The 50,900-nt window shown below is 42.5% G+C and overlaps 1 protein-coding gene across 1 annotated transcript; it reads left to right on the top strand.

Moving 5' to 3' along the window:
* Positions 1-15,889: 15,889 nt before the first annotated feature.
* On the top strand, positions 15,890-50,430 carry LOC117506908 (sodium-dependent neutral amino acid transporter SLC6A17-like). Its single transcript, XM_034166584.1, has 12 exons — positions 15,890-16,064; positions 22,184-22,474; positions 29,530-29,687; positions 33,867-33,993; positions 35,493-35,674; positions 35,759-35,869; positions 41,225-41,466; positions 42,452-42,644; positions 42,732-42,924; positions 43,104-43,263; positions 43,345-43,507; positions 49,523-50,430. Exons 2-12 carry the CDS (start codon positions 22,192-22,194, stop codon positions 49,913-49,915), a joined length of 2,205 nt encoding a protein of 734 aa, XP_034022475.1. The 5' UTR covers positions 15,890-16,064; positions 22,184-22,191; the 3' UTR covers positions 49,916-50,430.
* Positions 50,431-50,900: the final 470 nt, after the last annotated feature.

Raw genomic sequence — 50,900 nt, 5'->3', positions numbered from 1 at the left:
GAGGGTGGCCACAACAGTGGAATCGGGGATGATGGTTTCCGTAGGGTCTGACAGTTCGGTCTTGATCTCCTCTTCCTGCACCCGGGACAGGGCGTCAGATCGTTGGTTCTTTGTCCTGGGGCGGTAGGTGATCCGAAAGTCAAAATGCCCAAAGGGCTTGCCTGGGGTTCAGACGCCTGGTGGTCCGAATGTACTCCATGGTCCGTGAAAACCGTAAATGGTGCCAATGGTCTCTCCAACAGGTGTCTCCACTCCTCCAGAGCCTCTTTCACCGCTAGAAGTTCCCGATTGCCAACGTCATAGTTCCTTTCAGCCGGGGTCAACCTGCGGGAAAAGTAGGCAGATGGATGGAGAACCTTGTCGGACTCCCCGCTCTGGGATAGCACGGCTCCTATCCCTGAGTCAGAGGCATCCACTTCAACTATAAACTGGCGATTGGGATCGGGCTGCACCAGAACTGGTGCAGTCGAGAACCGGCATTTCAACTCCCTAAACGCGGCTTCGCACCGATCTGACCAGGTGAAGGGAACTTTTGTGGAGGTCAGGGGGCTAACTACCTGACTGTAGCCCTTGATGAACCTCCGGTAGAAATTTGCAAAACCGAGGAACTGTTGCATTTTCCTACGGTTTGTTGGTTGGGGCCAGTCTCTCACCGCCGCAACCTTGGCCGGATCAGGGGCGACGGAATTGGAGGAGATTATGAACCCCAGGAAGGACAAAGAAGTGCGGTGGAACTCACACTTCTCGCCCTTCACAAACAGCCGGTTCTCCAACAACCGCTGCACGACCTGACGTACATGCTTGACATGGGTCTCAGGATCCGGAGAAAAGATGAGTATATCGTCTAGATATACGAAGACAAACCGATGCAGGAAGTCCCGCAAGACGTCATTAACCAATGCTTGGAACGTCGCGGGCGCATTGGTGAGGCCGAACAGCATGACCAGGTACTCAAAGTGACCTAACGGGGTGTTAAATGCCGTCTTCCACTCGTCTCCCTCCCGGATCCGAACCAGGTGATAAGCATTCCTGAGATCCAGTTTATTGAAAATTTGGGCTCCATGCAAGGGCATGAACACTGAATCCAACAGAGGTAACGGGTATCGGTTGCGAACCGTGATCTCGTTCAGCCCTCTGTAATCAATGCATGGACGGAGTCCACCGTCCTTATTGCCCACAAAAAAGAAACCAGCACCCATCAGGGAGGTGGAGTTCCGGATCAACCCGGCAGCTAACGAGTCCCGGATGTAGGTCTCCATTGATTCACGTTCCGGACGTGAGAGGTTGTACAGCCTGCTGGACGGGTACTCAGCGCCCAGAATCAAATCAATGGCACAATCGTACGGACGGTGCGGGGGCAGCGTGAGTGCCAGATCCTTGCTGAAGATGTCAGCAAGGTCATGGTACTCGGCTGGCACCGCCGCCAGATTGGGGGGGGACTAAAACCTCCTCCTTATCTGTCACACCGGGTGGAACCGAGGATCCTAAACACTCCCGGTGGCAGGTTTCGCTCCACTGAACCACAACCCCAGATGGCCAATCAATCCGGGGATTGTGTTTTAACACCCATGGAAAACCCAAAATCACTCGGGAGGTAGAAGGTGTTACATAAAACACAATCTCCTCCCTGTGATTTCCAGATGCAAGCAATGTCACTGTCTGTGTCTGGTGTGTGATTAGTGGAAGAAGGGTGCCATCTAGTGCCCGCACTGACAATGGTGATGGTAAGGCCACTAGAGGGAGCCCAACCTCCTTTGCCCATCTGCTATCCAGCAGATTCTCTTCCGACCCCGTGTCCACCAGTGCTGGGGCGTGAAGGGTTAAATCCCCGCTCAGGATCGTGACTGGGATGCGTGCAGATTTTCAGGGTCTACCCGTGTGGGTATTGTGACCCACCCTTAGCCCAGTCTCTAAGGACGAGGGCTGCTGTATTGACCGTTTGGGGCATTTTTTCTGTGTGTGCTCGGTTGAGCTGCAGAGAAAACACTCCCCACGGACCAGCCTCCTTTGTCTCTGATCTGATCGCCTTTTGGCCCTGCTCGTCTCTAACAACGTCAGCAGGGGGAGCTGTCGTCACGTGGCGCGCCCTGGCTGTGGAGCGTGGGGAAGACGGCTCCCTTTCGGACCTGGGAGGAAAGAGGGACGGCTTGTGCCTGACCACGCCCTTTGTCTCGCTCCCGTCGGTGTTCTGTTAATCGGTTGTCTAACCGTATAACCAGGTCGATAAGCCCGTCTAAATCCCGCGGCTCGTCCTTCACCACCAGGTGCTCCTTAAGGACCAGAGACAGTCCGTTTACGAAGGCGGCGCGGAGTGCAACAGCATTCCAGCAGGCTCACGCTACAGCAGCAATGTGGAAGTCGACTGCATACTTCGCTGCGCTCCGACACCCTTGTCTTATCGACCGCATCACGCTTGAAGCGGTCTCGCCTCTATGAGGGTGGTCGAACACCTGTCGGAACTCCCTCACAAACCCAGTATATGTCGTTAGGAGCCGTGAATTCTGCTCCCAGAGCGCCGTAGCCAAGGCGCGTGCCTCTCCTCGAAGCAAATTTATAACGTAAGCCACCCAGCTAGTGTCTGACGCGTACATGACGGGACGCTGTAAAAAGATGATCGAGCACTGTATCAAGAAGTCTGCGCACGTCTCAACACAGCCTCCGTACGGCTCCGGAGGGCTTATGTATGCTTCAGGGGAAGGTGGGGGGGGGGTTCGTTGAATGACCAGTGGAATGTCTGTTTCTGGCATTCGGTCAGCAGGAGGAGGTGCTGCAGCAGCGTCCTGAACATGCGCTTCCACCTGGGCGGTGAGAGTCTCCGTCCTCCAATTGAGAATAATGCTCTGCTCGGTAACTAAGTCCAACCGAGCAGTAAAAGCGGTTAAGATGTGCTGCAGCTCACCTAACACGCCTCCTGCTGGTGCCTGTGCACCTCGCTCTTACATTGGCTGTTCAAGCGATGGTTGATGCCCCTCGGGATCCATGACGCTGGCCGAGAAATCCTGTTGTGAAAGTGTAGGAACACGGACCCACAACAGGGGGCGTAAAATGAACGGGCAATGGATAAGCCAAACAGTAACAATTTAATGTTGTGAAGTGCACAACGGAATACAGACAAATACAGTTTTGGTAGTACAGACAATTATGTTGAGTGACGTGTGGGCAAGCTTGAGGATAGACGTCCGTCCAGAACCGAGCCGGATCCCACACGGCCTTCACCATCAACGGACCTGAAGAACATCGGAGCCGCCAAGTCCTGGATCCCCAGGCGGCCACCGTCTCCAGCTATCAGACTTGGTACTGCTGGCAGAGAACAGAAACAGTATAGATGAGTGTGAGTTCGCACATTCAGTAATTCCACAGTCTGTGTTCCTTTGGGAGGGAGCACCTCCACCTCCAATCACACACTCGTGCAGCTCCTGTCTAACCACTTATCTGGTTGGGGTGTGAAGTGAAGCCGTCGCTGTCCACACCAAACGCCAATACAGCAGATAAGGAACACATCACAGGAAAACGGCTGCAATTGAGATCAGACTATTATTCGTTATAAATACAGCAGAGAAATTACCTCTTCTGGTAACTGATTTCTTGGCGGGGAGGTGGAGTGGCAGTCCGGCCTTTATGGTGATGTGTGATGAGTGACAGCTGGTGCTGATGACGAGTGACAGCTGTCACTCGCGGTTGCTATGACGTGCTTGAAGCCCACACTTCAAGCAGGGCGCCATCTGGTGGTGGTGGGCCAGCAGTACCTCCTCTTCAGTGGCCCACACAACACTTATGGTCGGTATAAACGATGAAAGGTAGCTGTGCACCCTCCAACCAGTGCTGCCACTCCTCCAGAGCCACTTTTACTGCCAACAGTTCGCGGTTGCTGATGCCGTAATTGCGTTCAGCTGCAGACAGCTTCTTAGACAGGAAGGCACACGGATGAAGCCTATTATCCGAGGTGCCCCTCTGGGACAGGACTGCCCCTACTCCCACATTAGAGGCATCGACCTCAACCACGAACTGTTGAGCGGGGTCAGGGAGGAGCAGCACGGGGGCTGTGGTAAAACAATTCTTTAGAAGATTGAATGCTTCGTCACACTCCAGTGTCCACTCGAACGGCCTGTGGGACGAGGTGGCGTTGTGCAAAGGAGCCGCAATAGTACTGAAATTCCAAACAAACTTTCGATAAAAGTTTGCAAACCCCCAAAATCGCTGTAATGCCTTACGGGATGTGGGGACAGCCCAGTCCCGTACTGCCACAATCTTCTCTGGGTCCATCCTGATTTCCCCTTTAGAAAGAATGAAACCTAAAAAGGATACTGTGGATTTATGGAATTCACATTTTTCAGCTTTCACGTAGAGATTATTCTGGAACAGTGTCTGCGATACTGAGCGAACATGTTGGGTGTGAGTGGCCAAATCTGGAGAAAAAATGAGAATGTCATCGAGATACACAAACCTGTTAAGAAAGCCCCGCAATACGTTGTTAACCAAATTTTGGAATACAGCTGGTGCATTAGTCAGTCCAAACGGCATGACTAGATATTCGTAGTGTCCGCTGGGCGTATTAAACGCCGTTTTCCATTTGTCCCCCCTCCCTAATCTGGACTAAGTGATACGCGTTTCGGAGGTTGAGCTTGGTAAAGATGGCGGCACCCTCTAATAATTCAAAAGCAGAAGAAATCAGGGGTAGAGGATAGCGGTTTTTGACCGTAATGTTATTCAGACTGCGATAATCAATGCAAGGACGAAGAGTCTTATCTATCTTTTCCACAAAAAAGAATCCTGCTCCCACAGGAGAGGATGAGGGTCGAATCAGACCGGCCGCCAAGGACTCCTGGATGTATGTATTCATAGCGTTACACTCTGGCGCTGACAAAGAATAGTTTTCCCCGCGGCGGAGTCGCACCGGGGAGAAGCTCTATCAAGCAATCATATTCTCAGTGTGGTGGCAGAGATTTGGCCCTAGCCTTGCTAAACACTGCGGCAAGATCATGATAACACTCAGGTACCCCGATGAGATCCAGATGGGAATCCAGCGGGGTGCCTGTGATGTTTTGCAAACAATGGTTATAACAAGCCGGACTCCATGAAGTAATTTCCCCTTTAGCCCAGTCAAAATTAGGTCCGTGCCTTAGTAGCCAGGGGTGCCCCAGAATGAGTGGGTGAGTCATATTTTCCATAATATGAAAACTGATTGATTCAATGTGCGTTTCAGAGATTTGCATTCTAACAGATTGTGTGCGGTGAGTAATTTGGCCCAAAACATGGCCGTCCACAGCACGTACCACCAGCGGATGAGAAATCTTATGCATTTTAAGGTGAAGGTCCCTGGCGAGAGAAAAAAGTATTAAATTTGCATCTGAACCAGAATCAACAAAAGCCGAAACATTAACGGCAGTGTTTTCAGTTATTATCTTGGCCGGAATTATGTTCTGTGCAGAAACAGAAGAAATGGAATTTAGACTCACCCGCAACTCCGTTCTTAACTGCCCGGTGGCGCCCCTGGCTTGACACTCTGTAAGATAGTGTCCTGACTGTCCACAGTAATAACAGAGGCTGTCCACCCGGCGGTGCTGCCGCTCTGCTGGACTCAGGCGCATACGCCCCAACTGCATTGGCTCATCTGTGTTGAGTGGTGGAGGGTCGGGAGTGAGTGAAGGAGGTGGGGCGATTGGTAGGAGTGCTGGTCTGGTGATCAGGATGACATCCGCAGCGAGGACGATCCTGCAGTCTTCGGTCGGTGCGGATGGCCAGGGCAATCAATTCGTCCAGATCTTCGGGCAGGTCGGCGGCGATCAATTGTTCTTGGATCTCCGCCGAAAGGCCCTGGAAAAACACGTCAAGTAGCGTGGCCGGATTCCATTTACTCTTTGCCGCCAGGATACGAAAGTCTATGGCGAAGTCAGTAACTCGGCGGTTGCCCTGCCTCAGCTTCATCAAGGAGCACGCCGCCTCACGTCCCGGAGCCGTGTGCTGGAATACTTGTTTGAGGGCCGTGGTGAACGCTGAAAGGGAAGAACAGGATGGCGCCTGACGCTCCCATTCGGCTGTGGCCCAGGCAGTGGCTCGTCCAGACAGGTGAGTGATTATGTAAGCGATTTTTGTTCTGTCGGTCGGGAACATGGCAGACATTAATTCAAAATGTAGCTCACACTGGGTGATAAACGGTCTTACGTCTCCTGATTCGCCTGAAAAGTGTTCGGGGCGTGACAGCTGGTTACAGACAACAGGGGAGGTTACAGAAGCCGACACGGCGGCTGGCGGTGCCGGCAGAGCGTTAGAACTCCCGGCGGCCGCGCCCGACACAGCCTGAGGATCCAGCCAGGACAGCATTTGGTTCATCTGGGTGCTCACTGATGACATAAACGCGTCCTGGCGTTTTGTTAGTTCGCTCTACCCGGCACTGAGCATTGAAAACTGGTCTTCCTGGTGGGCAAGCTGCTGACTATGGTGGCGTACCACCAACTGAAATGGATCTGAGCCCGCTGTGTCCATTGTTGGCCAGATTGATCTGACAGGCTGGAATGGCTGGGCACAAATGCAGGGCTCACAAAGATAGCTCTTGTTGCAGACGGGTTTTAATGAGAGAGGCAGAGGTCGGTACACGGGAAGGCAGTCCAGAACACACAGCAGCAGTACAATAATCATCAGGCTTAATCATGGTCGAAACAGGCAGGCAGGAGGTCGAGAACACACAAAGCAGGCAGGACAAGGAAACAAGGGCACAAGAGCTGGATAGAAGGCACAGGGCACATCAATCTGGCGAGGAACAGACACAAGCCGTGAGCATATATACTCCTGAGACCTAATCAGGAAATCTAGGACAGGTGTGCATGGAAAGAGCCGGAAACAGGGCGTGGCCAGAGACAGAGTGCAAAAAAAAACAGTAGACACCTTCCACAAGGAAAAGCATACATGAACAAAGCTAAGCAGAAAACCAAACCCCCCCATCAGACCCCGACACCTATTCCAGACAAATGTACCAAAATTAAAGGCCCAGTCACATGGCACTAACGCAGGACAATGAAGTCCAAATGAAACAAGAAATCTGGACTTTTGTTTAACCTTTGCACAGCTTCATTCCTGCAGCTGGCGCTCGTCAGGATTTTTCAACTGTTGAAAAATTTGAACAAATTGCACAGAAAACCTAAATTTGTCCGTATTTTGTTTTGCTGTCATTCTTGACGGTTTCTTATTGTTTGCTTAGTTTTTGTAACGTTAGCTTTTAGTCTGACTTCGTTCGACCAGATGAATGTTTTCATACAGTGCAGAAGCCGGTTTGTGAGCGCTGCTGTGGAGGAAAGATGCAGCTCCTTCGCGGCGGTACTGGTGTGGGGCTCCTGCCGCTGTGTGTGTGATCGGGTGAGTGGGGCTGCTGTTATGCCGTGGTGCTGGCTGGCCAGGAAGACTTTGTCGGCCTCGTCCACCAGCACACGGCAGTCCATAATTGTGGTGTTGGCCAGCGCTGCGTGCACCTGAGGAGAGAGTTGCTGCACAAAAAGTCCGGCTGGTGTCCTCTCAGGAGCTCCAGCATTCTGTCCATGAACTCTGAAGGGCTTGCTGTCCTCCAGCCTGTGCAGAAAGAAGAGCCTGCTAGCCCTTTCTGCGGCTGACAGTTCAGAAGTTTTCAGGAGGTGATCCTTTGTTTGCAGTGGGGAGGCTTTGCAGGAGCGCGATCAACCTCGTTGACGTAGAGCTGCTGAGGGCCGTCACGTTGTAGTAATATGTAGTAATATTTCCTATCGTCTGCAGTGATCTCTCAGAGCGAACTGCACCTTGGTTTGTGCAAACCAGGCGGCAGTTTACAGAAGCGTGACTTTGAGCATCAAGTGTGGAAAAAGTTCCAGCAGCAGCGGACATTCGCGTGTGAACAGCTTTGATCTACAGAGGTGTGACATATGAAAACAGAGATTTGAGAAATATTTGGTGTGTTTAGAGTGTGTGGTTAGTGTGGTGGTGGAGTTTTTTTGTTTGTTTGTTTTGTAAAAATGAGGCATCTTATGCATGTTGGGGAAGTGCTTCAGTTTTTTTTTTTTTTTCTTTCAATTGGAGCAAGATGGAGTGTGCAGCGTGTTGTCAGTCTGAACCAGACAGTGAGGATTCTGATGATGGAGATGATCTCTCTTTTGTTCCGGACGAGCAACCAGAGCAGGTGGTGCCGACGTGCGCACTGATCTCCACAGTGGGTTAGATCGCGTGCTTCTCTTTGCAGCTTCTCTGGGACTCAGGCGTTACAGAGCTCCATCCCAGCACCGAGTCCTGGAATGCACAGATGCAGACACACATTGCTCCAGCAGTGGCTCCAGGTGCATTTCGTTTAAAGCGTTGAGATCGTTAGCTTCGGTTTCGTTTTGCTCCTCTTTCGTTCCTTTTCCACTCTTGATTTGCAGGCTATTTGGTGATGGAAAAAGTCAAATGCTCATTCATCCACCTTTTCTCAATGATTTGTGACTTTTTTACTTTTTTCCCTTTGTTCAGGAATCATTGTATACTGTGTGACTGGGCAATAAGATTTTAAGTTTATCAATTGTATTGACATATTAAAGAAATATATTGACTTTCACTTCCTGTCAGTGGCATCTGCATTGCAGGTGTTTAAGTGATTTCTTTAAATAAAACAAAATTAACTAAATCCTGAAAGAGATATCAATGTTGTAGCTGGAGCTTTTTTTAGAAACAGAAGGGGGAGGAGGAAGGGAGAGGGGAATATAAATGAGAGTGGGCCAAAGGAAAAGTACTGGACAGATGTGGCGGTGCAGATGCAGAATGCAAGCAAGTGGATGAGGAGGAGCTGAACAGAAAGCAGCCTCTCTGAGATGCACACCACAAGGGGAGACGATGTGAAGGTGAACAGCAGAGAGGTGAAAACGTCTATAAGTGCCAGGGTGCTGACGTCAGAACAACACAAAGATGTGTTATCAGAAAAAGGATGATGACACATTCATGAATAATTCAGAGATGTATGAACACTTAGGCATCTGACTGGTTTCATAGGTAAAAACCTAGAGAGAGAGAAATCTTTTAGAAGACTGAAGAGACAGAAAACACTTCAGCTTTAGATTTATGCTGAGTTGAGTTTATTCTGTACATCTGGTGCTGAGTTCACTAAAAAACAAACAAAAAACAAATCCATAGTGGATTCTGATACATTGCTGCAGATGATAGCAGTGAGAGTGGGGTTTGAAAAGTTAGTAAATCATGAGGAGAGATAAACAAATACAGAACAAAGCTCATTTATGACCCCATGCATGTATTTTTGTGCAACATTTCTTTAAGTTTAATCGGAAAAAAGTTTCCTACCATGAATTTGTCAATCTATTTGTCCTGCATTTGTTCATAAACTTTTGTGAGGATCCGCCGATCCGTGCAGCAAGTGCACCAAAACTTGAGTGGGGTCACTTATGACCCTGTGAAGATCTATGAGATTTTTGACATTATAGCTTCAGATGATATTGTAATTTGGCAAGTGTAATCATTATATTTTACTGTTTTGCAAGGAAGCCAACAGACCTGCAATAACAAGATTTACAGCTGCAAAAGCATTGAGACTAGAGGTGGGCAGATCGATCTTAATATCGATACCAACGCTTGTATTGATATTGAACAATCCTCGTGTAAAAAGATCGATACTCGAGCTTTTCTTCTCTCCCGCACGCACTGACTGCTGCGCATGCAGATTCATCAAAGTCTACTCTCTGTCTGTAAGTGCAGCGCTGCGCTGTGTCACACAACAAGGAGCAGTGCATCCACCCCCCCGGTCTTTTGTTGCGCCGTCACGTGGCTCAGCGGCTCCAGCCAACAGCCATGTAGGTAGGCTCAGCCTGGCCTGCCCACTCAGCGATCTCCTTGAGTCAGCCCTCTACCTCAGGAGATTTTGTTTTAAGTTGTGTCGAGTGATATTTTTTCAACAAAAATGTTGATTGTGATAATAAAGTATTTTGTTGTCATGTACAATGTTTGGCGAAATTCTATCCTAGGTCTTTTGGATCCTTTGGATCTATGAAGCTTAAATATGAAAAAGTATCTGTATCGGCGATACTGAGCCTGTATTTACTTGGTATCGGATCAATATCAAAATTCCTGGTATCGCCCACCTCTAATTGAGACTGATTCTTGATGCCCAGAGTGAGGATGAAAAGGATGATGGACAAATATATTAGAGTGAAATAAATATGAAGAACCCTAAAACAATCATTTATATAGAGGTATTCCAATATAAAGTCAGTGGGGTCATAAATAACCTCACTTGGTAGTTGCTAAAATAGCTTGGTCGGTTGAGGGTTAAGAGGAGATGTGCTTACAAATCAGTATGATGCAACACTTAAACACAAAAGTCTAATTATCTCCCCTTGAAGATATCAGACCACAGTTATTTTCCTTTATGCATACAATACAATACGATCAGATATACTTTATTATCCCAAAAAGGGATATTCATCTTGGACTCATATACTGCATACAATGCATGATTAAAAACAATTAAAAGAAAAAACACCATAAAAACAATAAAAGGCCCATCCAATATAAACACCCCATATAAATATAAATATGACACAACAACTGACAATGTAACAGTTAGTCCCCCCATATTGCACACTTCCCCTAACCATAAATACCATGGAGCCATCATGCAGTTCTGTCGCCTTACACAATCTTATTCAGAAGTCTGATAGACGTTGGCACAAATGACTTTTTAAAATGGTTCATCTTGAATTTTGGAATTCTATACCACCTACCTGAAGGCAAGAGTTCATATTCTTTATAGAGGATATGTGAGGAGTCAGTCAATATCCTCTGTGCGTGCCTGAGAACAGCCTGGTCATTCAGAGACTGCAGGCCCTGGTACTCCTCCCATCCCATCACCTTCATGGCAGTGTGGATCAGACGACTGAGTTTGGTTTTTAATTGCACAGTGAGGTTACCAAACCACACTGATATCCCAAACCTCATCAAGCTCTCCAAGACAGCTTGGTAGAAAATAAACATAATTCTCTGGTCCACACCAAAAACTCTGAGGCTAGAAAGTAGAAAGTATAGTCTCTGCTGGATTCGAGAACCACACAGACCTTCCAGCTAAAAGTATTATCCAAATGAATTCATAGGTACTAGGTCCCAGAAACTTGTCAGAGCAAACCTGGCTTATACGTGTGTTGTGTATGACCACCGGACTGTGGTCCCCTATAGATCTAGGGTCCAAGACCATCTCCTTAGTCTTCGAGACATTTAAAATGAGATGGTTGGTGTCACACCACTGAACAAAATTCTCTATTTCTGAGTGATAAGCTGATGTACCTCTGTCTTTTTGCAATAGTCTCAAGATGGTTGTATCATCCGAAAATTTAAAAACTTAATTTCGTGGATGAATATGTGAGCATTCATTTGTGTACAGTGTGCAGGGGTGGTGGCCAAGTGGTTAATGCGCTTGGTTTCAGTGCAGAAGGTTCCGGGTTCAAATCCCACCGAAATCTAGGATAACGTCCTTGAATATGGATATTTGAAAATGCGTTTTGTTGCTCTTCAATGAGGATAAAGCAATTTGTGATGAGAGGAATGCAGAAAAGAGAGTGTATAGATGAGATGTCTGTCATATGAGCCTGAGGTTGCTGTGGCAACTGTTCCCAGTAGTCAGTTCTGAGAATCATGCATCAATGTCACGCAGCAAGGACCAGCTGTAGGAACTGCAGAAAGCGATCAGACCCTGAGCACGTCATGAATGCTGCACTGTCAGGTGGATGTCCTGCATTATTCACCTGAACATCTCACTTACAAAGCTTTACAAATAATGTATACACAGAGATATTGTAATATAAACACAGAAACCGCACTGTGCTCAAACTGCATTCGTGCAAGATTCTGCAAAGTCAATAGATCAGCATGTCATCACTGAAGTTAAACCTCATAATGGTGCCTGTTTTTGATTTGGAGGTCTGATTAATACTAGGGAGGGGTGTTATTTCAAACATTTTTGAAATCTATAAAGGTTTGCATGGAATATGGAAATATACATGGAATAAACCATAACAGTATCATTTTTGGATCATTTGGTTCCATAGTAGAGAAGCTTGAATCTTCGACTGGACTGAGTTGCTTGCCGCGAGGACGTTTCGCTTCAAATCGCAGAAGCTTCTCAGCTAAAATTCTTGCTCTGGTAGTCTGACTTCTGTCTTGACTCTTGTAGAGAAGAATAAACAGAAGCCAACAAAAGCTGGAGTTTTTTTTAAAACCTAACCAGACCCCTTCTACCGAGAGGCCGACTGCTATAGGCTAGTGACTAAACAATAGCTCTAATTAGCACCTATTGTGCTCTAGTTAGCACCCTCCTAATGACAGGGCAGCTGTCCTCCTAATGATGGGACAGAAGCCTCCCCTGATGGCTCCCTTGACGACTCTCCTGATGACGTGAATGACTCATTACCATGAACAAAAGACTGAAACTGCTTTGACCTGAGTACCCCATTTTAAACAGGGGACAAAGCGTGTCTCAGACCCGCTCCCCGGTTAAGGCTGGGTTTCAGCTGTTTCACATAGAATGCTTCCTTGACACCTCTCTCAAACCATTTCTTCTCTCTGGCTAAGATTTTAACTTCCTTGTCCTCAAACGTGTGGTTAGTGTCTTTCAGGTGGAAATGAACTGCAGACTGAGGTCCATTTCCAGTTCACCTCCACCTCCACTGGTTAGGTTTAAAAAAAAAACTCCAGCTTTTGTTGGCTTCTGTTTATTCTTCTCTACAAGAGTCAAGACAGAAGTCAGACTACCAGAGCAAGAATTTTAGCTGAGGAAGCTTCTGCGATTTGAAGCGAAACGTCCTCGCGTCAAGCAACCCAGTCCAGTCGAAGATTCAAGCTTCTCTACTATGGAAACCACCTGGACAACTGAGAGCCTACACAGTCATTTGGTTCCAAAAACCCATATGGACGGAGCGTTCAATGTCATACTTGCTTTAAACATGACTTCTTGAGGCACTTTTTCATTATTATTTGAGAAGGAAAATTAAGTTTTGTGAGATTTTATGAGACATATATATGAATTTTATTTTAAAGAGCACGAAGCAAAGCATAAATAAACTACAACCCCTGGCAAAAATTATGGAATCACCGGCCTCGGAGGATGTTCATTCAGTTGTTTAATTTTGAAGAAAAAAAGCAGATCACAGACATGACACAAAACTAAAGTCATTTCAAATGGCAACTTTCTGGCTTTAAGAAACAAAGATTAAGATTTAAGAAAAAAGATTGTGGCAGTCAGTAATGATTACTTTTTTAAACCAAGCAGAGGAAAAATATGGAATCACTCAATTCTGAGGAAAAAATTATGGAATCACCCTGTAAATTTTCATCCCCAAAACTAACACCTGCATCAAATCAGATCTGCTCATTAGTCTGCATCTAAAAAGGAGTGATCACACCTTGGAGAGCTGTTGCACCAAGTGGACTGACATGAATCATGGCTCCAACACGAGAGATGTCAATTGAAACAAAGGAGAGGATTATCAAACTCTTAAAAGAGAGTAAATCATCACGCAATGTTGCAAAAGATGTTGGTTATTCACAGTCAGCTGTGTCTAAACTCTGGACCAAATACAAACAACATGAGAAAGTTGTTAAAAGCAAACATACTGGTAGACCAAGGAAGACACCAAAGCGTCAAGACAGAAAACTTAAAGCAATATGTCTCAAAAATCGAAAAATGCACAACAAAACAAATGAGGAACGAATGGGAGGAAACTGGAGTCAACGTCTGTGACCGAACTGTAAGAAACCACCTAAAGGAAATGGGATTTACATACAGAAAAGCTAAACGAAAGCCATCATTAACACCTAAACAGAAAAAAAACAAGGTTACAATGGGCTAAGGAAAAGCAATCGTGGACTGTGGATGACTGGATGAAAGTCATATTCAGTGATGAATCTTGAATCTGCACTGGGTAAGGTGATGATGCTGGAACTTTTGTTTGGTGCCGTTCCAATGAGATTTATAAAGATGACTGCCTGAAGAGAACATGTAAATGTCCACAGTCATTGATGATATGGGGCTGCATGTCAGGTAAAGGCACTGGGGAGATGGCTGTCATTACGTCATCAATAAATGCGCAAGTTTACGTTGATATTTTGGACAATTGAAAGGATGTTTGGGGATGATATCATTTTTCAAGATGATAATGCATCTTGCCATAGAGCAAAAACTGCGAAAACATTCCTTGCAAAAAGACACATAGGGTCAATTTCATGACATAGGGTCAATGTCAACGAGCAGATCTGATTTGATGCAGGTGTTAGTTTTGAGGATGAAAATTTACAGGGTGATTCCATAATTTTTTCCTCAGAATTGAGTGATTCCATATTTTTTTCCTCTGCTTGGTCTAAAAAGTAACCGTTACTGACTGCCATAATATTTTTTTTCCTGATTTCTTATAGTGTTTCTTAAAGCCAGAAAGTTGCCATTTGAAATAACTTTAGTTTTGTGTCATGTCTGTGATCTGCTTTTTTTCTACAAAATTAAACAACTGAATGAACATCCTCCGAGGCCGGTGATTCCATAATTTTTGCCAGGGGTTGTAGATTTGACACTTCTTTTGTCTATAGTCTATGAGCAGTGTTGAGCCTTATTTAACACAAATCAGATTCTCAGCTCACTTTTTATTTTATAATCCTGATTCAGTTTTGTTAGATGGACCAAAGTCTCAACAGCATTTTGATAGTAAACACTCAGCATTACATTTAAATACATGAGCCAGAAGCCTAATTTTAACTTAATCCAGACCCTAACCACTCAAGGAGACAAAACAACACTTACAATTACAATCCAATCTCAGTGTACCATAGCACCACCCCGGTTTAAAGTACACCACATGATTTATGTGATCATGAGGATTGAAAAAACTTTGTATAGTTTGGACTGTTTCTGTTTATGACTGAAAGTTATTGAGTTATGGGGTAAAAATAGCAAAAATAGTGACAAAGGCTGGTTTGAGTTTTTTTTTATATCAGTCAAGAATATGTCAATAAATAATGCTACTCCAGTTCTGGTAAAAGATGATGCAATTTATTGGTTGAGCTTTTAAGATTAAAAACCAGAATAATTTTGACTGCTTGGCCGATGAAGTAACAAGCAAACAAGGTAATTTTCCATTATTCATTGATTTTCTGTATAGTTACTCCAGTTAAAAGTGATGGAGGGAGGGGGTGGCTGAAGCCTATCCCAGGTGTCATTGGGTGAGAGGTGGGGTAGTGTATCCTGGACAGGACACCAGTCTATCGCAGGGAAGAGAACCCAGGACCCATTCGCTGTGAGGCAGCAGTGCTAACCACTAAGCCACCCTGTTGTCTTTAACCTAATGGACCAGATGGATCAAGTCCCCTATACCTTTATGCTTCCTATCCAGGATCCAAGAACAGTTATGTGGTGTAGTTGTGGCTCCTCATGGCACCAGATCTGTTTTGAAATAAAGGATATCCAGAATCTGAATAGCCTTTATTTGCCAAGTATCTTCAAAGAATAAGGAATATGTCTCCGGTTTGAACTGTACTCTCTCAGCATGTAGACATATACACTACTGAATAATTTACAATAAAAAATGTGAAAATAAAATGTGCAATTAAAAAATGTGTGCAAAGGAGAACCAGACTAACATCTCTTTTTGACAATCTGAGCAGTAAGAAGAACCCAGAAACCACCTGAATGCACGCTGCCTGCTCCTGGGCACCGGCTACAAAAACCCTGGAGCCGCCCCTGGATGTTGGATTAAATATTGTATGAGTTTTTAAAAACGCATTGAGATCCAGCCCTGACATGACGAAAGCAGCTCTCCCCCCCCCCCCCCCCCCCCCCCCAGCCCCACGTTTCTGTGCAGAGATGTTGTGATGATGTATCAAAGTGATGACGTGACAGTGTGGACGAAGATGACCACCAGCAGCACTCTGTGCGTCACGGCCGCGCGCGCTCCGGACTCTCCACTGCGCGTGCCAGCTGTCATACCAGCGCGTGAGCTCCGTCCGGTCCACAGCGCGGAGGACCCACTGTGATCACTGCGTGGATATTACCGCGTGGATATTACTCATCGATGCCAGAGATCACGGTGAGAAAGAAAACAATTTGTTCATTGTGTTTAAGAGAGCAGCTCCCATCACCTGGATATGGAAAAGAAATGACCTTATTCAGCAGAAGTTCACATGCAGCTGGGAAAACTTGGACAAAACAAAATAAATAAATCTGTAACACTGCCTGCATTGGTCACTGATGATTTAGCCTAGTTTAAAATTGTGCACCATGATCCAAATGTGCTGTGGTCATCAAGTCATCATTTTGACCTTGAATGTGAGCATCTCTCATGGGCCAGCAGCAATGAAAGCAGAGGCATCGACAGAATGAATGAATTATTAGTGCATCAGGACCAGATGTGTCAGTGTGGTTCACTGCACCTGCTCCATGCTGTCACATCAAGAGCTTTTGCACCATCTAACAGAAGTGGTTCTGCATGTAGGAAAATCCAATAAAGTCCTTTGCAAGCTGAAACTGTGATGCTTCAGATACTGTGCACCTTTCAGAGCTCTGACATCCAGTAGAATTTCATTGGCTTTAGTCAAGAAATTTATTTTTCTAAGTGCAATTAATTGATTGACTCAGTTGTTGTTATTCCAACAAAATAATGTTTGGCACCGCGACACAAATTGCCATGAAAAGTTTCAAAAATGTTTATCTTTTACTGCCTGCTGCAGGAGTTACTTAACACAGCTGTGTGGAACCATTTGAAGTAGCTTTTTTTTTTTTTTTTTTTTACTGAAAAGGTTTTTTGTGTAGCCTGTACTCTAAAAAAGGAACTGCTGTCTCAGTGAGGAAAAAGTGATGTAACAATTTTCATAGCTTTGTTCAAATTTATTTAAACTCAACTAAAGTTATTTCAACTTAATGAGAGAAGTCTTGTGGCATTAAATCAGTTGAAAGTTGAAATAATGTAAGAAAATCTATGCAAAACTGTTACATTAATTTTTCTTGTTGAGACAGCAGTTCCTTTTTTAGAGTGTACCTCTTTGCTGAAAACAAAATTGTCAAACTGTAGCTCTTTTCAGCAAGTTAATATAACTCATAATATTAAACTGTGTTGCTAAGGTTACCCCAGTACATACTAAAGTAATACATCCTGTTTATGGATGCGTGTTGTTTTAAATAAAAAGGAGCTGCTGCTGCTGGCCACGCCCCTTCTTTGGAAAGCGGGCTACCCTAATGGCTGAACAATGTTTGTTCCCCACAATGTGGACGTGTCTCACTAGCAGTAGTTCCGCTATAGATGTCTGTGGCACACCACACAAGTTTCTACAAATGTGTAAATGTTACAATAACATTATTTCTACATGTACACTCATACAGAGATTCAGTTTAAGGTTCAGGTTAGGATAAGTCAGTTCTATTTTTTTAATGATTGATAGGAATGAAATCTAAGACACACAGTGATTTGGAAATGTACATGTTTCCATCCCCTGAGTTGTGGAAAGAAAACCTGGCATGAAAGTGATTTACTGTAATTTTGTCAAAGGATGCCAATAACTGTGTCCAGCATACAGTTTGTATCTATATTTTTATTACCCTTTTTAAAAGTATTTTTATTTTGTTGCTTCTATTCAACAACTTTGGAATATTTAAAAAAGAAATTTCATTATACAAAATATATTTGTTTGCATTTATCTGTGAACATTTTAAAATGTGAACTTAAACTATAGGAGTGACAGTAATCCTAACCGCAACTATATTTAATAATGCCTATATTTGTAAATGACTCCATACTGCGTCATGTGCTGTTAATGTGACATTTCTCCAAAATAAACCTCTAGAGAAAGAACCATTTCTTTTGTCTTAATAGAAGTTGGATATGAATGATGGATGATGTCACTTACTGAATTCAAGTGAGGATAAAGTTTTTGACAATTCCTGAGAAAACTATTTTCTGGTTCATCCCCCAGAACAGCAGAGTATTGGTTTGGCTGAGTTCATGTGCTTTGATTTTCAGTCTTGGCTGTATGTCACAGCTGCTGATTGATACTGCAGGTCTCATATGTTGCTGGATTGAATGGCACCACAGAAAGCAGCATTGAGGCTTTACCGATGGGATTATAGAACGTGCACGGTTTGTGAATGGCCTGGATTATTATATCATGGGCTGATCTTGACATGCACTGTCAGGAGGAGGAAATCTGTGGGATTAAAAATAAATAAACCAAGTAACACAAATGTAAAAGAGTGGAAATAAAAATAGTTCATATGGAGCACTGTGAGTTATTTTATTTTATATAACACCTGACTGGATCCTTGTGATTTGATTGGTGCTTTGTGTGTCACATGACATGGATTAATTCATCTCATTTGTGTTGCATTGCATTCAGAGTGCAGCTTGGTTCCATTGAGAGTGCAAATTTGGTTCCATACATTTGGTACCATTGCACACTCACGTGCACACGTGCACATGAGTACACACGTTCATGCAGGCACAAAACATCCAATGTGCTGTATAGAGGCATGAAGACCTGTTAGGAGGAAGCTACAATAAAAAGCTGGACTGATTGTTTTTTGCTGCACTGAGGATGTACACAGTCTCTTCTTTTTTGGTAGTACACGTGTCCACAAGTGCCTTCCCACTTTTGTGTGAACGCACGCTTGCGCACATAAGCAGGAAGGTGCTTCACTTTAAAACAACCATGATTTGAAAGAGCTAATTGACAATGTTAGTTCTTCTAACACAAATAACAAATCCACTACGCTGTAAGCCATTCGGAGGCATTTGCGGTATTTGCTGGAACATCTGTCGTTGAAATAGAAGCGCTGACGGACGAAGAGCTGGACAAATTCCTGACACATTTTTTTGCTGGACTGAGGAAAGCAGACGGGACTCTGTACACGAAGAAGTCAATGCACGGCATCAGATACGGACTACATCGTCACTTTAAGACAGTGAGAGATGTTGATATTACCAACGCTGATAAGTTTCATCATCGTAACAAGGCATACAAAGCGGTGATGTGTAAATTGAAGCAGGAAGGAAAGGGATATGTTAAGCACAAAAGTGCAATCAGTAAGGAAGATATGGCCAAGATTTTTGCTTCTGATGTTCTTTATCACAACACCACTGGGTTTGCAGAACAAGGTCTTCATGGACGTTATGATATATTTTGCCAACAGAGGACGTGAAAATCTGCGGGACATGAAGGCAGATGACTTTGTAATACAAAGAGATGAGCAGAATCTTCGCTACATTACTCACAGAAACACGCTGACCAAGTCCAGAAGAGAAAATGAGGACGAAGAATGTAGTGGCTACATGTATGAGATGCCAGGTTCATCCAGGTGCCCAGTCTCAACATTTCTGGCATACAAAACTGTGTTAAATTCTGTATTGGACTGTTTCTGGCAGAGTCCTAAACCTACAGCCCCCAGCAGAAGTTTCATGGTACTGCAACTCTCCATTAGGTGTGAACACTCTTGGGAATAAAATGAAAGATATCACCAAGGCAGCTGGTTGCACAAAGAACTACACAGTTACCGTCCTAGATCGTGCTGGTTTTGCAAACCGCGATATCATGTCTGTTACTGGTCATAGATCAGAATCTTCACTAAAGTACTATGCTTCTACAAGCAATGACAGGAAGAAGAAAATGAGTTGCAAGATTGCTTGCAAAATGATGCAAGAAAATTTGCACACATTATCTAGTACTATTGCGGCTAGCACTAGTTCTGAGAGTAGACCTATAACTCAGTCTGCTGAACCTGCATTAGGGGACCAGGATGACAAACTGGATTCAGTTTTGACATTGTCTCAAGAACAACTGATTCTACAGGAATCCACCTTTAACATTCAGAATGCAACATCATCTTCAGTGCAGCATTTCCATTTTCATGGATCTGTAACTTTGTTTAGAGAGAGAGGAGGAAAAAGTGTGATCAGCAGACGCTACACACTTTAAAAAAGCAGCGAAGCAATTTTAATCAACCATCATCTTCACCACACAGCCTCAGTGAAACAGTAAAGTATGAAAAACTGATTCATTCAAACTGAAAGATCATCATTCATCATTAAAAGAGCAGATTTACTCCTTTACTTCTTACAGATTTTTTTCATTTTCTTTTTATTATGGTTGTTTATGCACCAATAACCCCAGATCAAATTAGTTGTATGTGAGAACTTATTTGGCAATAAATTTGATTCTGATTTGACAATCAAATCAGTGCAGATTTAGCTCTTGTTCAAACAAGACAATTAGGGTTTATATATATATATATATATATATATATATATATATATATATATATAGGTAGATAGATTTTTTTTTTTTAAATAAGTATGCAATCCCACTCAAAAATGTTGAGAACAAAAAAGCTAAATTGTCAACATGACAGAAAAACTTTACATGGACTCTTACTGGTTTAAAAGTACAGTGTATCATTTTTAAAGAAGAGAATAAATGTTATGTCCATCAAATATTGTTTTTAAACTTTTCAATGTTATTTATTTTCTTAACTTAGAAAAATGCAAAAAAGAACTTTGATATTACAACATAAGTTTCATTTTTTTGGTCTATTATTCTTGCTTTCAATGCATCTAAAACCAGTCAAAATGACTCGCAACACGCACCACCTCGGGTGATCATTGCCAACAGCACCGCTATACTAAACATTTCTGGGGAGAACCCTGGGTATAGTTTTCGATATGACTGGCGCAGCCATTAATTTTGACTTCAGTGTAATTTTTCAATTGATCCCTACCTGGCCACCTATTGAAAATTCAAGTGGACACCCTGCCTTTTTAAAAGGGTAATGTCTAAGGTGTATTTGTGCCACATTTGGTGCTTTCATCACCATTTCAAGGATTTTTTTTTTTTCTTCAGTTATGCGCTGTGCTACTACTTTGAAACTGAAATAACACAATCTGTAGATTGTCTGCTTGAACAAAAGTATCACATTGAACCATTTAGGGATTACAGTAATTTTAATACACAGTCCTTTGACCCAAACTCAAGCCTAGACTTGATCTGTTGTATGAAAATGCTTCTCTCTTCAGCTCCACCATGACACTGTATAAACAACACAAAAAGTTTACACTAAGCACTGTTTTATTTTCATATCGTCAAATAATAAATACAGATATGAAATGTATATGTAAGAGTTACTGGAACACTAATGAATTCCCAGTAAATCATCACTTTTACAGCCATTTCTTGTTTGCTTGTTTGGAGACAAGGGATAGAAGGATACATGAACAGTTATTGAATATGTCTTGGACTTCATTTACATCAATCATATTGGAACAGAGCAGAGAGGGATTGTCTAAAAAAAAAAACAACATTTCAGATAATTTGCTAGAAGGTACATGGACGATTTGAACCCAGAGTTATTCGGCTTTCATGTACTGGTCCACTCCACCGTGAAGCTGTCTTTGACTGGTGGACAAAAGTTGTACTATGCCGACTTTCACCAATCACAACCACAGATGCCTATACCTCCTTCAGAGTTGTCATAGTATCTTGGTGGCTTCCCTCACTATGTTCCTTCTCACACACTGTCAGTTTTTTGAGAACTGCCTACAGTGTAGATTTACTGTAGAATACCATTCTGTTTGTATTTCTTAATGATTAATGCAAATTAATTCCAAGTCATATTCAGTGACTTCATGCATCCATCCTCTGACTTATCTCGTAAAGCGTCTGCATGAGGCTTGTGATATGGATCAAGAGAACACATGTTCAGCCAAAGCATCGTGTTTATTTCCTCCATTATATTTGGGATGAACCAAACACTCCCACACAGAGGATGAAGGATGGATATTGCTGCATGGCTTCAGAGGATTAGTGGATATAAAGGCAGAAAAAAAGATGGAGGAAAATGAATCTTGAGGAACTTAAGGATAACTGGGAGAGAAAAGAAGTAAAGTGTAATTTAAGGATCACAGTGCTTCAAGCTTCTTCAAGGGTCTTCAAAAAGATAAACACATGAAATCCTCTTGTTTTAATTTTGTATTATTGTCAAATAGCACTCCAGGGTCACCATAAAAATGGTGACCTTGGAGTGCACAATACAATTTGAGCTGTCTGTTGATCTGGTGCAGGACTCAGGACCAGACCTGGAATCCAGCTGTTAGCTCTATCCTGTCACCTCTTCCTCTTCCTAACAGTCTTGTTGTCTTTCTCTCTGTCTCCACTTCCCAAACCTCAGCATTCCTGATGCCTAAAAACAGCAAGGTGACGCAGCGCGAGCAAGGCCATGAGCACGTCACAGAGTCGGTGGCCGACCTGCTCGGACACCAGGATCCGTTCGACTGCAAGAGCAGCTCCCTGAGCGTTGGAGGTGGTGCTGGGAAGAAAGTGCCGCAAATAGAGCTCCCTGAAAATGAGGGACGGCCCGCCTGGAACAGCAAGCTGCAGTACATCCTGGCTCAGGTGGGCTTCTCCGTAGGCCTGGGAAACGTGTGGCGCTTCCCTTACCTTTGCCAAAAGAATGGAGGAGGTAAGCTGGAGAGTTTGTCACTCGTCTAAGATATTGACAGTTATTATGGCGCTGGCAGACGTATGCTCTCTCTGTGCCATTCATATCAACACAAAAGTCAGCCGTTGTACATATAGATGCTGCCTCGCACAGGCAGTGCTGATTGAGGAAAACTTGAAAACTATCACATTTTTTTTTCCCATTCTATGTGTAAGGAATAATTTGATAAATTGGAAAATTCTTTTGAAGTCTTGTAGCAGTTTTCTGGTCATTTGTTCTACATAATGTAATGTTTCCTTGATTTCACAACTTTCTCAGAATTCAGAAATGGACACAAATTCATTATAAACAATTTCAGTATAAAGTAAAATAAATAAATAATCAATGCATCCAGCTAAGCTACAAAATACTGGCAGCACGGTGGTTAGCATTTTTGCCTCACAGCAAGATGGTCCGGTGTTCAGTTCCGCCCATGCCTGTTTCCTTTTTGTGTGGAGGTTGCATGTTCTCCCCATGTCTGCGAGGATTTCCTCCGGGCACTGTGGTTTCCACTCACTATCAAAAATATGCCCATTAGTGTCTGCTCTTTTCTCGGCCCTTGACAAAAGGCAAAGTCTCTACATCTGTAGTTGGTCCCCGGGCATCTGACTGTGGCTGCTCCTTGCTCCTAGTGGTTGGATTGTGGCTAAGTGTAATTAGGATGGGTTAAAAGCATGTAACAAATCTTGTTGTATGTGTCCATGTGGGTATAATAACAATAAAGTTTCATCTTCTAAATTCTTCACCTTGACATTATTTGTACAAATGCAGTAAACATGCATTAATAAGAAGAGTTAATATATGTCTGTTTAGAATTGAATAGGCAATAACAATAGACAAAAACACGAGTTAAGATGACCAATACATTAATGCATTGTACAGTTAGTGCACTGGCCACTCAAACAAAATATCCTTGGTTCAAGGCTGGCCATGTCCCATGTCTTTGTATGGCTGGAGTTGCATTAGAAAAGTAAAGTACGGTGCAAATAAAGTATTCACAACATTTCACTTTTTCTGCATTTTTTTACTTTACAGCCTTATTCCAAAATAGAGTAAATTCTTCCCCCCCCCTTCAAAATTCTACTCACAACACCCCATAATGACAACATGAAAAAAGCTTTATGAAATTTTTGCAAATTTATTAAAAATAAAACATTAAGACATTGCATGTACATAAGTATTCACACCCTTTGCTCAATACTTTGTTGATGCACCTTTGGCAGCAATTACAGCCTCAAGTCTTCTTGAATATGATGCCACAATCTTGGTGCACCTATCTTTGGGCAGTTTTGCCCATTCCTCTTTGCAGCACCTCTCAAGCTCCATCAGGTTGGATGGGGAGTGTCGGTGCACAGCCATTTTCAGATCTCTCCAGAGATGTTCAATTGGATTCAGGTCTGGGCTCTGTCTGGGCCACTCAAGGACATTCATAGAGTTGTCCTGAAGCTACTCCTTTGATATCTTGGCTGTGTGCTTAGGGTCATTGTCCTGCCGCCCCAGTCTGAGGTCAAGAGCGCTCTGGAACAGGTTTTCATTCAGGATGTCTCTGTACATTGCTGCATGCATCTTTCCCTCAATCCTGACTAGTCTCCCAGTTCCTGCTGCTGAAAAACATCCCCACAGCATGATGCTGCCACCACCATGCTTCACTGTAGGGATGGTTTCCTCCAAACATGACGCCTGGCATTCATGCCAAAGAGTTCAATCTTTGTCTCATCAGACCAGAGAATTTTGTTTGTCATGGTCAGAGAGTCCTCCAGATGCTTTTAAACAAATTTCAGGCAGGCTGCCATGTGCCTTTTGCTAAGGAGTGGCTTCTGTCTGGCCCCTCTACCATTCAGGCAGGGGCGGTCCTGGAGGTGGGCCGACCGGGCATTGCGGGGGGGGGGCACGACCGTGCGGAAAAAAAAAAATGGGGTGGGGGGGTTGTCCTGACGGGGGGGTTCATGGTTACAACGCGCTCAACTTTTGTTCAGAATCAGCTTCTTATCACTGGTAACGACGCGGCTTTCCTCTCACTCAAACCCGCAGCTTCACAGTGCTTTAAACAGTGTGGACGCTCAACTTCAATAGCGACACAAAGACTGCAGCGAAGCGAGACGAGTCATTGGATAAATGCTGGGCTTTGTCCCGCTCATCGGACGCTCAGCGTGTCTGGGGGTCTATGGGGCAGTGGGCTGGCCTCGGCTGGCCCGGACGTTCAGCTTCTGCATGATGATTGGATGATCTGTCTGAGGCTGAATCCCTTTTTGATTGACAGCGAAATGAGCGAATCAGCGATCTTTTGGTGTAAACATCCGTGGGAGCATTTTTTAGTTTTCATTCTGTTCTGAGTTGAACCGGAGACTTTCCTAATCCTCGTAGCGGCATTTTCTTTGTTAAAAATGACTAGCAACAAATCGAGCTTCTATTTCTGGTGTTGTTTTTTTTTTTTTTGTAGCTGCTTGTGTTTGGAGACTGATTTCTATCACTCTTTCTGACTTCTATCGCAGTTTCTGTCCCTACCGAGCAGCGTGTGCTGCTGAGCTCCTCCACCGTCACAAAGCACTCACAGGCGGACACACTTCACACTAGCCTCCCGCCAGTCCCAGCTAGCGAGCTAGCTAGGTAGCAAACTGCACATAATGGCAGACAATTTGAATGTTGTGGACCGGATTTTGGCGAAGCCATTTGATAGTCTTCCTTACAAAGAAGCCGTGACTGCTGTCATGGCTTCAGCTCTCAATGGTTTGCAGGCCAAAGTTAAAGCAATAGCCCCCAGTGTAATGTTTGTGTATTGCTATGCACACAGACTGAATCTGGTTCTGTCTCAGGGGGCTAAATGCTTATCTGAGTGCAGAATATTTTTTGCATCACTCTCTGGGTTTGCCACATTTTTTTCTCAAAATCCACAAAGAGGATGTCTTTTCTTGAGTCTGCAGGCTGCTCAAGGTTGACCAGAAATGCTCCTACTCGATGGAATTTCACATCACGGATAGTGAGCACTGGGGCAAACAATTATGATGCCTCCTGCAAACTTTTGAGTTGATCATTGCAGATAAGTCCATGGATGATGACACATTAGACTGTGCCAATTTCTTTGTGTTTGTTATTGCAGTAGTCATTAAAACCGGAAATTTGTTCTTGAAAATAGCTGTTGTGAGTTAATTTGTGGGATTGTGGGTGTTCTGGACGAAGTTAGTGTTTTCATGGGTGGGGGGGCGGAGGTGGTGGCCATGTTAGTGTGCGTGGGGGGGGGGGGGCGCACGCAGGAGATTTCGCCCGGGGAGTAAATCACTCTAGGACCGCCACTGCATTCAGGCCTGATGGTTTGATTGCTGCAGAGATGGTTGTCCTTCTGGAAGGTTATCCTCTCTCCACAGAGGAATGCTGGAGCTCTGACAGAGTGACCATCGGGTTCTTGGTAACCTCCCTGACTAAGGCCATTCTCCACCGACTGCTCAGTTTAGACAGATGGCCAGCTAAGGCCTGGTGAATCCAAACTTCTTCCATTTATGGATGATAGAGGCCACTGCTTTGGGACCTTCAAAGCAGCAGAAATGTTTTTGTACGCTTCCCCAGATTTGAGCCTCTAGACACAGATTAGATTAGATTAGATAGAACTTTATTGATCCCTTGGGAAGACTCCCTCAGGGAAATTGAGTTTCCAGCAACTGTGTGTTTCTTACCCTGTGTGCTCCTATACAATGCTATTCAATGCTGCTGGAACCTCAATTTTCCTGAGGGAGTCTTTCCAAGGGATCAGTAAAGTTCTATTCAATCTAATCTAATCTAATTTTTAAAAAAATCACAAAAGTGTTCATTTTCAGTGCAATTTTTTTTAACACCTACATCAAATACATAATACAATTTACACTCAACAAAAATATAAACGCAACACTTTTGGTTTTGCTCCCATTTTGTATGAGATGAACTCAAAGATCTAAAACTTTTTCCACATACACAATATCACCATTTCCCTCAAATATTGTTCACAAACCAGTCTAAATCTGTGATAGTGAGCACTTCTCCTTTGCTAAGATAATCCATCCCACCTCACAGGTGTGCCATATCAAGATGCTGATTAGACACCATGATTAGTGCACAGGTGTGCCTTAGACTGCCCACAATAAAAGGCCACTCTGAAAGGTGCAGTTTTGTTTTATTGGGGGGGGGATACCAGTCAGTATCTGGTGTGACCACCATTTGCCTCATGCAGTGCAACACATCTCCTTCGCATAGAGTTGATCAGGTTGTCAATTGTGGCCTGTGGAATGTTGGTCCACTCCTCTTCAATGGCTGTGCGAAGTTGCTGGATATTGGCAGGAACTGGTACACGCTGTCATATACGCCGGTCCAGAGCATCCCAAACATGCTCAATGGGTGACATGTCCGTGAGTATTCCGGCCATGCAAGAACTGGGACATTTTCAGCTTCCAAGAATTGTGTACAGATCCTTGCAACATGGGGCTGTGCATTATCCTGCTGCAACATGAGGTGATGTTCTTGGATGTATGGCACAACAATGGGCCTCAGGATCTCGTCACGGTATCTCTGTGCATTCAAAATGCCATCAATAAAATGCACCTGTGTTCTTCGTCCATAACAGACGCCTGCCCATACCATAACCCCACCGCCACCATGGGCCACTCAATCCACAACATTGACATCAGAAAACCACTCACCCACACGACGCCACACACGCTGTCTGCCATATGCCCTGAACAGTGTGAACCGGGATTCATCCGTGAAGAGAACACCTCTCCAACGTGCCAAACGCCAGCGAATGTGAGCATTTGCCCACTCAAGTCGGTTACGACAACGAACTGGAGTCAGGTCGAGACCCCGATGAGGACGACGAGCATGCAGATGAGCTTCCCTGAGACGGTTTCTGACAGTTTGTGCAGAAATTCTTTGGTTATGCAAACCGATTGTTTCAGCAGCTGTCCGAGTGGCTGGTCTCAGACGATCTTGGAGGTGAACATGCTGGATGTGGAGGTCCTGGGCTGGTGCGGTTACACGTGGTCTGCGGTTGTGAGGCTGGTTGGATGTACTGCCAAATTCTCTGAAACGCCTTTGGAGACGGCTTATGGTAGAGAAATGAACATTCAATACACGAGCAACAGCTCTGGTTGACATTCCTGCTGTCAGCATGCCAATTGCATGCTCCCTCAAATCTTGCGACATCTGTGGCATTGTGCTGTGTGATAAAACTGCACCTTTCAGAGTGGCCTTTTATTGTGGGCAGTCTAAGGCACACCTGTGCACTAATCATGGTGTCTAATCAGCATCTTGATATGGCACACCTGTGAGGTGGGATGGATTATCTCAGCAAAGGAGAAGTGCTCACTATCACAGATTTAGACTGGTTTGTGAACAATATTTGAGGGGAAATGGTGATATTATGTATGTGGACAAAGTTTTAGATCTTTGAGTTCATCTCATACAAAATGGGAGCAAAACCAAAAGTGTTGCGTTTATATTTTTGTTGAGTATATCTTAGAAATATAAGATAAGACTTTATTGATCTCACAAGGGAGAAATTCACGTTACATCAGCTCTTAATAAACACAAGATGAGTTTATATTTATTACAAAATACTAGCCAGCCCTGCCTGTAATTCAGATTTAAAGAGCATAAACTTTTCCAGAGTCCACATTGTGTAGTTGAAATGCAAACTTGGACTCAAAGTACAAATTATGAAACTCTGTCAGCATTCTGTTTGTCACCGTGGGCTCATGGGTTTTCTCACTGCCTTTAGTGGCTCAGTGACCATGAGAAAAACTAGGAGTCAGTTCCTTTCAGTCCATAGCTGCCACAGAAGCTGCTGTATTGTGCAGAAAACAACCGACTCTAAATTTAGCTGCAGCATTGATTATGACTGCCGGTAAGGCTGGGCTCAACTGATACTCTAAACAGAACAGAGTTCATTGCACAATGAATGTTTCTGTGGCGCATTTATTTTTCTCAGGAATTCATGGAATAAGAGGTGTGCAGAGAATTTAAATCTGTTCATAACAGATGAACTCCACCTCAAACCATATCTTTCACTGTGCACAGTTTGGCACATGGCGTGAACTTGCACTCATCTGTGCACCCATGATATGTTTGTCTTAAAATGAGATGTGGTCAAACGCAAAGCCTGCGCATTCCTACTGTCCGTCACAAGTAAGCATTTAAGCGTTAGACCATCTAAAAGACTGGCAGGTGGCTGAGTTTTGAGGACCCCAGTAGCTTTGGTGGGGAGGGGATGGATCAGTTGTCTGCCTGGGTAGTTGTTGCCATGCAGGACCCAAGTTCTTTGATGTTGTGGATTTGGCAAAGCATGACACCAACGCATGGTCTCAGGCTCAACTGATTTAATGTCCTCCCCACAGCTGTGGACAGAGGTGGACTGAGTTTTCAGAGGGGGTGTGGACTTTAAATATGGTTTGAAACAAAAACTGTGTATCACTATCTTTATGTTTGTCTCCTGGTGTCTGTCTTTTATTCTGATTTGTCCCCTGGTTTTTCAGCTGTTTGTTCCCTAGTGTTTTTCTGTGCCCTCCAAAGTTTTCTGCTCCTGTGTGTCCCTGGACTCTGCTTTGGTTTCTTGGACTCTTTTTGTGCTTTTGCATGATGATAATAACTACACTTTTATTTACATCCATGCGTCCGTGTTCCTGCTTCCATGTGCCTGTATCTGAGTTCAACCAAAGCAAAACTGTTACGTGTCGATGTTGACAATACATCATTAAGATGCGATACAAAACACATTCTAAACATTAACCACACATTCCAACCTTATAACAGACAAAGATCATTCCAACTGCATCACAAGGTACCCTAAAAACTAATGCTGGTGACGGTTATCAGTATATCTATTTGATTTGCATGTAAGGTGCATCTCAACATCCAGCTGACACAGCTGCATATTATGTTTTCAGCATTAATTTACACTGAGTATCCTTCTACTTTACTTTTGTCTGTGTGTAGGATGTGTCTCACATTTTGCTTAGATTTTACAAAGTGGGATATTTGGCTTGAAATGCATAATATATTGTGTTGTTTGTTTTCAGGTGCCTATTTGGTTCCTTACTTTATCCTTCTCCTCATTATTGGCATCCCACTCTTTTTTCTGGAGCTGGCAGTGGGTCAGAAAATACGACGTGGGAGCATTGGGGTGTGGAATTATGTCTGTCCCCGTTTGGGTGGAATAGGGATGTCTAGTCTGATGGTAAGTAACAAGATGATTGACTTTTTTGTGTGTGTACTGTCACGGTTTGCAGCAAAATTATTAGTGGTTGGCGGATATTCACGGTTTGCATAAATTTTCATTAATGGTTTGCGGATAATTCACAATTTGCAGCAGATTCATGTTTTGCCAACCTGGAGTTTGCCAAAAGGAACCTGATGGACTCTCAGACCACAAGAAACAAAATTCTCTGGTCTGATGAGACAAAGATTGAACTGTTTGGTGTGAATGCCAGGCGTCATGTTTGGAGGAAACCAGGCACCATCCCTGCAGTGAAGCATGGTGGCAGCAGCATCATGCTGTGAGGATGTTTTTCAGTGGCAGGAACTGGGAGACGAGTCAGGATTGAGGGAAAGATGAATGCAGAAATGTACAGAGACATCCTGGATGAAAACCTGCTCAAAAGCACTCTTGACCTCAGACTGGGGTGACTGTTCATCTTTCAGCAGGACAATGACCCTAAGTACACAGCCAAGATATCAAAGGATTGTCTTCAGGACAACTCTGTGAATGTCCTTGAGTGGCCCAGCCAAAGCCCAAACCTGAATCTGATTGAACATCTTTGGAGAGATCTGAAAATGGCTGTGCACCGACGCTCCCCATCCAACCTGATGGAGCTTGAGAGGTGCTGCAAACAGGAATAAGAAAAACTGCCCAAAGATAGGTGCACCAAGCTTGTGGCATCAAATTCAAGAGGACCTAAGGCTGTAATTGCTGCCAAAGGTGCATCAACAAAGTATTGAGCAAAGGGTGTGAATACTTACGTACAGGTGATTTCTTAGTTTTTTTGTTTGTTTGTTTTTTATAAATTTGCAAAAATGTAAACTTTTTTGAAGTTGTCATTATGGGGTGTTGTGAGTAGAATTTTGAGGGGGAAAATGACTTTACTCCATTTTGGAATAAGGCTGTAACATAACAAAAGGTGAGAAAAGCAAAGTGAAGTGCTGTGAATACTTTCCAGATGCACGGTATATATAATATATATATAAACACACATACATACACACATACATATAGGTGGGTAAAATAAGTATTGAACACATTACCATTTCTCTCAGTAAATACATTTCTAAATGTACAGTACTATTGTACTATTGACATGAAATTTTCACCAGATGTCTGTAACAACCCAAGTAATCCATACATGCAAAGAAAAAAGTACAAAAATTAACTTATGTCTAATAAAATGGAATGACACAGGGTAAAGTATAGAACACAGTGAAATTTATTTAGTACTTTGTACAAAAGCTTTTGTTGGTAATCACAGCTTCAAGACATATCTTGTATGGAGAAACTAGTCACATGCATTGCTCAGGTGTGATTTTGGCCCATTCTTCCACACAAACAGTCTTCAAATCTTGAAGGTTCTGTGGGCCTGTTCTATGAACTCAGGTCTTTACTTCCTTACACAGATTTTCTAGTCAGGTGATTGGCTGGACCATTCAAGCAACTTTACCTTCATTCTCTGAAACCAGTTGAGTTTTCTTGGTTGTATGTTTGGGATCATTGTCTTGATGAAATGTCCCCCCTTGTTTCATTATCATCCTGGTAGATGGCAGCAGATTTCTATCAAGAATGTCTCTGGATATTTTTCCATTCATCTTTCCTTCAATTGGGAGATGTTTGTCAGTGCCATATGCTGAAAAACAGCCCCACATCATGATCTTCCCACCTATAAACTTCACTGTTGGCGTGGTGGTTTTGAGGTGATGTGCAGTGCCATTTATGGTGTTTATTATGGCATCCAAAAAGGTCAATTTTGGTTTCATCTGACCATCTTATATTTTCCCAGTATCTCACAGGCTTGTCTAAATGTTGAGCAGCAAACTTTAAACAAGCTTTTTATTTTTGTATTATTTTTAGTTATTTCATTTATATAGCGCCAAATCACAACAAAGTTGCCTTAAGGCGCTTCACACAAATAAGCTTCAACATGCTTTTTCTTCAGCAATGGAGTCTTGTGTCATGAGCGTGCATACAGGCCATGGTGGATGAGTGCATTACTTATTGTTTTCTTTGAATGAATTGTACCTGCTAATTCTAGGTCTTTCTGAAGCTCTCCACAAGTGGTTATTGGCTCTTGGACAATTCTTCTGATAATTCTTTTCACTCCTGTGTCAGAAATCTTGCAAGTAGCACCTGGCTGTGGCAGTTTGTGGTGAAATGATGTTCTTTGCACTTCCAGATTATGGCCTCAACAGTGCTCACTGGATCAGTCAGAAGTTTAAAAATCCTTCTGTAACCAGTGCCATTAGTATGTTTTGCAACAATAAAGTCTCAATAAGATCTTGAGAGACCTCTTTGATTTTACCCATCGTGAGATGTTTTTGTGTGACACCTTTTTTATAGGCCATCAGTTGGGACTGAACCATCTGATATTAACTTGCGCTGACAAGGGGCAGGATTGCTTTTTAATTATGTTTAGATTTCAGCTGGTGTCTTGGCTTTCTGCACCTTTTTGCAACTCCATTTCTTCCAGTGTTCACACAAGTAAGGTCTAACCTTACCAACCCAAACAGCGCCTTTAGAAATATATTTACTAAGAAAAATGGTGATGTGTTCAATACTTATTTTACCTGCTGTGTATACGAGGGTAGGCTGAAAAGTTCTAAGGCTCCCCATGAAGGAGTAATGCATTAACTGCATTATAGTGAGCCTTAGAACTTTTCAGCGTACCCTCGTGTGTATATATATATATATATATATATATATATATATATATATAAAACAAAGTAAGTTCAGCAACTGACATTTCAGTCTGTAAAAGAGATGATTTAACTGCATTTTGAATGTGATATGCACTCGCAACAGCATTAATTTAGCACTGCAATATTTATGGTGAAGCCTTGATACTGATTCATTACGAAAACACAAGAGTAACTTAATCTGTAATTTAAATTAAATATGTTACTAAATATATTACAGTGCCTATGAAGAGTATTCACCTCCTCTGGTTTTTGCACATTTTGAATACTTTATCAAATTAAATCAAAATGACAAAAAAAAAAAAAAAAAAAAAAAAAACAGAGTCTTCTTAATAGTTGCAATAGTTGTAAACATGATGCAATTTCATTTCAAAGTGTAAAAATACTGTATGATGGTGCAAATTACAAACAAAAAAATAAATAAATAAAACGGAAACAATGCATTGCAGAAGCACTTAGCCCGATTATTATAACATCATTCAATCATGGCTTTTACAAACAGTTAGCTTTGGAAAAGCTTTGGATTAAATATTCTTTGTAGTTCAGTTAACTCAGTCATTAAGAAAAAAAAAATACAGCAAAGTCTATTAACTCTGCTGAAAGCAGACTGTCCTCAGATACTGAGGAAAGGACACCGGAGAAGGGAGACAATAGCCCAGGACAACTGAAAAGGAGTCACAAGTTTCAGTGGCTGTGATTGGAGTGGTTTGTGCACACTGCACACACCTTCAACAGTCATAGCTTCATGGCATAGAAGGAAAGCCAGTGTTAAAAAGACAACCAATTAAATCAAAGTTTGAGCTTCCAAGAAGTCACATGGGGGATCTGAGCCTAGATTGACCTAATCTACACAGATCCTGTAACTGTTATGGGATACGTCACCACAAGCGTCACGCTGGTTCTGGCTATTTTTGAGCACTGGAGAGTACTGAAGGAGGAGCGTGGCCTTTCTTTACAGCACACAAGCAGCTATAAATATCTCAAAGAAGATCACTGGTGAAAAGAGGGGGCTTTAATAATTCACAATTTTCCTCAACCTTATTTAGCTTCTGAATGTCCTGCTTCGGAAGACTGACAGTAACAAGGGACGCACACAAAGCATGCTGCCACATCTGCAAAACATTCTCACTAAGTATGCATCACAGAAGCTGCAGAAAACAAGCCATGTATTATAAAGTGACTATCTATCTATCTATCTATCTATCTATCTATCTATCTATCTATCTATCTATCTATCTATCTATCTATCTATCTATCTATCTATCTATCTATCTATCTATCTATCTATCTATCTATCTATCTATCTATCTATCTATCTATCTATCTATCTATCTATCTATCTATCTATCTATCTATCTATCTATCTATCTATCTATCTATCTATCTATCTATCTATCTATCTATCTATCTATCTATCTATCTATCTATCTATCTATCTATCTATCTATCTATCTAGGTGTGTGGCTTTGTGGGTCTCTACTATAACGTGATTATCGGCTGGAGTATTTTCTACTTCTTCCAGTCCTTCCAGTATCCTCTGCCATGGAGCGACTGCCCAATTAGGAAGAATGGAACACTTGCTAGTAAGTAACAAAACTTTTTAACAATTGTTGGTTTTCCTTTTTAGTGCAACAGATAACAATCATCCAAATGGTGATACAAGTTTGGACTATCTGTGACTGAATGTTCTGGAGTTATGGGGTAAAAACTGTAAGAATGGTGACAAAGGTCAGTTTCAGTTTGTACAGGAGCCAAAAGTTAAAGTTGCCCCAGTTTTGGTAGAAAGTGATACAAATTATTGGTTGAGCTAATAAATGGATAAATAAATGAATAAATGGAATAGTTTTGACAGTGCTGAATGTTGGCCTCCAAAGTAAAGGTCAAACAAGCTCAACTTCCACTGGATTCTATGACATCACATATGTCAACCTGTAACATAATAATTAAGCATGACACATGGTCCAAACTATTCCTTTTTAGAATTCTGTTAACTCAGTTTGCATCACTTTTTACAAAATTGGACCAACTTTAACTTTTGACCCCTGTACAAACTGAAACTGACCTCTGTCACCATTCTTGCGGTTTTTACCCCATAACTCCAAAGCATTCAGTCACAGATAGTCCAGACTATACCTTTTTGGAATCATTATGATCAAGAGAATAATGTGATATAGTTTTCAATATGATTAGAGCATCTGTTCATTTTGACCCCTGTGTAATTCTTCAGTTCACCCCTACCTGGCTGCCTATTGAAAATTCAGGTGGCTAATCGGTTATTTCAAGAGTAGTTGTGCTTAATTTGATGTTTGTATCACCATTTGCAGGATTCCACTCTAAATATTGTCTTATCTGCTGCACGATTTACACCCATTAAGTCAAAAACATTTGATGCAATGTCAACATTTCTTAGAGGTCACCTTTGAGACCGTTTTGTGATTGTTGCATTGGTACAGACGGTCTGACCTACAACCCTGCTTCCCAATGTGGAGTCCAAGCCCCCCACCCCCCTTAGGGTGGCCCCAGAAATCACAGGGTGTGCCTCTGGTTTTGTCTGCTTTGAGGTTGTCAGAATTAAAAGTTCACATATTAAACATCAAGGGTACATGTACTCACCAGTGAGTCCTCATTAATTTTTTTGGAGGGGTTTGTTTGTTTGTTTTTTATGTTTCTGGACTCATGCAGATTAAATAAAGTCATAATGACACACTTACTTGACAGTCAAAACTAATCTAAAAGATAATTTTCTAATAATAATTTTCCCTTCCTGGCACAGCTCCAGTTCTACCGGTGTACCAAAGTGCTCTCTCTCAGCCCAGCCAGTAAATGTCAGAAGGCATGTTCATGCCTTGCATATTAACTTCATGCGTGACCTTGTTTGGCTCACTTATGTTTGAAGAATTGTGATCCAACAAAGAACTGAAAGCAAACATTGTAGATTGTCTGTCCTCCTGCCTGTGATACCTAACCACCCTTCTATTCCAGTCATCATGTGTTCTGCATTTATCTTATCTTTTTTGTGTGTCTTTCAAACCCATTATCCCCCAAATGAACCTGTCCTCCTCCTGCCACTTGCATTGCATAGTTGTGGAGCCAGAATGCGACAAAAGCTCAGCTACAACCTATTTCTGGTACCGCCAGACTCTGAACACCACCAGCACCATTGCTGAGAGTGGTGGCCTCAACATCAAAATGACACTGTCTCTGCTGGTAGCCTGGATCATCGTCTGCCTCGCTGTCATCAAAGGAATCGCCTCCTCTGGGAAGGTGCTGTAGGGAAGAACAGAGGACACTAAAGTCTGAAGGAGGACCCCTGAATGTGCGTTTGACCTCTTTGTTCTTTTTTCACAGGTGATGTACTTCAGCTCTCTTTTTCCGTATGTGGTGCTGTTCTGTTTTCTTGTGAGGGGTTTAATGCTGAAGGGATCAGTTGATGGAATCGCTCACATGTTCACTCCTAAGGTCAGCTGTCTTCGCCCAGAAACAACCAGTGATCAGGGGCCTCATGTACAAAGTGTGTGTACACACAAAAACATGGCGTATGTCCGTCTCCACGCTAACATTCAGATGTATCAAAAGTGAAATGACAGTGGAAATGTGTGGTGCGGCACGCAAAAATCCTGGCTGGCGTACGCACATTTCAGCAGCTGTTTGTTCCACTGCTGACATGTAGAGGTGATGCTGGAAACCGTTAATAGTGTGAAAACAAGAAATTACCAGAGTGATGTGCACATCAGAGACACACTGATGAACATTTAACACACCCACGTGTTGCAATTATATATGTGGACATAAAAGCATGTGCAAAGTGATGCGTAAAATGGCATTAACAGTGGCTGCGTTAGTGTTGTTAGAAGACCTTGCAAATGGTGCAATCCGATGTGAGTGTGTATTCAGGGAACGTGAGGATTTATTTGCAAATGATAATTGGCTCATAAGCCGATTTCGTGTATCAAGGCCATTGTTACTGGAGTTGTGCGCAAATCTGTGGCTGATCCAGAACACAGTACAGCAAGGAGCCATGGGTTATCTGTGCCCACACAAGTGCTGGGCTTCCTGGTAACAGGGGCATACCAGCGGGAGCTCGCCGATCAGTCAGGAGTGTGCCAGTCACCCTTGCCCAGCTGTGTGGAACGTTATCATCAAAATGTCGTCCAGGTACATCACATTCCAACATTAAATCAAATCAAATCAATTTTATTTATATAGCGCCAAATCACAACAAACAGTTGCCCCAAGGCGCTTTATATTGTGAGGCAAAAGCCATACAATAATTACGGAAAAACCCCAAAGGTCAAAACGACCCCCTGTGAGCAAGCACTTGGCAACAGTGGGAAGGAAAAACTCCCTTTTAACAGGAAGAAACCTCCAGCAGAACCAGGCTCAGGGAGGGGGAAGTCTTCTGCTGGGACTGGTTGGGGCTGAGGGAGAGAACCAGGAAAAAGACATGCTGTGGAAGAGAGCAGAGATCAATTACTAATGATTAAATGCAGAGTGGTGCATACAGAGCAAAAAGAGAAAGAAACACTCAGTGCATCATGGGAACCCCCCAGCAGTCTAAGTCTATAGCAGCATAACTAAGGGATGGTTCAGGGTCACCTGATCCAGCCCTAACTATAAGCTTTAGCAAAAAGGAAAGTTTAAGCCTAATCTTAAAAGTAGAGAGGGTGTCTGTCTCCCTGATCCGAATTGGGAGCTGGTTCCACAGGAGAGGAGCCTGAAAGCTGAAGGCTCTGCCTCCCATTCTACTCTTACAAACCCTAGGAACTACAAGTAAGCCTGCAGTCTGAGAGCGAAGCACTCTATTGGGGTGATATGGTACTATGAGGTCCCTAAGATAAGATGGGACCTGATTATTCAAAACCTTATAAGTAAGAAGAAGAATTTTAAATTCTATTCTAGAATTAACAGGAAGCCAATGAAGAGAGGCCAATATGGGTGAGATATGCTCTCTTCTTCTACAACCCCTGGCAAAAATTATGGAATCACCGGCCTCGGAGGATGTTCATTCAGTTGTTTAATTTTGTAGAAAAAAAGCAGATCACAGACATGACACAAAACTAAAGTCATTTCAAATGGCAACTTTCTGGCTTTAAGAAACACTATAAGAAATCAGGAAAAAAAATTGTGGCAGTCAGTAATGGTTACTTTTTTAGACCAAGCACAGGGAAAAAAAATATGGAATCACTCAATTCTGAGGAAAAAATTATGGAATCATGAAAAACAAAAGAACGCTCCAACACATCACTAGTATTTTGTTGCACCACATCTGGCTTTTATAACAGCTTGCAGTCTCTGAGGCATGGACTTAATGAGTGACAAACAGTACTCTTCATCAATCTGGCTCCAACTTTCTCTGATTGCTGTTGCCAGATCAGCTTTGCAGGTTGGAGCCTTGTCATGGACCATTTTCTTCAACTTCCACCAAAGATTTTCAATTGGATTAAGATCAGGACTATTTGCAGGCCATGACATTGACCCTATGTGTCTTTTTGCAAGGAATGTTTTCACAGTTTTTGCTCTATGGCAAGATGCATTATCATCTTGAAAAATGATTTCATCATCCCAAAACATCCTTTCAATTGATGAAATAAGAAAGGTGTCCAAAATATCAACGTAAACTTGTGCATTTATTGATGATGTAATGACAGCCATCTCCCCAGTGCCTTTACTTGACATGCTGCCCCATATCATCAATGACTGTGGAAATTTACATGTTCTCTTCAGGCAGTCATCTTTATAAATCTCATTGGAACGGCACCAAACAAAAGTTCCAGCATCATCACCTTGCCCAATGCAGATTGGAGATTCATCACTGAATATGACTTTCATCCAGTCATCCACAGTCCACGATTGCTTTTCCTTAGCCCATTGTAACCTTGTTTTTTTCTGTTTAGGTGTTAATGATGGCTTTCGTTTAGCTTTTCTGCATGTAAATCTCATTTCCTTTAGGCGGTTTCTTACAGTTCGGTCACAGACGTTGACTCCAGTTTCCTCCCATTCGTTCCTCATTTGTTTTGTTGTGCATTTTCGATTTTTGAGACATATTGCTTTAAGCTTTCTGTCTTGACGCTTTGATGTCTTCCTTGGTCTACCAGTATGTTTGCGTTTAACAACCTTCTCATGTTGTTTGTATTTGGTCCAGAGTTTAGACACAGCTGACTGTGAACAACCAACATCTTTTGCAACATTGCGTGATGATTTACCCTCTTTTAAGAATTTGATAATCCTCTCCTTTGTTTCAATTGACATATCTCATGTTGGAGCCATGATTCATGTCAGTCCACTTGGTGCAACAGCTCTCCAAGGTGTGATCACTCCGTTTTAGATGCAGACTAACGAGCAGATCTGATTTGATGCAGGTGTTAGTTTTGGGGATGAAAATTTACAGGGTGATTCTATAATTTTTTCCTCAGAATTGAGTGAGTCCATATTTTTTTCCCTCTGCTTGGTCTAAAAAAGTAACCGTTACTGACTGCCACAATTTTTTTTCTTGATTTCTTATAGTGTTTCTTAAAGCCAGAAAGTTGCCATTTGAAATGACTTTAGTTTTGTGTCATGTCTGTGATCTGCTTTTTTTCTACAAAATTAAACAACTGAATGAACATCCTCAGAGGCCGGTGATTCCACAATTTTTGCCAGGGGTTGTAGTCCCTGTCAGTACTCTAGCTGCAGCATTTTGAATTAACTGAAGGCTTTTCAGGGAACTTTTAGGACAACCTGATAATAATGAATTACAATAGTCCAGCCTAGAGGAAATAAATGCATGAATTAGTTTTTTCAGCATCACTCTGAGACAAGACCTTTCTAATTTTAGAGATATTGCGCAAATGCAAAAAAGCAGTCCTACAGTTTAGCTAATTGGTGTGTGTCCTCTGGCTTCATGGATAGATAAAGCTGGGTATCATCTGCTTAACAATGAAAATTTAAGCAATGCTGTCTAATAATACTGCCTAAGGGAAGCATGCATAAAGTGAATAAAATTGGTCCTAGCACAGAACCTTGTGGAACTCCATAATTAAAGCGCAATTTGCAGCGAGAGCCGGTTTCCCTCATGTAATCGGAGCTATTGACTGCACACATAAATGTTGTGTGTTGGGGGGGTGTGGCTGGACGTTTTGGTGTTCTTTTTTTTTCTTTGCTCTCCAGGTGGTATGCAAACTGATTTATTTTCTGTGGAGAAGGTGCTGGCAGAAGAGTCCTTCACCCTCATCAACATGATGTGCAGCACCTGTGGATGGTGCTCACGTGCAACCTTAAAGACTTTCAGCTGAAGCAGATAATGAGATGGCGTTCTGCATTTAAGTCATGTGTGATTCAAGCAGAATTGCCGGGAACTCGACCTTGTGATGTTCGTTTGTGAGACGCTGAGGACCGCGCCTGGGTTTGACACATCGTGCCTGTGAAGGAGGAAGGGTGAGGGACACATGCTGTCAGCACACATCAGAGGTGATTGTTTGACTAATTGTTAATAGTAACTTGGTATTTTGTTACGCAGTATATTTGAACTTTGATGAGAATTGTGCAGCTCGCTTCTCACTGCCGTGGCATGCGGACTGATGATCCTCCACCTGTTGTGAGAAGCTGCTCATTTACATAAAGCTTAAATACAGACCTGAATGTGTTGCTGATAGTGTGTGCCTTTTGAAGGATATTAGTTGTAGCTGCTGACTTACCTCACCTTTTCTATCCTTCGCAGAGAGTCGGTTTGTCGTGTCCACCTGGGGGGTGTTGGCGGTGAACGTGGGTCCAGAAGCGCCGGGCTTCGATCCTTTTGGGCGCTGGAGAGTGTGCCATCCTTCACTCCGCCAGACTGATGCAGCTTTTGTTTGTACACTTTGTTATGCACCAAAGGGTGGAAAAATAAATTGTTTTGTTATTGGAACCGCTTTCTGGTTATTTTAGCACTGGGTTCCGTCAGACGCAGGTCCGCTCCTCAACCCGCGTCGACACATAACACATAAAGGTGCCATCACACAATGAATTTGTTTTTGTTAGTAGGAAACATTTTCATTCCAACAATGTTCACATCATATGTGATGTCCAAATGCATTGGGTTGGGGTGGGAACAGGCAGGCTGGCACAGTGCGTGATGGGTGGCTGCATGGGTAAATAGTTTATTTGTGAAATTGTACCGCACAAAAACCAGCATGGACACATTTGGGCATGTGCACATTCAAATGTTTTTGTTATTACTATTCATGTATTTTCCTTTCCTTGATGGTGAAACTCCAGCTGCAGATTCTTATCAGACCCCCGATTGTCTCCCTGTATTCAGTATTTCTCAATAAACACATGTGTAATGTTATGAATGTCACACACTGTCAGCCGGTGTTCTGGCACACCTAATTTTTTTACTTCAGTGTGTGTGCTGCTCTGAGCTAACTGCGTTTACTGCGTCACACACACGCTCCCACAAACATTTTTCCTGTTTCATGTTTATTCCATTTGCAAGAGTACCAAATAAACTATCTCTGTGTGTCTCCACGTCATGTCCAGTCATCTGAGCTCATACTTGGGATAATTTATTTTCTGTGTTCATGTTGACTGATCTGACAGAGGGGGAGACCAGCTCCCAGGGCCTATTTACATGTATTTGCATATTTACATAGGGGTGTGGATAGGGAGGAGCTTGGTACATCTCGTTCAGTGGGATGTACAAATGGAATATGCTTGGATCCATGTGTACACACACTTTGATACATCTGGATATTTTTGTGCTTATGCCATGTTTCACTAGGAAATCCACACAAGTCTTTGTACATGAGGCTCCAGGTTATGGTATCACAAACTGATCAGGGTCTTTGGTCCTCACAGCTGGAGAAGATGCTGGAGCCCCAGGTGTGGAGGGAGGCCGCCACCCAAGTGTTCTTCGCTCTGGGCTTGGGGTTTGGAGGAGTCATTGCTTTCTCCAGCTACAATAAGATAGATAACAACTGCCACTTTGATGCCGTGCTCGTCTCTTTTATCAACTTCTTTACCTCCATTCTGGCCACACTGGTGGTGTTCGCCGTGCTGGGCTTCAAGGCGAACATCATGAATGAAAAGTGTGTCGCTGAGTAAGTTGTACATGTTCAATGGCCATTTACATGAATTCAGCATAGCTAACTGTGTGATTGTGTTGGAAATGTTACACAATCAAGGATCGCCAATTTCTAAATGAAGATTTAAAAGAATTTTTAAATGTTTGTGTGTAGAGATATGCCTAAATCAGATTTTAAAAATTCAATTACTGCAGAAGCCTGAGGAACAAATCATTGTCATTTCACTAACACGATCCTAAAATTTTGTTTGTCCATTTACTTTTGGTTAATGAAAATGTCATGACCCCATACTACACAATGTGTAACTGCTGCACTGTTCACCTCATTTAAAAGTAAATGCTTTCAAATTAAAGATGAAAATTAGCACTTTGAGGTCAAAATGGGGAGGTGATGGTCTAAAAGTTAAAGTGAGTGGGTTTAAGACGAAATATTCAAATCCTTGTGAAACCAGAAAATCACTAAGGTCCCTTGAGCAAAGTACAGAATTCCCAAGTTGCTCCCAGTGTGAAGTTGAGCACCTTGCATGGTGGCACTGAGATTTAGTGTGAATGTGAGGCATTTTGTAAAGTGCTTTGAGAGTCTGCTTTAGATAGAAATGCAGCTCATTTTCCAACTAAATGCACTGCATAATAATTCTTTACCTTCAATGCAAATATTCTTTGCACAGTTAACAGAGATAATTTTGTATGTGTCCAAATATTTATGGACTTCAGTTTCTGGGTTTTAGCATATGCCATGTTACAGTAGGAAGTCCATGCAAGTCTTTGTACATGAGGCCAATGCCTATCGTCAAAATAACCAGGACTGTCACAGTCCAAACAATCACACCTACTGTAAGCAATCTCACACTGGGGCTTTGCTCAGGTACACTGCTAGTATACTTGTATAATAAACTTGACAGACAGACTCCTTCACATTTTGATAAGCTCTGCTTCACACACAGGATAAGAAAACCAGTAACATATTTGGGTGTTTACTTTGTTTTTTCTGTCCTTGGCAGGAATACTGAGAAAATCCTGGGTTACCTCAACTCAAATGTCCTGAGTCATGATCTCATCCCTCCACATGTGAATTTCTCCCACCTCACAACCACAGACTATGCCGAGATGTACACCGTGATCAAGACGGTAAAAGAGGGCAGTTTCTCCCAGCTCGGGCTCGAGCCGTGTATCCTCGAGGATGAGCTCAACAAAGTGGGTGTTCAGTGATAGGTCCATAATGAAACAGACCATTGGTGGCATGTTTGTTCTGATTCCACTGTGTGGGCCTACTCTCTGCAGGCGGTTCAGGGCACAGGTTTGGCCTTCATAGCCTTCACAGAGGCCATGACACATTTCCCAGGATCCCCGTTCTGGTCGGTTATGTTCTTTTTCATGCTTATTAACCTCGGGCTGGGCAGCATGATTGGAACCATGACTGGCATCACCACACCCGTCCTGGACTCCTACAAAGTCCAGAAGGAGTTATTCACAGGTAAAGGTGTTACTGTTACACTCTTAAGGATTTCAACACATTTGGGTCTGAGAGACGACAAAAGCTCACAGGCAATAAACCCTGCGTTGCACCATTACGTGCACTGGTGACGTGGCTGTTTTCAGTCATTTCCTCATGACAACCGCTTTCACTTTTGTTTTTTCCTGCATTTGGCTTAGTGGGTTGCTGCGTTGTGGCCTTCTTCTGCGGTTTGCTGTTTGTTCAGCGCTCAGGGAATTACTTTGTCACCATGTTTGATGACTACTCCGCCGGTCTGCCCCTCACTGTTGTGGTCATCCTTGAAAATCTGTCAGTTGCGTGGATCTATGGGACAAAGAGGTATGAGTATAGCTGCAGGCCACATGTTTGACAGTGTCAAAAATTCAAAAGGTAAATCCATTTTTTTTCCCCCCTCTGCAGGTTCATGCAGGATCTGGAGGATATGCTGGGCTTCCGGCCATATAAGATCTATTTTTACCTGTGGAACTATATCTCGCCTCTCTGTCTAATCGTGCTCATCTCAGCTACTATCATTGAGATGGCCGTCATTCCACCAGGATACAACGCGTGGGTCCAAGAACTGGTCAGTGTGTGTCTATGGGGCCTGCAGGTTCCCATTTGCCACAAGGTTCAGTTTATAGAAGGATGTAGACACAATCCTAGATACTGCACATACTACAAGCTGCTAACTGCAGACTTTTAGCTTTAATTTCAGCATTTTTACATCTACATGAGGCATGAGTTAAATAGTTTTGGCAATCCTTATATGTGGTCCTGCTTTCATTTATAACTAAGCAGAAACAGTATCGAACAATAATCAGATCAACAATAATTCCTACTCGATGTTGTCATTGGGACATAATTGGAATCTTGTGTTCAAGTGATGCATCACGTTATTGACCTTGTAAGCACAACTGCTCCTAAAGTCATCAGTGGATTTCAATGACACATCACATTGTGTGAAGATCTGAATGAAGGACATTCTAGTCCAACGTTGTCCAATGGTGGTAATTGGATTTTGGAGCTTAGTTTTGCACACACTGGAACTTCACACAAACGTAGCACGCCATGTGAAGATGTGCATGAAGGAAAATAATTCCAGTCAGACATCTGCAATGGTGAGATAACTTTTGCTGTACACACACACACATACACACACATATACATATATATAATATATATATATATGTATATGTAGTTGTAGTCTTACACACCTCTTTGCAGCTTCTCTCCCCCTGCCATCCCCTCATTACCCCATCCCCGTAGAGACGGTGCCTGCTCCCAGACCACCAATAACCAGTAAAAATCTATTTAAGCATAAAAATTCAAAAAGACAAAATAATATAGCACCTTCAACTGCACCACAGACTAAAACAGTTAAATGTAGTCTATTAAACATTAGGTCTCTCTCTTCTAAGTCCCTGTTAGTAAATGATATAATAATTGATCAACATATTGATTTATTCTGCCTTACAGAAACCTGGTTACAGCAGGATGAATATGTTAGTTTAAATGAGTCAACGCCCCCGAGTCCACTAACTGCCAGAATGCTCGTAGCACGGGCCGAGGCGGAGGATTAGCAGCAATCTTCCATTCCAGCTTATTATTAATTAAAAACCCAGACAGAGCTTTAATTCTTGAAGCTTGTCTCTTAGTCTTGTCCATCCAAATTGGAAGTCCCAAAAACCAGTTTTATTTGTTGTTATCTATCGTCCACCTGGTCGTTACCTGTGAGTTTCTCTGTGAATTTTCAGACCTTTTGTCTGACTTAGTGCTTAGCTCAGATAAGATAATTATAGTGAGCGATTTTAACATCACACAGATACTGAGAATGACAGCCTCAACACTGCATTTAATCTATTATTAGACTCAATTGGCTTTGCTCAAAATGTAAATGAGTCCACCCACCACTTTAATCATATCTTAGATCTTGTTCTGACTTATGGTATGGAAATTGAAGACTTAACAGTATTCCCTGAAAACTCCCTTCTGTCTGATCATTTCTTAATACATTTACATTTACTCTGATGGACTACCCAGCAGTGGGGGAATAAGTTTCATTACACTAGAAGTCTTTTAGAAAGTGCTGTACTAGGTTTAAGGATATGATTCCTTCTTTATGTTCTCTAATGCCATATACCAACACAGTGCAGAGTAGCTACCTAACTCTGTAAGTGAGATAGAGTATCTCGTCAATAGTTTTACATCCTCATTGAAGACAACTTTGGATGCTGTAGCTCCTCTGAAAAAGAGTGCTTTAAATCAGAAGTGCCTGACTCTGTGGTATAACTCACAAACTCGCAGCTTAAAGCAGATAACCCGTAAGTTGGAGAGGAAATGGCGTCTCACTAATTTAGAAAATCTTCACTTAGCCTGGAAAAAGAGTCTGTTGCTCTATAAAAAAAGCCCGTAAAGCTAGGACATCTTACTACTCCATCACTAATTGAAGAAATAAGAACAACCCCAGGTTTCTTTTCAGCACTGTAGCCAGGCTGACAAAGAGTCAGAGCTCTATTGAGCCGAGTATTCCTTTAACTTTAACTAGTAATGACTTCATGACTTTCTTTGCTAATAAAATTTTAACTATTAGAGAAAAAATTACTCATAACCATCCCAAAGATGTATCGTTATCTTTGGCTGCTTTCAGTGATGCCGGTATTTGGTTAGACTCTTTCTCTCCGATTGTTCTGTCTGAGTTATTTTCATTAGTTACTTCATCCAAACCATCAACATGTCTATTAGACCCCATTCCTACCAGGCTGCTCAAGGAAGCCCTACCATTAATTCATGCTTCGATCTTAAATATGATCAATCTATCTTTATTAGTTGGCTATGTACCACAGGCTTTTAAGGTGGCAGTAATTAAACCATTACTTAAAAAGCCATCACTTGACCCAGCTATCTTAGCTAATTATAGGCCAATCTCCAACCTTCCTTTTCTCTCCAAAATTCTTGAAAGGGTAGTTGTAAAACAGCTAACTGATCATCTGCAGAGGAATGGTCTATTTGAAGAGTTCAGTCAGGTTTTAGAATTCATCATAGTACAGAAACAGCATTAGTGAAGGTTACAAATTATCTTCTTATGGCCTCAGACAGTGGACTCATCTCTGTGCTTGTTCTGTTAGACCTCAGTGCTGCTTTTGATACTGTTGACCATAAAATTTTATTACAGAGATTAGAGCATGCCATAGGTATTAAAGGCACTGCGCTGCGGTGGTTTGAATCATATTTATCTAATAGATTACAATTTGTTCATGTAAAAGGGGAATCTTCTTCACAGACTAAGGTTAATTATGGAGTTCCACAAGGTTCTGTGCTAGGACCAATTTTATTCACTTTATACATGTTTCCCTTAGGCAGTATTATTAGACGGCATTGCTTAAATTTTCAGATGATACCCAGCTTTATCTATCCATGAAGCCAGAGAAATCTTGGAGTCATTTTTGATCAGGATATGTCATTCAATGCGCATATTAAACAAATATGTAGGACTGCTTTTTTGCATTTGCGCATTTATTTCCTCTAGGCTGGACTATTGTAATTCATTATTATCAGGTTGTCCTAAAAGTTCCCTGAAAAGCCTTCAGTTAATTCAAAATGCTGCAGCTAGAGTACTAACAGGGACTAGAAGGAGAGAGTATATCTCACCCATATTGGCCTCTCTTCATTGGCTTCCTGTTAATTCTAGAATAGAATTTAAAATTCTTCTTCTTACTTATAAGGTTTTGAATAATCAGGTCCCATCTTATCTTAGGGACCTCATAGTACCATATCACCCGCCAATAGAGCGCTTCGCTCTCAGACTGCAGGCTTACTTGTAGTTCCTAGGGTTTGTAAGAGTAGAATGGGAGGCAGAGCCTTCAGCTTTCAGGCTCCTCTCCTGTGGAACCAGCTCCCAATTCAGATCAGGGAGACAGACACCCTCTCTACTTTTAAGATTAGGCTTAAAACTTTCCTTTTTGCTAAAGCTTATAGTTAAGGCGGGATCAGGTGACTCTGAACCATCCCTTAGTTATGCTGCTATTAGACTTAGACTGCTGGGGGGTTCCCATGATGCACTGAGTGTTCTTTCCTCCTTTTGCTCTTATGCACCACTCTGCATTTAATCATTAGTGATTGATCTCTGCCACCCCTCCATCAGCATGTCCTTTTTCCTTGTTCTCTCCCTCAGCCCCAACCAGTCCCAGCAGAAGACGGCCCCTCCCTGAGCCTGGTTCTGCTGGAGGTTTTCTTCCTGTTAAAGGGAGTTTTCCTTCCCACTGTGTGCCAGTGCTTGCTCACAGGGGGGCCGTTTGACCGTTGGGGTTTTTCCGTAATTATTGTATGGCCTTGCCTTACAATTAAGAGCGCCTTGGGGCAACTGTTTGTTGTGATTTGGCGCTATATAATAAAATTGATTTGATTTGATATACATGCAGGACCATTTCTCATTCTGCAAAATAATATTTCTTTAAGATGTAATAGTCCAATTTTAAGAATATTTTGTTATTTATTAAGTCAAGACACCACCGCAATCATGAAAACAAAGCCATGGGTGGTTTGATTCAAAATGTGATTTATTTTTGTTAAATGGGAGCATGCCATCATGTCCACATAGGGACGCCCACTTTATTGTTACATGACCATTATAATTATGCTTACTTTCCATATTTTGTACATCTGGCTGAGGTCTTATTTGGTCTATGGAACATACTGAGGAGCTCAAGAATTCAAAAAGCCAGAGCCTGTATTCACAAAGCATCCTAAGGCTAAAAGTAGCTCTTAAGTAACGTCATTCTAAGAAAAATCTTAGAATTCTTAGAATTTTCCCTTGGTAAGATAGACAAGTTATTCACAAAGCAGAGTGTCTTAAACAGACAACACGGCAGAAAGACAGAGAGGAAGGAGAGACATTCTCCATACGTTGAATGGCAGTGATTCAGTGACACGTCACATTACCGGTTGGATTGTGTAGAGATAATGTTTGTGGTTGACCTCATCAGGAATAAGCTTACTTTTTCCAGCCAGTGTCGTAACGCAATAACGTCTGAGATGGTCATCACAACATTGTGATACCTAGCTGGCTATGGGAAAATGTAAATTCTATAACATTCATACAATTATTAATATCAAAGTAAGTAATGTCAGCAAGTTGCAATCTCCGCTCACACTTTGGATTACAGCACGTACCAGCACTTCTCACACTCACCGCTTGTGTGCAACAACCAGCATGGAGAGTAAACATAACAATAAGCTAATCATTATAATAATCAGCATGTGAATGAGGTACGTTCAAACATTTTGAAGCTGTGTAACAATTCATTTAATTTTGCTGAGTTTTATCATCATGACATTCAATTATTTTCACGATTACACATTTCTTAATACAGTTAAGGTTATATGATTGGTTGATTTTACTGTCCATTCATAACTACAAGCGCAGAGTGCATTTGTTTGTTTTTTCTCTTTCCCTTTTTGTGGCAACTAATCACAGCTTTTAGAAGACTGCATCATACCTAGCAACAAGGTCAACCCCGCCGCCTCACAAAGATAAAAGTTTCTGTCCACTCCTTGCTCAGAGTTGCTCTCAGACACCTCCTGGATCACTCTTAGCCTAAATATTTCTTTAGGCTAAGTTGGGAGCTCTCTGAGAGAACTCTGAGAATCTGTGAATACGGGCCCTGGTAGACAATGTATAACAAGTGTGGATGACAGAAGAATCATTCTGCTAGATAGTCACTTAGCCAGATCAAGAACACCCATAGGTAGGTAGATGTGTCTTTATTAAAGTAAATACAGTGTTTAACACAATATGTAAATCATTAACAAACTTCAAAAACAGAAAAGGCCAGATTAGAGTTTGCCATGAATGCTGCGGACAGGCATAGATGAACATGCACCATAGCAATGAAGAGAGAAGTATGTACATACAAGTACATGCAACCCAACCTCTAAAATAAGTTGGAGGTAGTGTGTTGTGTATGAAGATTAAGAATCCTGAATAATAATACAATAACATGCTTTTGGAGGAAAAATGCATACCGCCCTCCAAAAGCATGTTATTGTATTATTATCACTTTTTACTGAGATACACAACACTAACGCGTACATAAAAAGTTGCCTCACTTAACTTTTGTTGTGCTCTCCAAATTCGGCAGTGCGTCCTCTTCAAGCTGGCTGCTTTAGCTGCTGTTCATTGTCATACTATCCATGAAAAAATCATCCGGAATATCCATATTGGGACCAAAACCACTTCTCGCCTTTTCATCTTTTCCTCTGCGGACAGTTTTTTTTTTTTCCTTCTGCGGACAGTTTTTTTTTTTTTTTCCTTCTGCGGACAGTTCTTGGGCTGCGCACTATGATGTCATTGTTTACGCACAGTGGGCGGTATAGCCAGATAGCGTCGACGTAAATCTACGATACCGGCCTAGCAACGCCCCGGTAAAGTGATAATAATGTCCAATATTGGCATCGTCAGAGGTTTGCTTTGTTACAATGAATGACAAATAAAGTATCTGTATCTCTGTATCTGTAAAGGGCCACTTTCTGTTTAAGAACATGTCATTGTATTGTATTAATTTCACTCAGCTTCCTCATGAGATTCTAACTGTATGTGCAGGCACAGGAGCGCTTCCAGAGTTACCCTCCCTGGGCATTGGCCATGTGCTTTGCTCTCATTGTAGTGGCCATGCTTCCTCTGCCTCTAGTCTTTTTCGCCCGTCACTTCAGTCTGATGTCAGATGGCTCCAACAAGCTGTCAGTCGCCTACCGTAAAACCATGATGAAGGACATTTCCAGTCTGGAAGAGCAGGATGAGGCCAAATTCATCCTTGGTGCTAAACCTGGTAATCAACCCATGCTGGCACGAACAGCTTACCTGAGCACCGGAGGGATCAAACCACTAGACACCAACTCCCTATCACCAAACAGCTGCTATGGAACAAACTACCAGAACGCTGCCATGAGCCCCACCACGCCAACCTCACCGGTCACCCCAGAGTCTGACTCTTGACTGCTGTTCCACTAATCTGATATCCAGGCCTGTAGCACAGTTTACCTAATTATTACCCACAAAGTCTCCACCAGGGGTCACTGTAGTGCAGAGAAACCCTCCCATTGCTCTCCTAACTGCAAAGACTGTGCAACACCCCCAAACCCCCTATGTATCTGAGAATATGCTTTTCTGTAGCTGCCTAAGAAGGCATCCAAAGTGTTTCCCAGTGTCTGGCTACAGAGGAACAGAAGAAATACAAGATTCACTTTGAAATTCAGATAAGATGGACAGTGACACACTGTACACTGATGAGCCTCACTGCTCTGTATTTAACATTATTACCAGTTTTTGTGATGAAAATCTGTGATCTGCTTTACTTTGCCTTAGTATAAGTGATTCTCAGCAGGCATAACTTCACACCCCTGATACAATACACATCCTGATTTGCACACCGCAGGGAATTTAAATGAATGTAAGAAATCAGTGTGTAGGTGAACATAATGAGAACCACAGCTTCTCACTCAGTGTGGTGGTGCAGAGATCCAACATGAATGCGAGTTGACATTTTATAGGTTTAAAGCCATGCACCGCTTGTGTTGTTGCCCTCTGCAACACTCCTCTGTACTCTGAAAGCAATAGTCTGTAGACACTGAATGAATTCTTTAGTTTTTAGGTGTTACACAGTGAATTAATTTTATACCGCTGATCCTGCACCACTGTTCAATTACAAGTCAACACAGATGCACTACATGAGAAAATACTGATACTGATTCCATTTTTAATCAAATGTGACTACAGCTGCACATGAAATTGTACTCCCTTTTGCTTGCACATACAAACAAATATTTCTCATTCAAAATCAACCTATGCTGTAGGGGAAACTGGAGCACAGTGGATCAGAAATGTTGTTTTGTGGCAGCATAAACACATTATGCATAGGTTTAGGTCATTCTATTGTGGATTGAATACAGCAAGTTATTGTTTATAAGGCTGTGTTATTTAT

Source organism: Thalassophryne amazonica, chromosome 3, assembly GCF_902500255.1.
Source record: "Thalassophryne amazonica chromosome 3, fThaAma1.1, whole genome shotgun sequence".
NCBI classification, from domain to species: domain Eukaryota; kingdom Metazoa; phylum Chordata; class Actinopteri; order Batrachoidiformes; family Batrachoididae; genus Thalassophryne; species Thalassophryne amazonica.
The sequence above is the reverse complement of the archived record's forward strand: the minus strand, read 5'-3'. Positions and strand labels throughout refer to the sequence as shown.

Bases quoted from the DNA above. Each gene is read 5' to 3' on its own strand.
- LOC117506908 (XM_034166584.1), top strand. From the start codon at position 22,192: ATGCCTAAAAACAGCAAGGTGACGCAGCGCGAGCAAGGCCATGAGCAC. The intron at 22,475-29,529 runs GTAAGCTGGAGA...GTTTGTTTTCAG, and splicing joins TTGCCAAAAGAATGGAGGAG to GTGCCTATTTGGTTCCTTAC. The intron at 33,994-35,492 runs GTAAGTAACAAA...TGCATTGCATAG, and splicing joins GAAGAATGGAACACTTGCTA to TTGTGGAGCCAGAATGCGAC.